The 60,948-nt window shown below is 51.9% G+C and overlaps 1 protein-coding gene across 3 annotated transcripts; it reads left to right on the top strand.

The window, feature by feature from the left end:
- The first annotated feature begins 1,719 nt into the window (after nt 1-1,719).
- LOC142092398 (tyrosine-protein phosphatase non-receptor type 11-like) lies at nt 1,720-60,072 on the top strand. Of its 3 annotated transcripts, none has more exons than XM_075172395.1 (16): nt 1,720-1,814; nt 37,585-37,707; nt 47,362-47,556; nt 50,348-50,540; nt 50,649-50,768; nt 51,067-51,180; nt 51,609-51,705; nt 52,277-52,356; nt 53,066-53,221; nt 54,209-54,340; nt 54,559-54,713; nt 55,109-55,176; nt 55,953-56,104; nt 56,321-56,421; nt 58,058-58,153; nt 58,617-60,072. In XM_075172395.1, the coding sequence occupies exons 1-15, from the start codon at nt 1,801-1,803 to the stop codon at nt 58,140-58,142; spliced, it is 1,785 nt and encodes a 594-aa protein (XP_075028496.1). In that variant the 5' UTR covers nt 1,720-1,800; the 3' UTR covers nt 58,143-58,153; nt 58,617-60,072. The 3 variants fall into 3 exon arrangements, with proteins under 3 accessions (XP_075028496.1, XP_075028495.1, XP_075028497.1); XM_075172394.1 differs by having other exon boundaries at nt 58,058-58,177; XM_075172396.1 differs by lacking the exon at nt 1,720-1,814 and adding an exon at nt 19,135-19,351 and having other exon boundaries at nt 58,058-58,177.
- Nucleotides 60,073-60,948: the final 876 nt, after the last annotated feature.

Here is a 60,948-nt window from a genome sequence, read left to right as displayed (position 1 = left end):
GCACGTCCGCTATTGCCACGGTGCCTTTCTATCGCAGCAGGTCCCCTGAGGGACAGGCACCATCCCAACGCTGACAAAATGGGATGTTCTGGCTGCAGAGAGCTCCCGGGCCAGAGTCTGGCTTTCTCTGCTGGGTATTTCCATGGGATCAAAGCATTCCAATGGACAGGAGACAGGAGGGCTAAGATCTTGCAGGAGGGGACCATTTTCACCAGTTATCTGCATCCCAGTTGCGGAGTCTAGAAACCAGGATCTTACGAGAAGGGGGCAGATCTGTTCCAGGGGTTTCCTTTTGATCTGTTTTTAACCAAGCGGCTGAACAGCAGTCCCTCCCCGAGCATGTGCATTGCCCTGAGAAGGGGTCTTGTTCCCCCTCGCCATATAAGACAGGCACACACAGAAGTCACAGTTTGGTCTCTCACAATGAAGTCTCAGTGCTATGAAAGAAGGTCCCAGTAACTAGGAGCCTCGGTAGCAGGGGAAATGAGGAAGGAGAGGACAGGGGTCATTGTTATCAGGGTTGCTATTTGGCCTCTGTGGTCCTTGTTGCCCCGTGAGCAATCCAGTGGCATGCAGGAAAGCTATGCAACCCGCCAGTCCTCCTCGCTGGGAAATGAGCTGGCTCCGGCTGCCAGCTCTCTGGGTATTCCCCGAATAGACATGGAATTCGCTGAGTCTTATTATAGTTATAAAACTGCTATTTTTGCCACTACGGGTAGACTGGGGGGGGGCTTGCTGGCTGTATCCTGGCTTTTTCTCTCTCTTGGACAGCTGACTTTGTTTTCTCACCCAGCATTCATGAAAGGTGCCAGATTCAGGGCATTTCTTTGGGTTAATTTCTGTCTTTTATGTGAAGCAACATGTATTTGACATGAATTTGTTAAAGGCCTCTGAATTTGCACTTCAGATGGCAAAATGTGCTCTATTTGTATAAAGCGTATAGCATGCCTCTAGCGCACCTGACCCCAGCTTACCCCCGTGGAAGATTTGGGTGTCACCATCCCTGTCTCACCATAGACGTTGGGATGAGAGCAGGGAACACACTCTGGGGACACTGTGACTCCACAGTGGGTGCTGAGCTGGGGATGTTTAGGGATAACAGCAAACGTGGCTGAGCCTCGCCAGACTTGGATGCTGAGTGTCTGGTGGCTTGCTTCCTTCTCTCGGTAGCACGACTCTCAAGTCTTTGTGAACTCAACACCAAAATCTAGACCTTCAGTAGCGTTTGGGTACCGAGCGCCGGGCGAAATTGCTGCTGGTGTGAAATCTCACGTGCTGTCAAGACTCGGGTACTGTGGAGCTGCCGAGCGAGGAGCGTGGATGCGCCACGCAGGGAGCGCACTCTTGCCAGCCCGGAGCGAAGGGGAACGGCTCCCGGGAGGAGGGGAGGCTGCTTGCTCGGGGCCCGGCGCTGTGCCCGTCAGCCCAGTGCCGAGCGTCTGGCCTTGCACCCGGCAGACCAGGGCTCTGTGCGACCTGCTGCCGACAGCAGCACGCCTCGGGCTGCCGGCCCCGCTGGCCGGCCCACCGGGGGCCGCGGGCCTCCCCCGGCGCAGGGGCGCGGCGCCCCGGGCCGGCGGGCGCTGCCTGGGCGGGCGGGACCGGGCCGGAGCGCGGCCGGAGCCGGGCCGAGGGCGGCGGGGCGCCGCCTCCGCGGGCGGGCGGGGCGGAGGGCGGGGATTCCCCCGCGTCACAGGGAGGGGTTTCCCCGCCGGCCCGTGGCCCAGGCGCCCCGCCGGGGCGCGGCGGTGCGGGCAGTCGGCGCGGGGCCGGGGCCGCTGCGCGGAGCTCCGCGGAGCCATGACCTCCCGCAGGTAAGGGCCGAGCGCCGACCCCGCCCCACCCGCGGCGAGCGGTTCCCCGCGGTCGGCGGCCACGAGCACCCGCGGCTACCGGACGCCGCCTCCTCCGGCACCGGCTCCGGCTCGGACCTGCCCCCTTTCCCCGCGGCAGGAGCGGCGGGGCCGGAGCGCCTGCGCCCGGGGGTCGGTGTGCCGGCGGGCGGGCGGGGCGCGGGGCTCGGTGCCTGTGCTGAAGTTGCAGCCGGAGCCCCTGCTGCGAGCCCTTGCCCAGCGCGTGGCCCCCTTGCCCAGCGCGTGGCCCCCTTGCCCAGCGCGTGGCCCCCTTGCCCAGCCCGTGGCCCGTCCCGCAGGCTGCTTCGGGTCGCCCCATGCCCCCTTTGTGGAAGAGCTCTCCGTGCCTGCGGGAGAAGGCTGCTACCTTGAAGCATCTTGTCTTAGCAGGCTCTGTAACCTATGCTAGAGATGCTGAAGAGGGACCAAGCTTTAAAACTTGCTTGAAATATCTTTGTGGGCTGTGAGCTGAAAAAAAGATACTTTGGTGCATCTGGTGTGTTGGTGGTGCCTCCCCCAGCTTCTTCCAAAGAAGCTGTTTCAAAGCTTCAGTCTCTTTGTCTCGGTGGCGGCAGGAGCCTGTGCGACTTGGGGACATCGTCCCTTCTCGGTTCCTCCTTCTCTCGTAGGGCTTCAAACGGGGTAAATAGCCGTCCAGTGGATGGTCTCTTTCCGTGCCTGTTTGGCAGCCGGCTCCAAGCACCGGGTCGCATGCACAGCTTCCGCGTGCTGCAGCGCAGAGGGGTTTCTTAATAGCTGCTTTGGGGTTCTTCGTTCTTGTCTGTCCTTTCAGAGAGACAGCCTTAAGGTTGTTGCTATTAGAAGTCAAGTGTGTTTTGAAAAAACCCTGAGGAGGGTGGTGGCTGGGGAGCAGCCGTACAGCTGACGGTCACTTCAAGCTGAGAAATGGGATCGGTTACAGGACAGGGAGTGCTTGTTTGGTGTTGGTACAGGACCGACCACGGGCAGGTCATGAGTGGGGTTTCTGCAACCATCTCTTGAATATGTAATAACTCCAGATTCTCCTCATGCACATTCCTGCAACTCCAGGATTCAGGGGCTTGGTTGGTTTATGGTTTGTTGGGTCTCTTTTTGCCATCCAGCACTGGCTGTCTCTCCTGTACAAGTGCTAAGCCGTGTTTTGTGAGTGTCTGATTCAAAGCGTGCAGAAGAAGTTTAGGAAGAGGCCGTGTTCATCTGGGCGGTGCCACGTTAAGTTACGAAACATGCTTGCTGATGGGTGATGGAGTGTAAAGGGCTGGGACTTGGGGCCCCTGGATTTCAATCTCGGCTCTGGTAGTGCTCTCTGTGCCCACAGGCAAGTCAATATTTGTCTACGCTGCCTATACCTTGCTAGCTCCACCCTGTTGGGCAGTTACCTAGGGCAGCAGACTGCTAGAGACAGCAAAATGGTTGTCATGCTGCTGCCAGCTCAGCCCTTGCAGGAGTCCTGAGAAACCTGGCTAGCTAGTAGTACTGCTGCTGAGGAGGGAGCAGCGCTGTGCGGGTTGGCTTTTGCACTGGGGGTTGATTGCTCCCAGCAATCTGTTGCCCCCATCCTTTCCACCTCTGCGCTGGAGTGCTGGATTTGCTGCTCCTGGTTCTGTAACACTGCTCAGGTCCTTTTTCCCCATGTTGTGGCAAGACTGGCTTGGCCCCAGCCTTTCTTCTCTTGCCTGGCAACAGGTAGGGTACCTACCAGATTTGTATGGCATCTTTCTCTTCTGCCTGAACCCTGGCTGACGCTGTTCTCCCTCTGGCTCCAAGCCTGGCCTGGTTCTGCCCAGGTGGATCTACTGAGATCGTGACCTGTGCTGGTGGAGTGTTGAGAGGTTCAAGCAGTCCCTCGGGAGGGAAGGTCACTGCAAGGCCCAACTGAAGTACTAAATAGTGGATCCTCTGCGTACTGTCAGAGTGTACCTGCATCCTTTCTTGCAGGTCGTTCAGGCTTGCATGGGAACCCTTGGAATTAGGGGCACTTTGGCATTAATAAGCTTACGGGCTGACTTACAGAGGCTGCTGAAAGCCAGTGTACAGTTGGCCTGTTGTGCGGAAAGCGGGTGCTGCGAAGCAGGGGGATCTGTGGGGCAGAGATTTCTCAGTAGCTCCATCCCAACCGAGGTGCTGGTCCCTCTCTTCAGGGACGATCTCTGTGGCTGCACATTCGCTTTGCGTCCGTGGGCTGCAGTGAGGCTCTCGCCAGTTGAACGTGCTGGGAGCTGGTGTGGATACAAGTGGGATTGTGGCCTGTCACTCAGGTCTGGAGTGTGCGTGACCCGCCGTGGCTGTCCCCCTGCCACAGCACTGTCCCGTGGCTGCAAGGTAGGATGCTCTGGTGGATGCAGTCGAGCTGGGACTGAAGGATGCTGCATTCCTTTCTGCCCTGGCGTAGGGGCAAGGTAATAAGGATGTCTGAATCGGGGGAATGGCTTCAGGAGCAGGCGTGGTGGCCCACAAGCCTGTAGTGAGAGAGTGACATATCTAATCACCCAGGGGTTATTTTTCGCCCTCACTCCTCTTCCCGGGCTGTGTGACTCTGCCAGCGTGAGAGCTGTTTGGATAAGCACGTGTCTCTTAACAACTGGTGCTCTCTAAGAGAGGCTCACGGGACGCACAGGCTTATACGAGCGCTGGGACCAGTAACACTGATGCCGAGTGCTGGGCACTGCTTAACGCCTTTCCTCCTCCCTGCATGGGAGCGTATCTGTGGAGGGACTGGGAGCAGATGGGGTGACTCCCTCGCGGAGAGGAACAGCTTCACCCTAGGACACCTCGGATACTCATGCGTGTTAATTCTTTTCAAGGAAGGCACACGGAAGGGGAAATAAACCTCTTTCTGGGTGTTTGACTTCTTTGGTAAGCTCTCCCAGTGGCCATGCCGTGTTGCGGGGAGAGGTATCAAGGACTGGCAGATGCTGGTCACCATGCTTACAGTCTTCTGAAAGGCCACGCTGGTGAGCATGGCGGCCCAGCCTGGCAAGCAGTGGCCATGTGTCAGTGTGGGGGTGTGCGCACGTGTGTGACATGAGGGAGAATCAAACCCTGTTGTAGAAATAAAACAAATTTGTTGCTGTCAGCCTAAACCCCAAAGCTGTTGCAAATACTGAGCTCCAAGCTGCTGCCAGGGCCTTATTGCGTTATTTCTTAAAACCAGCTTGTCGAAAGAATGACCGTTTCTTTCCCTCTCCCAGCTTTACTGGCATGTGTCCTCTCAACTGCAGGAAAGGTTTGGAGGTCAGGGACGTACCACCCCCCGCAAGGACTGAGAAATCGCGGTTCTTCTGGAGCGGCGAGAGCCCGGGAATCTAAGAGTAACTGCTGCCCCTCTGCCTCGGTGCTTACGTCCGCTCGGGTGCGATTAGAGGCCTTTTGCTGTGACGTAGAGGTCTTGGGGGATAAACCTCCCATCCCATTGCTGACGAGCGGCTTGCAGATCCCAAAGGCCCTGTTTCTTTTCCTAGAAAGGAGCTGCATAGTCTGGAGCACTCGGTGGGTGGCAGCTGGCTTGTGCATTGCCCTTGTCTGCAGGGCAGGCTTTTTCTGCACAGCCGGGTTTCCTGGGATGCTACGGCTGGGAGGAAGGGAAAGTCTGGAGGAAATGAGTAAACGCCAGCTTCTGGAGCCTGACTGCCTCCAAAGCGGGGGTTGCCCCAGTTCTGCAGGGTTCAGTGCTGAGTGGTACTGGCACAGGACTGGTGCCTGTGTGGGATAGATTATGGTGCCCTTTTCCTCGTCGCTCTCCGTACTGTGGTTCTGGTGCTTTGCGTATTGCTCCCACTGGTGAAGCCGGTCCCAGTGTGGAGTAGATGGTCACTCTTCTTTCCTGCCTGTGTGAGAGAAGCCTTCCTTCTTGGCTCCAAGGCTGTGGTAGCCATGAAACAGTGCTGCCAGCTCCAGGGCCACAACAGCCCTGTGTGTGTTAGCCAGCGGCGGTGCAAAACCCCCTTTGGCTACCGATCTCCCCGCAGTCAGAGCGGGCTGGCGAGGTGCTGCCCTGCAGCTCCCGGGAGCCCAGCTGGATCGCACCTCCTGTCCTGGAGAGCTGGACACCTAGCCTGGCAGGCAGCTCACAGCACCGTGAGCGTGAAACTGCTGCTGGAAGGGAACACAGAGCGAAGGGACCAAGTTTGCAGTTTTCGGGGCAATGAATGAGCAGGCTAACGGTGTTGGGGGGATTGGTGCTCTGGTGAAATGCTTCCATTTCTGTAGCAGACTTGGCAAAGAGCTGCTGAGCTCTGATCCCACATCCAGAGCTGAGTACATTTGTTTGACAACTTTTTCCTCGCATTCAGATGAACCTTTTTAAAATCTAGTTTACTGCTTAGCTGAATGACTTTATCCGCAATGATTTTATGGCACATTGTGGGTGGTTCCCTTTGAAGTCTCGGATCGCTTGTAATTACTAGCGTAAGCAGGGCTGCTGCAGCGACCGGGGTGGGAAGCAGCGGCTGCTCCAGCGTGCTGGTAAGTCGGGGTTCGCCAAAGTCCTGCATTGCTTTCTGCAAGACGGCTTACCATGCTTCTGCAGGCCACGTTGCCGCGCATCTGAGGCATCAAATGCATCCAGCTGGATCCTGAAACCTTGCTTGCTGTCCAACCTTGAGCATCTGCTGCAGTGACAGGAAATATAATGCCAGTCCCCTGAGCAGCCTGTGGTCCCGGCTTTCCCACTCCCTTTACCACTGAGAAAACACATGCTTCCTGCGCTGAATCCAAATGTAAATATTAACCTTAAGTATTTGCAATAGCTGCTTACTTTGGCAACTTGGGTGGTGGTGGGGATGTGGTAATTTCTGGTCCAGGAAGCAAAACCAGGTCAGTGTTTTGGCATCTTGGATATTCATCAACAACACATCATGGGCAGAGCTTAAGGCAATGGTGGCTGGAACCAGGATGATTGCGGATCTGGCTGGCGGGCGCGTGCTCCAGCCCCCGGCTGCTGTGTCTCTGAAGTGCCGGCCCCGAGTGGTAAGCTCGGAAACATCCTCTGGCAATTTTCTGCGAGCTGTTCGTTTCCGTCTCTTCAGGCAGGACTTGGGCGCGTGGCTCTGGAGCTGACTTGTGCTCGGCTCCAGCTCTAAAAGGGTCAGTCAGCCGGGGCAGCCTGGGACAGGTCATGAATTCACACCCCGGCTTCCTGCGCAGTGCCTTGCTCACACAGGCAGAGACCTTCCCAGCGAGGCAGCCGGTGCCTTCTCCTTCCCTCCTTTGCCGCTGCGGCACCTGAATCTCGGCTCCCACTTTTCCTGGTTTTCTCCCTCTGGCCAGGCTGCATGAAGATGGCTTTGGACACAGGCTCTGTTAGCAGCAGTACGGGAGAATCACAGCTCGGGTGAAAATCAGGCACCCTCGGTCTTAAGTTTTCTGCAAAATGTGAGCAGGAAACACTATATAGTTTATGCTGCGGTCTCTAAATCTCTCTGTATAGACTGCTATAATTAGACTGCCTTTCAAACTAATAGTTTGAATAGAAACGATGTTTTGGGATCAAGAGGGGCTGCCTTTTTGAGAGGTGTTCTGTAGTCAATTTGTGCAAATGTGTGCTAAGCCTGCCCGTACACCCGCTGCCCGGACAGGTAGGGAGGTGGGAGATGGGAAATGCTGTGTTAGTGAAAGGAGCAGACGTGCTTTTCCACCAGGCTTTACTGTGGTAAATGAGGACGAGAACATTGGCAGCAACTTAAATTACACATCAATTACAAGCCCCCAGCCTACTGTTTATTTCCAGATAGGGCTAGTTCCTTACCGCAGGTGATGAAATGCGTAAATACACTGTTCTCTCCCCTCTTCCAGTGAGGTAATAAGAATGGTTAATGGCCTCGCTCAGAGAGAAAAGCAGCCTTGCCTAGGAGAGGTTTTTGGATCAGGCCCTCGGTGATTTTCCAGTATCCTATGGTTTCCCCCAAGGCGGAGTGAGCTGCTCTCGTTATGGTCCCAAGACAAATGAAGCGCTCTCGGCCCTGGAACACATTTCTCGGATGCAGCTGTATCTCTTTTGCAGGCTGCCAAGGAGAATTCCTCGCCGTCTGCAGCAGCAGGGTAAGGCAAAGCGCACCGAAGAGGAAACCAGTCTTCCAGCGCCTACTGCCAAAGTTATATTGAGGGCGAGTTTCCTTTGTGGCTGGGTGGTACCAGAGCTGCTCGCTGCTGCTTCCAGTCAGCGTTTAAATTAATCGGGTTTCTAGGAGATGGTTCTTCTCAGGAACCTCGGAGGCACCTGGATGAATGAATCGGAGCTTTGTGCTCCAGCGGAGCTCTGCCAGCGGAGCAGCGGTAGCCAGCTGGACTCTCCCAGGTGTCCGGGTGCGGGTCTCGCTCGGCACGGAGCTGCGTGACTGCTGCGAGCGAGCCAGCGGGCGTGGGGAAGGCTGCTCCCAGTGCTCCCAGCACCTGAGCTGCACCCCCCAGTGAGAGCCTTCTCCCCCAAGGACGGCTCAGCTGGCCAAGGCAAGTGGCGGGGGCCCCGCAGAAGCCTGCCGGTGGCTCTGCGGCTGGGAGCCGCTGCTCCTCGGAAAGCGGAGCAGAGCTCAGTGCCTTTAGCACCGCCACAGAAAACCTGGCTCGTGTGTCAGCCCCAAAGCCCAGCTGGAAATGCTTCTTGGTGTGCAGAAAGGTGGGCATTGTCCCTTCCCTCTGCTCAGCAAACCCTGCTCTCGCGGAGCTTTTCCCAGAGGCTGGCTTTTCATGCTGGCTGCTACATGCTGGATCTCTCGCTGACTCCATTTAAGGCAGTTGGAGGGAAAGTTTGTGTTCTGTAAATGGAGGCTTTGACATATTCCGCAATTTGAAAAGGACTGGCCTAGCCAAAGGGCTCCGTTATCCCTGGTGCCGGTCACCCCATGAGCAAACCAGCAGCCTGGTCCCTCTTAAGGAGGGTCCTATGAGTGGGGAACCCGGAGCTGAGAGCTTTTCTGTTCCCAGCTGGGTCACTCAAGTGTGTCTTATCTCCATAGTGTCTTTGTGGTGTTCCCCCTCCCACCTTTGCAGTGTAGGTGCCCTTTGATTCCCAAATGGCTCACTAAAAACTTATTTCCCAAATGCTGACGGTGGGGTTTCCATCCCTGCCCTGAGGGACGAACAGAGCTAATACCTATTTCCAAGCTAAAAACAGGCCCATGCCAGCTGGGGGATGTGGGGGAGAAGTAATTCTAAGGCTGCAGTTCTTTAAGCATTGATTAATCCTTTTTCTGCAGTAGGAACGGGTTTATTCTGTCGCTTTTTCGCTGCCTTGACCAAAAGCAGTGGCTTGGGCAGGGCTGCACTTGCTACCTTATGAGATGAGAGGTGGGGAGGGAAGGAAAGTGGCTCCTGCAGTCCAATTGCATGTGCCAGGAAATGTGCGTAGGATGGGGCTTAATCAGATTACGAGGCTGGTCTGTTTGCAGGCTTCCTGCATGAGTCTGAAGGGAAGAAGGAAATTCTTTGCATTAAACCAAGCTGGAAATCAGGAACCGTGTGCTTCCTGAATATGCAGTTTTTTCTGCAAATAGCTCATGCTGCTGCTTGTATCGATGGTGCTCTCCAAAGACCTCTGCCTGCTTGCCGTGGCTGAGGGACATACTTGGAAGAGAGGTACACTTCAGCATCTCATCTTGGGCTTTCTGAGCTGCTGCTCTCCTGTAGCAGATGCTGTGGCTGTCACAGGTGTCCAGGCAGGTCCCACGTGGAAAGGATGTTGCTGTGATCCAGATGCAGTAAAAGCATCTGTCGGGCGGTCTGGGAGTGCGTGACTGTATCAGGCTTTCGGGCCTCGGCAGGATCGGGGGGCTCTACCTTGCAGCCTCCCTTGGCTCTGTGTTGGAGGAGGTTTTCTGCGTCAAGCCCTGGACATTTCCATGTGGACAAGAGAAAGAGATGAGCCTCATCCTCTACTGCATCTTCTTTGAAATGCCCTCGTGGTTGTTAACAACGGGATGGTCTCAGTGTCTCCATCTCTGCTCTGTCTGGCCCCTCGATCTGTCCTGCAGAAGGGGCTGCGGGGCCTCCAGGGGCCCCCACCTGGGAGACGGACGAGCTCTGCTCTGCCCCCATCACCAGGGGCAGCGAGCAGGCACCCTAAGAAGTGCCTTGAGGAGGAGGTCCCCGGTCCAGCCGTGGCTGCTGGCACCCGTGCCGTGGCTGCTGGCACCCGTGCCGTGGCTGCTGGCACCCATGCCGTGGCTGCTGGCAGAAGCATGCGTGCCCAGGGCGAATCACAGCAGTGTTCCCTACAGTCCCCCTCGCGAGGGCTGAGGGCTTCGGGCTAGGGAAGCCTCTCGCAGCAAGGAATGATTAAGTTTATCTTGCTTCTTGGTGTCGAAAGAAGCACTGGGGGAGGAGAGGGTGAGCTGAGTTTTCTAGTTGGGCTGGTGTTCGCTGCAACCGTCCTGATTACGTTATCAGGTGAAGAGCCTGCCTCGTAGCAAGTATCTACTGGAGGTTTCCTGTGCACAACACTGGTGGGGGTGGTTTCCAGCCTGCGCTTGCTGTGGCTGGTGTCTCTTGACCTTCCCAAGGAAAACGCAAGCGCAGAAGTGTGCTGACCTGGGAGAAAAGGCACCAACAGCAGGGAACGTGCGGAATGCAGGCAGGCTCGGCGTGCACCTCCGCACGGTCCCTCTCGTGCACAGAGAGGGGGTTGCTGTGCAGGTTTCCAGCATCTTTGGCAGGACCCCCCGCTGCCATGCTGAGGCAGGCCGAGTTCTCCGTTTCCTCCTGCAGTCCAGGCAATCTTCATGCCTTGGCGTCACCTTTTGTATTATCTAGGGGAGGAAATATCTGTGCTGTCGATGTATGAGGGCCTTTCGTGCAACCCCATCCTTTCTTTCTGAGCAAGAACCTGCCTGTGACCTTAGGATAATAAGGTCTGGAAATTCCTCCCATTCCCAACGTACAGTCATTAGATTTATCTGGACAGCGCCATGACTCTGTTTAGCTGTCTGCTAATCTCCTGTGGGTGCTACAAAAGAGATTTTTTTCACTTAAATAAATTTCAGGCTTGCAATAGCCCCCACCAGAACACCTAAATTGGGAGAAGCTTCTCCTTGTGAGCAGATGCTAAACAAGAAATCTGCCGCTCTGTACTGGGGTGCAGGAGAGCTGTGTGCGAGTGGAGAACCAACTGTCGGCAGGAGGAGAGGGGCTGTCTGGCTGCTGGGGGGAGGCAGCTGGGCCAGGGAGCCCGTCTCTGGACCTGGCCACGCTGCCCCGTCCCGCTGGGCTGCAGCTTGCTTCTACACCGGGCTGCTCCCCAGCTCTGTCCCTGCGGGGTCAAAACTGAGAATAAGGCTGCAAACCACAGTTCACGTCTGCGGTGCCTAAGTGAATGCGGCTTCCCCCCCGCCCCCCTCTCCAAAATGATAAGTTTTGGAGGTTCCCTTTTTGGTCAGACTGAACGTACCAGTTAGCTCTCAAGGGAAGTGTCTCTCCCCGGCCCCAGCTATTTTAACCCCGCCAAGGGAGAGAGGAGCTGATGGGGGGAGCCTGCGCGGCACCACCGAGGAGATGGTTCCCTTCCCCTCCCATTGCCCCGCGCTCCCTCCGGGGAGGCCCAGCCGTGCCAGCCAGGGGCTTCGGGCCCCCTTCCCACCCCACTTTGAAAATCCCATTTCTTCTTCCTCTCCTTCTGGGGTGCAGCTCGCCTCTGTCGGAGCGTGAGCCACGGGCGGCAGGGTTGAGCAGCTCGGGCTCTCTGGCTGGCTTGACACCGAGATGGGTTTGAGGAGGTGGGTGCTGCGGGTGCCAAGAGGGTGTAAAAAGGCAGTGGTGGGCTTGACAAAACAATGGTAAAAGACCTGCCTTAAAAATAGGACACGGGCAAGAGATTGGAACATGCAACTTCCCCCCCCCCGCTCCGACGAGCTTTTGAAGTATTTTTAAAAACGGAGTGATTCCAGTCGGAGAAACTGAGGGAAGACCTGCTGGCAGGGACAGGAGAGTAAGCAGTTAGCAGTATCGCCAGCCCTTGTGCTGGGGCTCTCTGCTGGGTGCTACCTCCAGGGTAAGCGTGAGGTTACTCACAGGCTGGGACTTCGTTAGCTCCTCCAGCCAGGGTTTGCTGCGGTTTGCCATGCCCCGCCGCAGCCCGTCGCGCTAGGCGCGTGGGACAGAGGGAACCGGACAGCTTGGAGGGTCTCGGGAGCTGGGTAACTATCAGTACTGGACGTAGGCAGAGGAGAGCCCACCCCTCGGGACATGCTGTTTGGCCTTGGGGATTTCAAGAGGGTGGGAAAGTGACACAGATTTCATTTCAAAACAACGAAAAAAATCCCCCTTCACAGCCTTGAGCAGCATCCCTACTATGTAAGGTAGTTACCAGGACTATATTTGTCCTTGGTTTGTTTTTGGGGTAGTTTGTTTGTTTGTTTGTTCCCCCCTTCCTCCCACCCTCCCGAAGTATTTCCATCGGTCTCCTCTCTAAGAAGTGTAACAAGCCCTGCCACTGATTAAATTCTAAATATAGCCATGGTATTTTTTTTTCTCTCCAATTCTTCGTGATGTATCTAGGTAAAAAATAGCCTTGGCGACTCTTCAAAGGGGACATGGGCCTGCTATGGGCTATATTTTTGTCCTGTCACCCTGCCCAGGTCCGAAATAAACCTCCTCATTTTTAATTAGCTCGTCGGGTTATATAATCCTGAAAGCTGAGGATTTCTGGGCTCAGCAAGGACGCACGTGATGCTGTGGGCTCGGATCACGGCAGGCAGAGGTGGTGTGTCAGGGTAGGGGCAAGACAGCAGGAATCTCCTCTCCTCCTGGTGCCAAGTGGGAGGGAGCCTGGGGAAGCCACGATGCTGTAGCATAAGGCCACCCGTCTGGTCCCTCGCATCCTGGGCTCTGCTCTTGCCTGGCTTCCTTATTGCCTTTTTTATTTATTTATTTCGTTGCGGTACTTAGAGAGGAACCTGCTGAATGAGGAAGGTTAACTGTGAAGGCTCCTTGGCTGTCTGTCTTGCCTTGGGGGCTGGTTTTGGTTTCCCTCTGCTCCTGGGAGAATGGGTCAGGGTTTTTCTGCCCTTGGCATCATCCTAACAATAAGTTGTTTTACTCCTGGCTGAGTGGAGCACATTTGTTTTCCCATAGCCCAGGTCTGAATGCTCAAGCATTATCCTACTGCCATCATCCAACATGAAGGGTGGGAGCCAAATGATTCCCTCTGACGCTGTCAGGTGCTGGACCGTGCAGTGCCTCTGGCCCCACCGCTGCTGCTTTACTTGCTCTCAAAACCTTTCTCTGGAGTGCCTGCCTGAGGACTGCTGCTGCAGAAAGTGGCCATGCTTGTGGTTTGCACACGGGAGCCCAACTGACTCTTGAGGTTCTCATCTCACGACGACCCTGGTCGTCCCATGTGGGGGTGATCCCCTCACACGAGCATTCAGCAGCCTTCTGCTCTTTGAAAGGGCTTCCCTGCGCTTACCAAAGGGGCTCACCCCAAGCTCCTCTTCAACCTCTCCGGACAGATAGCCCAGAAGATGAGCAGGCCATGCAAGGGAGCAGCGCCTGTTTGCTCTACGCAGCTTTAAAAACTTTCTAACCACCAGATGGAGCAAAGGAACTTAAAACAGCCATGGCTGCGGCTTTGGCCAGGGGCTGCCATTGGGCACTGGGGTGTAACCACTGCCCTGTGGGCAGCTGCTGGACCTGTGCCTTGCCAGGCTTTCCATTGACGTCCTTCTCTCAGGCCTTTCCCTAGAAAGCAGGGCTCGGGGTTGTCCCGGGGCTGTCCTGGCAAGATGGCAGGTAAGTGCAGCTGCGCGTGCGTTGCAAGCCTGTTCCTTGCCCTTTGGTCATAACCTGCTGTACAGATTGCAGTTCCCACTCCTTGGCACGTCTTTAGTCGGGGCTTATTCCAACCCGTGCAAGGGACGGATGTGCTGCAATAGCAATGCCCGTCTGCTCTCCGAGTTGAACCTGCTCTCATCGGTGTCTCAGACCAGAGTTTCAGTCCTGCCCCGGGGAGGGCTGGGGAGCGGGGGTGTCGGTATTTGTTGCTGCTGTAGCTTTAAAGCAGTGGAAACTTTCGGTGTTGTCATCTCGATGGTCAAAGCTAAGAGGAACTGGTGTACTTCGAGAAGAGCAATTTAGCGAGGAAGACGTAGTTTTGAAGTGTTTGACTGGGTTGAAATCAGCAGGTTTTAGTGTCTCTCCGGACCTCTGGAAGAAGAGAGATGCAATGCATCTCTGGGATTTGAACAGGCTTCTCCAAACCTTAACCCTCTGGTTTAATGTTTAGCAGAGCTGGGCAGAAGCCACAGAATTAAGGGTCTTCGGACTAGCTCAAGCGAAAATGGGCTGGAATTTCCCATGGCTGGTTGTTAGACGAGTGCCTCCAAGCAGCCAGCTGGTGATCTCGGGACAAACAGTAGTGCAGGCTGTTTGCATGTGGTCCCTCGTGCGTGATGAGCCATCCCACAAACGATCAGCTCCCGCAGCAGGCGCTGTGACATCAGCCAGGGCAGTCTTCCCACCTCTTGTCGCTCGCACTGGTCTTTGGGCAGTGACTCTGTCTAATGTAAAGGCAGGCAGCCATTTCTTCTCTCCTCTTTGGCTTATACACATATTTATCCCAGAAGAAGGCTCTTGCCTCAGTTGCTGCAGGTTTACTTGCCTCATGGCAGAGGGTTCTGGCAAGCGTGTTGGGGGAGAAGGGAACACTGAACAGGTTTCTGCGTGAAGGGATGGCTAAAAAAGCAGTGGAAGGCATGATACCATCAGGTAGTGACTACGTGAGAAAGCTGAGATGTAGTTTGAACTCTATGAAGAATCCTTAGTGCAGCAATGAAGCACATTAATGAAGTGTAGAGGAAAGAGCTTGAGGAAAACAGCGCAGGATCTCATGCAAACAGCTGGCCCTGGCTCTACCAATCTGGTTTCAAACAATAAATGTCCTGGGGGTTACATTTAAGCACAGCATCTTGAAGGCCCAACCGGAGATTTTTCTCCAGTGCTGAGTAGAGAGGCGACTTTTGACATCAGTGAGTCTGGGTGATGCTGAAGAAAGCAGAGATGTCTCCTTGTTCAGCGTTCTCCCCCCAGCCCTGCAAGCCCTGCGATGGATCTCCTGCACGGTCACTTCCCACGTGCTTGCGGCAGGTTGGCTCGTTCAGCCCGGGAGCGATAGTGCAACGTGGAAGCTGCAGGGAGCAGGGGCTGCGTAGCAGTTTGCAGCAATAGCTCCCGGTAGGCATGGAAGATGCATGTCTTCAACATATAGGCTTTGCTATCGTGTATACTGCTCACAGAGGGAGGGAATAAAAGTCTGGTCTCTGTATACGGGACTGAGACGGTTTGGACATTGCTAAATTTCACGAGAGAAAAGTTTTAGTCCCATGTTAGTTTGCTGCTAGTGCTGAGCTCCAAGGCCATAATGACAGAAGAGCCCCATGGGCGGTATATCTACATACGTTAGGACGTACGTATTGTGGAAAGGGAAGACGCAGCTCCACGGAGGGCTGGCACAGCGTAACCTACTTTTTTTCCCCTTTTTGCTGTATCACCGCAGCTGTTATCTCTGGCATCTCTGGTGTCTGACCATTGGCGGGTAGCACTGTCTGCCTGCATGAGCAGAGGAAAAGTGTCTGAGGGTTCAGTAGGAAACTGGTGTATCTTTGAAAGCACAGGTTTGCGCGGAAGTGCTGGCGGTAAACAAAGGAAAGTCCTGTTCTAGTTGTGAAATTGCTGATGCCCTTGATTGTTAGACGCCAGTTCAGCTCTTCCTTGGCAGAACGTGGCTTGTTTTTCAGTGTTGCTTTCAACCTTGGAATGATGACAGAGAGAGAGATAGGATGCGTTTTTATTCCTTGGATATTTTGTTGAGTGTCTTTGGAAGAGTTTGCCTGTTGGCTGTCAGGGTAATCTCAGTAGAAAATCTGTCTTCTGTTTGTATTCTAGGGATTAGAAGAGAGCTCAAGTGCCAGTTCCAAGCAACAGCCTTCCCAGAGACAGCAAAGTTTTTTGAGGCTTCATTGCTGTGTAGAGTCGTCCTTTTCCTGCCGGCGCAGGAAAGCGTTTAGCGTTTCTATGAGAAGAGACGCAGAAATATCCCTGAAAAAGAGGCTGCCGAGCCCTCCTGGATCTATAAGTACTGTGCAGGGTTGGCCATGAGCCATGGTTTAGGATTGCTTTTCCAGGACTTGCATATTACTAAAAGCAACATTGCTGGGTTTAGGGAATGACCCGGAGAAATGGTGAAAGGATGAAAAAGCAGTGCCAGGAGCTGGGAGCCAGCACAGCCCTGTGCAGAATGGCCACGCTAAGCCTCTCTGGTACTTTAAGGCCCTCTAGAGTCCATGGGAGCTTCAAAGCCGTCGCTGGCGTACGAACCAAGGGCAAGCAGTTTGCACGGGAGCAGCTGTTCCCCCGTCGGAGCACTGGCCGCCGGGAGCAGCGATGGGCGGCGAGATGGGGTGTGGATTTCGAGAGCGGTCCGTAGCGCACGCAGGGCGGTGGCTCCGGCTGGGCAGAGGTCCCTCCTGCGATTTAGCTGATCCTGCTTTGACTAAGCAGAACCGCACAGGTACATGCTCGGTGCAGACCCAGCGTCCGTCCAGGGAAAAGGGAGGAATTGCCCTTGTGCAAAATCAGCCCTGTGGGCTGTCCCTCATGTTGAAAACTGTTTGGGTTTGTGTGCGGGCAAGGGAGGAAGGTGGGAAGTTGTCAGCCTGCCTGTTGCAGGTAGTTCTGATGCGTGGGTGCCTGATAACTGAGGGAGCATCTCCAGCGCTCTTCTGTAGCACTTTCCCTGTGTAGAGCAGCACTTCCATAGCACTTCTCCTTACAGCTGTGTAAAGCTGGGATATCAGTGTACCTGCTGGAGATGGCTTTTGATATTTCTTACATGTCTGCAGTGTGTGATGCCTGTGTTCACTCCAAGATGGAGCCAAAGTCGGTTGTTTCCGAATGCTGGAATCTCACCAAACCCACTGAAAACTATGGCAGGAACATTGCTCATTTGGGGTGCCGTTTGGTGACTGCTGTACAGGATGGCATATGTTCACGATGGTGGCATTGTCATGGATGCTACCATCCTGGCATGAGAAAGTAAGGATGCCAGGTTCTGGCTGAACAGATGTCTTATGGCAGTTAACCTAGAAAACACTGAAGCTCTGCCTCTAGTCTGGACACCTCCATTTTCCTCATCAAATCGGGCGCAGCAGGAACAGCAGATTGTGCAGAGGTGGAACTGAACTGAGCTGGGTGAAGGGAAGATGGAGTGCCACTGCTGCCCTGCCGCTGATCCCTTGCACGTCCTGGGGTAAAACACTTTCTCCTTAGCACCTCCCTGCCCCAGCTGCAGCGTTCTGAGGCCACCCCAGAAGCGTTATTCTGAGGGCTGTTCCCACCAGCTGCATCAGGCACCCGGGGAGCAAATGGGGAGGCTTGGCACTACTGGAAGGTTGCCTGGATCTTCTCCATTAGCGGGAATTACACCCCTGAGTTACTCCGATTCTCCTTCTGGGGTTGTCAGCTTTTCCTACTGACTTGGAGGCGAGCATCCTTCTTAAGCACAAAAGCTACTCTTCCTCCTTTAGCAGGATGACAAGCCCCGCTCTTGCTCTACAAGCCACTTGGGTGGGGACAAACCCCAAAAGCAGACCAAGCTCTGTGCTGTTCACCTCCCGCTCGCCTCTTCAAGACCAGCCGGGCCCTGCGGGGTCGGTGCCCCGTCCTGCCCAGCATTTCCGAGCTCGCTGTGACAAGACAGGGCTTCCAGAGCGCTCGGCTTTGCTCTGCGGTTGAGACTGTTGCTGATCTCTAATCTCCTCTGTGCCTCAGCTGCTCTGCTGGCACATTAAAGGCTAGCCGCAAAGCAACCATAATTGTGCTAAGTGTCTGTGGGATAATGGACTAAATACTCAGGATTGCAGAGGCAGCCGCATTCCCAGCTATTTAATACCTTGATTGATGTATATTTAGTTGTTTGCCAGCCCACAGGAGGACAGCCTTCGGAGCTCTTGTTCCTCCTGCTGTATGAAGCTGGTGACGCAAGGATGTTAAAGAACCAGGCAGGAGTGAGCTATCTGGCCGGTCATGCCGTTGCAGGGCTGTGATGATCCCAAGTTTGCTAGGACTGGGTGTTGCGGTCTTCCCCCCTAGCTTGCTGAGCCAGGAGAGGGAGATCGGTGGTGGGTTTAGGCTCTGTTTGGAAGAGTGGAGTTGTCCTCTGTCGCCGCAGCCTTTGCCTTCTTGCAGGACTGAGAACACAAGTTCTTTCTGCCCAGGGGTGGCCTGAGGAAAGGTCTGTGTGCCTGAAAGCTTGTCTGCATTTTCCAATTGCATCATCTGATCTAATAAAAGATGTTATCTCTCCCTGTAAACCTTGCTCTCTCTCCACATTAAACCCCGGACCTGGACGTGTTGAGATGCTTGGGCTGTCTAACTTCCAGTGTTGAGAGGCTGAGATGAGTGTCCCTCAGGACCAGAACTGGGTCCTGTTCTGCATCACCCTCAGGAAGTGACTATTTCTCTCCGCGCCTGAATAAGGGGACTGGACTCTAACTGGGGTGCCTTACAGCTATGTGGTCTACGTGCTCCTGTCAACTGCCCAGAAAAAGCTAGCTCAGAAGGGCTGCGTAGAAACGCTTCTGCCTGAGGTACAGGTGTCTTTGGGGCCCAGCGTACCTGGTGTTCAACGTGGAGAGCAGGGCAGTACGTTTCCCCAAGGAGCTCACAGGGCGGGGGGATAAGGTGCACAAGTGAAGGGTTATGAACCCCGCTTTGGAGGGCAGAGGAACCGAGTCAGAGCCAAATGAAGGGACGGCTTTTTCAACTGAAATTAGGAAACCCCAAAAGCAAGCAGGGGTGCAAAGATGTTTCTGAGTATCTTGAAGGTTCCTCCCAAAGGAGCGTGGCAGTCCTGTCCCTGACAGGAGCAGAGCCCGGTCCGTGGGCCGGTGCCCTCCCCTCCCAGCCACGCTGAAGGCGATGACTGCTGTTTCAGCGGAGTCGCTCAGCACGGAAGACCTGGAGCAGAAAGCTCTCTTGCTGCTTTGCGTGGAGGAGGAAGATTTCATAGGAAGTGCTGTTCAGCTACAGCAGCTCCATGGAACCTGACTTTGCCCATTAGCCACTCTTTTTTCTTTCTCTTTCTTTAGCTTTGGCTGCCCATGTCGTCACGTACCGTGTGCGCGTGGTGGTTACCCTCCCCAGTCCCCTTCGAAACACTCAATTCACAGCTGCCGGCTTTGTACCGATAAGAGAACGAGATGACTTCCTTTTCTTCTCTCCACCCCCACTCCCTTCCAGAATAAGCTGGGCTGTTTTTTGGTAAATAACTAGCTGTCACTTCTTCGCTTGAAACTTTCCAGGCTCCACCACCTTGGCCAACCCTCCTGAAGGATGCTGGAGGCTGGAATGTTCCTATCGGGCAGCAAACTGCCTGCCGCATCCTAGAGCAAGCTCTCCCCACCTCCCATATCCTACGAATCTTACTGCCTTTTGAGCTGTCCTGTGGTTTCTGTGGACTAACGAATCTCTCTGCATCCTCTGCCGGGTCAGGAGCCTTGACCAGTTATGGTGAGGTAGGATATCTGTTCTGTGTATGTCTAGCTTCTATTTTTAACAAAGCTGATATTTCTGAGTGGGAACAAAGCGAAGGGGAGAAGGCATGGAGATTATCTGGGTAGTTTAGATTGCACAGAAAGGTTCCACTTGTGCTATAGGAGGATGTGAGCTAATAACAGTCAGAGAGCACCTACGAAAGTGTGGGCACTATTAGGGTGGGAATAGTGATTAACAGTGCTTGTTAGCCACAGACTAGCAAATTTTCTGCAGAAGTGCAAGATTCTCCAGTGGAAACTACCCTTCAGATGCCTCTGCAGTACATGGGTGATGGTAACTTTCTCCTTGTGCTGGCTTCAGCACTGGGAAACGGTGTGTTAGCAGTTTCGTTTATATGATTACTATGATTACTGTTAATATGATTACTGAAGAGGCTTTTGGTGCTGACTGCAGCCTGGGAGAGGTTATCCCTGCTGTGAGCAGTATGTTATTTTGTGATGTTATTAGATTTTTATCTTGTATTACCTCGTTAGCAATGCTACGTTAATAGTTACTCGCTTATCTCTTCACTTGCCTTGCCGTGTCTCTGGCTGAGCACGCTTTCGTGCGCCGGTAACCAGCTTGCCTGTGTCGGAGCGTTGTAATTTCAAGGTGCTGGACGCCTCTAGCTGAGTTTTGTAGGTACTTACAAACTGCACGAAATATTTAGTCAGAAGGGCAGTTTAAGTAGTGAAGGTTATACGGGGCATGAACTATAAAAGCAGCTGTAGGAGCAGGGACGGGAGTGTGAAGCGATCCCTTTGCCAGGCAGGGAGGCACAGCAGGCAAGTGCAGGTGTGAAGAAAGCAATCCTGTCTGCTGGAAAGGCAGGGAACGGATCCAGGGCAGGAACTGGGCTGTGTCTGAAGCCCTGTTTGAGGTTGTTAAAGGCAATGGAATCGTTGTGCAAGTGGCTGTGGCTCTTTGCCACGGAGTGTAATGTGGAGCATGCCTTGGGTTTTCCTTCCTTCCTTCCTTCCTTCCTTCCATGGGTGTGGGCTGGTTTGCAGCACTCTGCAGGGATTCAGATGATGGAAGTTGCTACAGCCCGTCGGTAGTTTACCTTCTATCTCAAGAGCATCCCAAGGCTTTTGCACTAACCTCATTTCAATGCCGTTCTCTCACGTCTTGCAGAAGCGGCTGGTTTCTCAGTTTCTGGTCTCTTCTTTGGGTGTGTTCTGCTTCATTGGATCACAGCAAAGCAGCTAAACGAACGCTTTTTTGCTCCAGGAGGAAGCCTGTCAGTCAGACGACAGCTGGGCTAGTTTCGGTGCTGGCTGGTGATATGTATTTTTAATGCCCCAACTGTCTGGCAGGTGGGCCTGCAATTTAATTTTAACTTGCTTTATGAGAACAAAAACATCTGTAATATACAGGCCAGTAAACTTCCATGAATGGAGGGAGTTCAAAAGAGATTTCTCCTACTTTTAGACCTTTGGAGATTAGTAGGTAAGGCCTTCCTGGCTAAGGTTAAAGTGTAGCATAGTGTTTATGGTGGTCCTAACAGTGGAATACCCTTTGAGTAGAAAAAGCTGATTCAAATAAAAGTTCGATTCAGAGAATTAATTCAGAAAATTTGAAAACTGCAGCTAAAAATAATAACCTCGCACACTTTTGGGGCTGATGCATTCAAAACAGCTTGAGGGACTTAGCTACACCTTTTTTTAATTAAGAGAACATGGGTGTAAATCCTCTGGGCAACTTGGAAGAGCCCCAGCTACCAGTTTCCTGCTGGCTGGGTGTTTTGAAATGCGTGTTGGCCTGATACAACTAGGTCTGCCTCTCCCATTCTGTGGAAACTGAGAATAGTCAGGCAAAATTTGGGTCTTTTTCCCAGCAGTTTCGGTCTTGTGCCGTGCTTCCTGAGCTCTGCCTCAGTGTATCATGTGCTAAACCCAGGCACTAAACGAGGAGCTGACTACTTCTCCGCCAGCGTGCTAACCCAGGTCTCGCTGTGCAGGCTGGAGGGGGGTCCCGGAGCCCGGGGCTGCAGTCCGCCGGCTGGGCTGCCTGCCCTGCAGGCTGCTGGGCTGCTTTACAGACCTCAGGGCAGGGTAAGGACCTAAGGACCACCGGCGGGGGCATGCCGGGAAGCGGAGCACGCTGTTGAGGAACCAGCATGCTGAGTGTTAATGGTGGTTTTGGAGTGAGCAAATAGTCGGAATCTGAATAGGGAAATTAGCAGGGTGCATATGCTGTAAGGGATTTTTATGAAAACAAACCCAAATTGTGTCAGCAAGAGCCCCTGCCCTTGGGTATTAGGCCCTAAACTCACAGCAAGATCGGTGGGGATTGTACTTGCAGCAGCTGGGTACTGGGCAGGAATAGGTTTTGCCCCTGAAAGCGCCCATTGGACTGGCAGTTGCTCCTAGATCTGCGCAGGCAGCGTGGAGGCTGGGATAGCTGTGGGTGAATCACTCGGGCAGGGTTACCAAGCCTAACAGTTCCTCGCCTGCTGCACCCTGCCGTCCTCCTGCAGCAGCCTTCTGCTGACCTACCCGGGGGCCTTAGTTCCTGGCTGGAAACGTCTGTAGAGGCACCCGGTGTCTGAAGTCCTCTGCTGCCCATGGGAATATGCTCCATTGGTGCCTGTTCCAGCCTCTTGTGGTCTTTTCTTCAAGTCCCATCGGTTCCTTTCTGCAGATGACAAAGAGAGGTGCCAATCTGTGGTCTTCCTTCCTCAGCTACTTCACACCTGGATTTTACCAGCTATAAATTTTAGTGATAGGCTGAGAGCCAAATCCTTCAAAGGGAGAGGTGGCAGGTTTAGGATTTGCCCTTCATCAAAGACTGTCCTCTGAGGAAAGGCGGACAGATGGCTTACCCTGCAGCCTCTGCCCCAAGCCTTTACTACACTAGTCATAGGATTTGAGTTAAGTTTGCCTAACACCCCTCTGCCCAAATCGTGTGGGTGTCCCATAATGGACACACATTCTTGGCAGTAAAGAGGGGCTGCATTTGCGTGCATAGTTCATTTCCTGAGCAGCCAAACCAACTTTTGAGGTGACCACGTGTTTAAATCAAATGTACAAGTGGAAATACTGTGTCTGATTTCAGTGGTCAAGAATGGGAAACTTCATGGACAGATTTACATGTAGAGGTAAGTGTGAACATGCCAGGTCTGCTATATCCCAAAATGCTGAAATACTTTGCTCTAGCTTGGCTATGAATTTTGCACAGCCCTTTTGGGGAAGCACGGGCGATATGGTTTAATGCCATACTGCAATGTGCTGGTAGGGCAGTTCATTCTGACCTAACACCCTGAGGTAGAATAGGGACTTGTTTTCTCCTACTCTCTCTTTTGAGTCAAACCCCCGTGGGATGCTCCCCATGCTGCTTTCCGATACCTGGCTTCAGCTGCAACTGGAGAGACCCTGCTACTCAGGCCAAGAGGAAAAGTTGACAAGATGCTAAATCCTCCACCTCCAAAGACAAACTATTGAGATGCAGAAATGGGGGCTGAAAACCCACATCTCGCAGAGCACACTCAGACTTCACTTCCTGCAAAAAAAGGTACCTTGAGTGTTGGTGGCCCGCGCTAGGAGGGCTCCGCTATGCCCAGAGAAACCGAGCATAGGGGAAACGTTTTCACAAGGTGTGCTCTGCTCTTGGCTATTGCCTAGAACGAGCTGAGTCTACAGTAGTATCTGTGAGATGTGACAGGGGTTGGTCTGTAAATGGCTGAATTTCATTGTCTTATGGCTCACATGCCAACGTTTCTGCAGTTTTCTTTCTGATGTGACTCCGTCCTCAGCGTGCTCTGACATGGCTCTGTTGATAACACGTGTAGATTGTGGGGATAGGCCCTTGCGGGCTAGAGAACCATGTGATGCTCTAAAGAAGGAACTCTCACATCCAAGCAAGAGTGTGTAATATCTTATTTTGGAAATGAAAATGTAAGTTTGCACTTGTGGTGGGAGGCCAAGCTCTCTAACAACTCCTCCTTCCTTCCTGCCTTCAGTTCTTAGTTTGAAGCATCTCTTCCTGTGGCTAGAGAAGACCAGCTGGAGCCCGATGTTTGGCAGTGTCCTTCCGTGGCTATAGTTAGGCATGCTGCATATGGTAGCCACAAGGCAATGTGGGCGCAAGAATACCCAAGCATAAAGGCAAACAGGCACACTCCGTTTTGCATTGAGCCGCTATCTGTCTCTGCAACAGAGCGGAATGATCAGTTAGACTTTTCTCTGATGTGCAGTAAAGGTCCCCTCTACCAGCACTGTGTCCTGACGCTCGCTCTACACCCTTTGCACAGACTCTCCTGACTGCACGAGTTGGCCAGAGAGAAACCCAGAGCTGCTGCTTCTGCAGCCAGCCTGAATGGAAGCGCAGCAGGCTGGGTGTTAGGATGCTGTTGCAGAAGTCTTTTTAGCAAGGGGAGAGCTTGAGCAAGGGGAGAGCTTGAGCAAGGTATGCACTTGAGTTTTTACAAGCTGTTCCTCTAAGGACTAGAGCTGCTAGACCAAGTGTTTGCAAAACGTTGGACCGTGAGTGATGGTAGACCTTCAAAATGACACGGGCATAATCCCTCTCCTCCTTGTACGTGTGCGCAAGGGTGCACAGCCCCTCGTCCGCTGCAGCCTGCCGGGGGGACTGCAGGCGCTGGCCTCGGTGGGGCTGACGTGACGGCAGCTGCTCACTGACACGAGGTGAGGAGGGGACAGCGGCGCGCAGGCAGGTGCCAGTCTCTTTCACATCCCTTGTGTGCACCCGTGCGAGCGCGTAACGCAACTCGGCTTCGCGTTGCAGCTGAAGGCCAGGTCACACACTCATGCTCCGGTGCCCTACTGTTTGCTCTAGTCCTGCGGAGCACGCTCTCCTTTTTTGCCTGATGTATTTTTGTGTCCCGGATCTTAATTTTGTCCGTGGCTTCCTTTCCTTGTCACTGCAGGGCCTTTATCTGGGGAGTGCAAGACATGATGGTGGAAGAGGTTTCCCGTATCGGCAGTGTGGGATGGGCTGTGAGGAAGTCCCTACGACAGGCAGAACCTTCAGATCCTCTGGTTTAATATGTGGGGGGATCAGGCTCTCTGCAGCCCCGACAGCTTGGATATGGCCTAGACTAACGTCGGCTTCTGGAAGTAGCTGTGAAATCAGCATCTCCTGCGAGCTGTCCTCCCTTTCAGACCTGCTGATCCTCCTCCGCCTCTCCCCAAGCCAGGGTGAGCTGTGTCTCTAAAACTAGAGCTGAAAGACCCAGAGAAATGCCAGTGAAACGGGTGTGTGACTAAACGAGTGTCAGAAACGGGGCAGCTTGTCTGCCAAAGGCCCTTGCTGAACTGACAGCAGGAAGCCATCCTAGCTTTCCCGCAAGCAGCTGAACGTAGATGCAGGAAAGACGCGCTGACGGGCTGCTCTGCCTGCAGCGGCCGAGCTGCCGGTGTCCGTGTCCGTGGCTGTTGTGTGCTGGCTGGGACAAAGAGCCTCCGCGGAGCCGCGAGGGTCCGTAGGAGGGTACTCAGCCGAGGTGCTTTGTGTCACAGCCTCCTGCCTGGCGAGTGCTTGTTTGGGTCAAAAGGAAGAATATGAACGTGGCCATCTTCTATCTCCCCCCGCCCGACCCCCGTAGCAAGGCTGTCGTACTGGGTATCGAGTGAGGAGGGAAAGAACATGATCTTTTGTCTGTAAAGTTCACCCAGGCTTCCCTCACACAGAGAGCGAGAATCACGTGCGGTGCACTGTGAATAGAAGTATTCTCCTCAAAGGGAAGATCTGCATTTGCAGTTTCTTTATACTCTTTCTGGCTTTTCTTCTGGAAATTGCTATTTTTGAGCTGATGACCTGGGTTTCTGCAGAGATAACAGGTGACTCTGTGATTGCATTTTGACTCTTCGCAGCTTAGATCACAGCTTTTTTGGAGAAGTGAACTTGTACTCTCAGACTTTTCCTTTCCCCCAGTGCAGAGCCGCTTTCCCAGAGCGGGCAGTCAGCGACGGAGACCGGGCCGAGGGAGCCATGGCGGAGCACAAAGGCAGTCACTAGGTCAGCCTGCAAGCCTTCAATCCTTTTCAGGTTCTTTGAACCGTATACGGTCAGGCTTAATGGAAGTTAGGCCCAGCTTGGAGGCTGCATTTAATAGGAGTGTGAAGCACCAGTCCTAGTCCTGGTCTCGCGGGTAAGCTTCAGCAAGCCACGCTACTTCTGGCGTCTCCCACGCTCTTCTTCCCGGGCTTCACATCGTGAGCTCCTGTTGCAGGGACCACCCTTTGAGAGCTTTCTGCCCTACCTGTCACGGTGGGGCTTTGCACCTGATCGTGACTGGGCGATAAAGGGAGTTAAGATGTAGAAAAGAATTACCTTAATGTGCTTGAATGAAGGGCTTCCGTGCCTGCGCTTGTCACTGCAGGCTTTGAACCCGAAGGCAGCTCAGGGAAGGACTTGGCTACACTTTTATCAGTCCAGACTGTGTCTTGGCTACACGGGATGTGAAGGGGAATGTTGTTCCTGCACACAGCCGGAGCTGGCTTGGATAGTGTAGCTGCTACACCTCCGCGGTTAAGTGGCCAGTCACTGGCCCCAGAGATGAAGGAGGGCATACTGTAGCTGCGTGCTTTGGTTTGTATTAGTGAGATACGAGAAAAGAGTCTATTAAATGAGTTTATATGAGAAAAGGGGTCTATTTCTGAAGTGGAAAGAGCATGAGTCAAAATGCTAATTTTAACAGTTTCACATTAAAGCGGAGAAGCAGAGTGAACCCTTGCAGACTTTGCAAAGCAGAGTCTGGGAGCACAGAAGGTGCCAGGTCCTCTGGATGATGTGTTTGCCTGCGCATCCATCCCAGGCAGAGGAACTGATGCGTAGCCTTAACTGGCTGCTATTTATGTGACAGGAGTTTTTCGTGGTATTTGTCCTTGGAGTGATTTCTCCCTGTTCTGATGTCAGCCAGATTTAACAAGCTATCTAGTTTCGTAGGCAAAATCATTGCTTTAGACACCTAACCGACTTGAAACCCTTTGCTAAGAGACTGTGACAGATCATGAACGTGTTGCTGCTTTTAGGAGCTGGGCGAGATGGGGTGGATGGCTCAGAAGGTGAACGAGCGGGACAGCGCGTGAAAAGAGGGTGATGTGCCAATGGCAAGCATGGACTAGAATAATTTAGATAAAGGGACTGAATCATAGGGAGTAGATGAGTGCAGAATCTTGCATGTGTCAGGGAGATAGGACAGATGTGAATTTATATTAATTAACAATTAATGCCAGCTGAGGCTCCAGAGCCAGTAAATGGAAACTGTCTGCACCAGCTCCCTGCCAGGAGGGTGTTCCCTGCTCCTATTTTTGTAAGGCCTGCAGGAAAGAGCTCCTGGCGTGCTTTTACTGCTGTCTCTGGGTTTTGTATGTGTCCTCTCCTCTTCCTGTTTCAGCAAAAGCCACCCCCTCCCGCAGGACGGCAGCCCTGGGTCTGTGCAGCCACCCTCCTCCAGGTCCCCAGGGGCAGGACTGAAATTGGACTTAAATGACAAAGTCATAAAACTGGTCTTACCCATGTAGTCAGAGGCCGATCCCCAGCTAAAACCAGTTTCTTTGACTGAAGCCGCTCTGCCCAGTGCACTCTCTTGCAAGTGACATCGATGGAAAAGCTCTTCTGAAGAGCTGTGTATGAAACCATTGATGACTGTGGTATTTGAGTTTCAAACCAAACCGTGGGTGGTGAATTAAAACCCGTCTCTGAAGGTGACATAGCGGAGCGTTAGGTACGCTGCTGCTCTGCAGCTCAAAGCAGCTCTGCTTTGCCTTTCGTGAAGGTCATCTAATGGGCAGAGATGTAGGCTGAGGTTTCCATTGCTGCAGCCAAAGCTGTTTCACACCCACTCTGCGCAAGCATCGCTGGCATATCCTGCAGCAGGGCAGTGGGCTGGCGATGGCCTCATGAAGGACTGGTGCGGAGACTGCGGAATGAAATGGAAAAGTTGCCTTTGCCTCGATATGCTCTGACATGTTAGCTGGCTTGAAAAGCTGCCGGGAAGGCAGCGGGTGCTAGGAAGGGAATGTGGCTTTCCAGAGGCATGGAGGGGGGGCTTCCCCCGGGTTTGATACCTGAACCGCCGAGGGGGTGTGAGCAGTTCCTACAGCACAGTTTCAGCGGTGCAGCAAGGCATGAAGACTGAGCAGTCTGTCATGGCAGTGTCGGTAGCTGTTGAAAACAGCACCAGAGGCTGCATTGGGGCTTGCCGGTGGGCTAGCAGCCTGGGCTCTGGTGTGCAGGACCCGGGCTCTGGGGTTTGTGTCTCTGGCTGCTTTGCTGGGCCTGGGTGAGACCCTCTCTGACCTGAGCCTGGCAGAAGAGTTCTGCAGCACCCCGTCATGCGTAATGGGCTAATCAGCACCCCAAAGCTGTCTGTGCCTGCTGCTGTCAGGTCACTGAGCCTCTGCTGGACTCCTTTGCCTCGTCTCTTCTCTCCGACATAGTGCTCTGCGTTGTTCTGGTTGTGTTTTCTCTGGGGAAGTCGTCTGTGCACACACATTCACTAACCATATGCCTTGAAGTTGAACGAGGAGGCGGGGGGGAAACCACTGAGCAAAACCCTGGCTCTTTTCACAGGGTGCCAGTGGAAACCTGGCCTTTCTCAAGGAGATGGGGCTGGTGGTGGAAACGTGCGTGCATCCTCAGCCGAGGCTGGCTGTTGGGCAAAAGGGGGGTTGCTAGCATCAGCTCTTTCTTGTGGTATTTAAATCCTGTGGGGCACATCAGCAGGTTAAAAGAGAAGTTTACAAAACCCTGAGAATAGCTACAGAGTTTGCCTGCAAAAACTACCAGTCTGCCCCTCCTGAAAGGAGAGCTTGACTTCTGCTTTGCAGCAGAAAAGGGTCTCTGGCCTCTTCCAACCCAGCCTTTTCATCCTTGCTGTTTAATATTGCTCTCTTTTCAACCGTTCAACCATCATCCAGCTATGGGGTAGGGGTGGGGGAAGCTGGTTACTCATGTCAAAAGCATGGCAGGGTTTTATCCTCCTTCCCTGCTCGTGTACGGTTACTCTGAGATCCTGTGTTATTTTTATTGAAGGATTCGTCAGGAACCAGGGGACCTCAATGATACCACGTGAAGTATGGGTTGCGCTGCGTGACCCAGGCTTCTGTGCCTCTCTGTCCCAGATTTATCGCTGGAGTCTTGCTTTGGGTGTCAAAACCTGTTGGCAAAGGGGCACGGAGCAGCTTGAAGGCACTCTGCCCTGCCCGTGTGAGTGATCGGGGGGGCTGCGGCAAGGCTGGAGGCACCATCCTTCTCTCTGAGACAACTTGAGAAGTGGGGGAAAGCTGTGAATCTGCTTATTGGGAGCAAGCCCACCAACCTCTGTTCAGGGTCAGGGTCTCAGCAACCAGTCCATCCGCTCCTTGCTGTTGCTTGTGCTGTTCCTTGTCCTTAAGTGTTGGAGTAAACAGCACTGCTTGTGGAAACGGGCCAGACTCTCTGCATAAACACCTGGTTGGCTTGGAGTTGGCTGTTTGTGCTAGCGGTCAGAACTTGGTTTGTGCAAAAGTTGGACTCTCTAAATGAGCCAAAGGATGTTAGACATCTAAATTCTACTGGAATTTGGTGAAAAGGTGTGTACCTTCTCAGAGAAAGTAGTTAACCGTTCTCACCGGAGTGTGAGATCCATTAGGAAAATGCTCTGTAAAATATATAGGGAAGGAAACAAGCTGGTTTCTATAGAAGTGACTGTTGCACCCCAGAGAATGCAACGCAGACTTCTGTACCTGCTCTGGAAATGGGTATGCTGCTTTAGAAATGTAGTAAGAATTTTTTTTGTTTGTTTTAAAGTTGTTTACAGAAGTCTTGGGGGATATTAGATGATGTGCACTGGCACGGTTAGCTGTCATGATGCTAATTGCTTTAGGAAAATGAAAATATTTACCTGTACGTAGAATTGAATAGATTTGCAGGGTATATTTATTTACAATCCCTTGAGGCTACGCTTGGTATAATGAGTCTTCTGATGGGATTTGAATTGAACCAGACCAGAACTAACACAGGAGGCTGTTGCAGCTCTGTAAGATTTGAGAAATGCTTTATGTGCAGCCGTGCCTGTGTAGAGCAGCTCTCAATGAAGATGTGAATGCTAATAATTCAGTATGGAAACATCTTGAAACCAACAGCAGCCTGCTGTATAGTAAATGCACAGTTTGCTAAATTAAGCCTTAATGCTGCAGGACAAGTATGACCTCTCCTCAACTAATGTGGAATTGCTTATTTCCATCTTTTTAGGAAAGTCTGTCCTTTTTTTTTTTCTTTTTATTTATTTTTTTTCCCCAGAAGGTCTGGGAAATGCCATGCCATGCCATGCCATGCTATGGCACCTTGCTGTGGATTTTTGCTGATGACCAACGTTTTAGCATCTTGCTCAGTGCCATCCCGCAGGCGGGTCCGTGTCAGAATCACCGAGTGGTGCGCTGGTGTGGACCTGCTGCAAAATGCAGCACCTTTCTTGGAGCCTCTACGCCTATCAAGCAAGTATCTGAACATCTCTGTTTTGGGCAGAGGAAACTTTCAGCCCTGGTGGATCCAGAAAAAGGCTTGGACAAGGTGACCCTGAGTGTCTTCGAACGAGGAGAATGCAGCCTTGCTTTTACTGTCTGTTTTATACGTCAACTCTGCACTCCAAATCTAACGCCTTTTTTCAATGCTTGAAGTTAGCCCTACTGACACTCGGGATGCTTTCTGTTTTGCATGGGGTCCTGACCGGTTTCTAGAAGGTCTGCTCTTCCTTTTGCAGCCTGGGGGGTTTATAAACTGAAGAGCTGCTGGCAGCACGTGGTCCGCCGACGATTTCTCACAGTACAGGCTTCCTTGTTCAGCTTGACCCCAGGTGGGGGGGAACAGCCCCCTCACAGGAGCGAGTTTCTGCTGCTCTTCGGAGAGCTGCAATGCTGTAGCTGCTTCCTACCCTGAATCCTATCTGCAAAAAGCCCTAAACATGCAAGTGAGGAATGCCTTTTCCATCCCTCTTGGAAACCAGTGAGTGTGCCAGATACTGGAATGCTCTTCAGCAGGGAGCGTTCCTCCAACAAATGGGTCTAAATACTACTGTTAGCTCTGGGTCTCCTACCGTAACCTGGAGCCTTGGCCAAGTTGCCAGGCAGCTGAGAGGCCAAAGCAGCCTTGCTGAGTGTGTGGGCATGATGTTCCTCAACCACAGGCAAGCTGTAGCAAGCAAACCATGCTGTGTGGAGCCAGAGGCAGCAAGGTCTGAGTCCCGGTCTAAGTAAATCTCCCTCAAAAAAAGAGCTGCTTCTCTGTTCTCCGAGCCAGGATCCTGATTCCTGGGTGTTCCTCCTCTCCATACGAGAGGTCTCTCGCAGGAAGAGGACAGCAGCCTTCACTCAGCCCAGAAGTTTGCACCTACTAGTCCCATTCTAAGGATTAATAACCTTACAGAGAGTGAATTGCTTCTGTGGCTGTCCCAGCTTCACTTCTGCTTCAACTATGTTGTGCGAGCTCAAGAGGTATGTACCCTTCGCTGTTCAGCACCGAAAGGAGTGTCTCTGTTGTGTGCAAACACAAGCTGATGGGTCTTTACATTCCCTTTAAATGGATAATAAGTGTCTGGATCCCTTAAGCAGCTCCGAAGATTTCTTCCTATTTGCTGAATAGGAGACTTAGTCTTGCAAAGCGCTGCATTGCCCCAAGTTACGCCTGCTCGCGCAAGTCAGCCTCCTCCTTTCGCTGCTGGAAGAAGCTTCAGTTGTTTACTGCTCCAAGGGCAGGGTCCGCATCCTGCCCTTCCTTCGCTGCGCGGGGAGGTGGGGTGTCTCTGGCTGTGGAACCGGGGGGTCCGCCTGCCCTGTATCGACAGCATCTGCTGTGAACACTGACCCTTGCTCCTGGCTAGTGTCGAGAGGCTGTACATAGCAGAAGGGAAGTCTGGTGGCGGTTGGTCCCCTCCTCCCCCTTTTCCAGCTTCTTGAACCACCTCAGCTTGCTGGGTCGGAGTTTGTGTTGAACCAAACACTGCTAACCACACACGAAGTGCGTAGGCGTCGTCTCTTGAGCCACATTTGCTTTGATCCTCTCCAAGCCTAACAAAAAGAAGTTTTACCATTACAAATGCTCCAAATTCTCTTGCTGGGCTAAATTGGCCTTCAAACCCAACCACGAGGCGGGCTGCAATAGATGTGTACCTGGTGCTGGCTTCTCTGGGGATGCCCCAAAATAAGAGCAGGGGGCCCATGCTGTTCCCAAGCCCTGTGGCAAATGCTTTCAAGCCTTCAGTGGTGACTCTGGCTTTCATGTGTGCAGTATTCTGGGGTAGACAGCCTGTGTCTGCTCGGAGGGGTGCGGGTCTGTGAGGCTCAGCAGCCAGTGTGTTCACTTGGCAGCCTTCTCGTCTGTGCAAGATGCACAGTTGTAGCTTCTTTGAGCTGTGTGAGAGATGGGAAAAAGAAAAGGTGGTGATCTGGAATAACTTGCTTCCAGCTCCTTTGGGACTTCACTTAGGAACTTCATTGTTTACCTGTAGGTTAAAGGATCCCAGCAGCTCAGTGGTAGCTGGGAGCTGTATCCCTCGGTGATACCTCAGATGTCATTTTCAAGAGTGGATCGGGATGCTGGCACCCTGCTTCCCCGATGCCACATTCAGTGGTCTCTGAATCATTTCAGAATTACCATTTCAGGTATGGTGCTTTTTACCCATGGGGTGTTTGCTGGAGCTGTTTAGAATACTGGGATTCCTGGCTTTTAAAAAATGCCTTGTTTTATGGATTTCTGAGGGTGTAACAGTGTTGCTCAACTATTTGTTCTGTTTTATCCCAAGACAGCGGCGCAAGGATGCATTCCAGCAGAAAAAAGCATTCCTGCTCACGTTAGGGAGGAAATGAGTAACACTGTATGGAAAAGACGACTGTTAAGTAATTAAAGAGAAATTATTTGATAATTTTTAACAACAGAACAAGGTTTCCTTTTCCAGAACTTCTGCTGGAACCTTGCTCCCACGCAAGGGCCTGTTTTGAAGCCAGAGGTCCCAGTATCTGCTTTACCTGGGCCTGGGGAGCTGGGCCACCACCATTGCTTATCTTGGTGCCCACAGGGTCGGGAAGGGTCTGTAGCCGTGGCATCAGTCAGCGTTTATCGTAGTGCGCGGCTGGGGGACGGCTGGCATCTACCTAAGGTTTGCCCTTTTGTGTAAGCGGGGAAATCCCAGCTGGAGAAACCGCTCTGCCTTTGAGCTGTGCCCAGATTTGCTCGGGCTGGCCACTGAGCACTCCGGGGCCGTGCGTGCACCGGGCTTTCGGGGGGTGGGAGCCGTTGGAGGGGGGCCGGCTGTAGGACTGCAAGAGCTGGCGAGGAGCTGGCGAGGAGTCAGTTGTTAAGAGCCGGAGCTGGTGTTTTGAGGGGCTCCCCGCAAGGAAAGTGGTGTTGGGGGCACGCCACGTCCGTGACTGCCACACCCACGGCACCCTCGGTCACGCCGGGTTTCTCACGCCGGGATTTCTGGTGTTCTTGTGGCTATCGGACCGTTCTGCTCCCGAACGTGCCGTGCACTGGTCAGCCTGGCCTGAACCCTACACAGAGCCCTCTCCCACCATGCGGGGTCGGTTCCTTCTGACCAAATCCCCCCCTTCCCTCCCGCAGCCCAAGCAGTGCCTGTTCGTCTGTGTTGGGGACTGAGCGCTGCATGCAAGTCTCTCCATTTTCTCTCTGTTTATTTTAATGAATTTCTTCGTGTAGCTTTGGTTGTTGCCTTTGGTTCCTGAAAGGCACTTGCGGGTGGCTCTTTAATTTAAGTTTGATTTTTAGATAGATTGAACGATGGAAGGGAAATGCATTTCTCTGCAGGAAAGCAGTGTTGCCTGAAGTAGACAGTGTATATTTACTTGAGATGAAAAGTTGTTAGATCCCCACTCTTATTTAAAGCAGTCCTTTAGAGGTGACTCAGTTCTGCAAGAAGCACCAACAATTGAGCGGTTGCCTGAATGACCGACTGCACAATAATGCTTGTCGTTTGCTGACATCAAAACAACGGTGTGATATTAATAATGGTTTTTCCCCTATGCTGGGGATCTAGTTTAGATCCGCTTTATTTGTTTTCCTTCTCAGCATATTGCAGCTCTGCCTATAAGCAATCTGTGAGTCCAGAAGGTCTGACTCGAAGCCCAGGGTTCACCTGCAGTGAGTGGTGCTTGCTCGCCCAACGCACGCCTAGAGCTTGCAGTCTGTGGGACTGTCTAAGGCTGTTTGCAGGTTTTAGTGTTGCCATTTAGTGAGAGATGTGTGGGTTGGTGCTTTCTTCTTGTCTGCTCTGTTGTGGGTTGGTTTTACTTACCAACAAATGTACTCCAGTAAAAACCATAATGAAAAACAGCTCTAAAGCTGCTTTCTGCAAGTACAGCTTACTCCAGGTCAGGAGAAAAACAAGCTGTATTGATAAAAGCACCTCGGGCTACGTAGTGGCCGTGGCAGTTGTGCCCTCAGCCACAGGATGAAGCGGCAGAGAGCTTTAGAGCAGGCAGGCTCTTGGCGTACGCTGAGTAGGATGGGGCAACCTTCATGAGCCAAAGAGCCTTAAGTTTAGTTTGGGCTGGTTTTGCTGTTGTTTTTTATTCTGCTGTTTACAGGAATAAAAAATACCTGGAAATAGGGGTGCCAGAATGTGCTGTGAGTGGGAGAGGTGGGGTTTGAGTCATTTGTAGCTCTCTGAGCCGCGTGAGGGGTTGAGGATGTGCGCTGCAACAAACCTCATGGGTTTTGCGAATTCCCACGTGGTCCAGACAGAAAAGCCTCCGGGGAGCAAATGCTCAATTTCAGGACGGGAATTCCCAAATGGAGATGACCTTGAATTTGAAAATACCCCTTCCATGCCACAGGCCTGCAGTGTCTACCCTGGCTCAAGACGGCAGCCTGTGCGAGTCAGTGCCGAGCAATACGTTCCCACCCATACTCAGCCCTGCGAAGACGAGCTGTGCAAGGAGGTTTTCTTCGTTCTGGAAATCCGTGGGAGAGGTGCCTATGCTTGCAGAGGGCTTTCCCCCTTTTTTTTTTTTCTTTCTTCTTTTTTTTGCTGCTGAATTTGGAAATTGCCTTCATCCCCCTCCTGTTTGTGAGGGCTGCAAAGGTTTTCTCCTCAGCTCATTATGCTTCTCGCAAGCTAAATAACAAGCGGTCTGCGTATGCGTGTATGAATTGATTCCTGTCCAAGCAGTGGGAATCATTAAGGGGAAGGATGTTTAGCATTTAGGTTTCTGTTTAGTGACAAAAAGACAACATCAAAGTTGACAGAGCCCCAGATTTGCCCCCAATATACTCCTTCCCGGTCTCTTGTTATACAGTGCTGTCCCACCCATGAGTGTTTGCAGAGAGTTTGTAAGTGGCCCCTGCTATTCCCTCTCAGTATTTCACTGAGAAGATGATGCTGAAAAGGGACTGATGCGAGTCGATTTTGTAGCTGTGGTCAACAGCTGCTGTGGTGGAAAAGGAAAAGGGTTGTGGTCCTCCCTTCCCAAGCACCCATCCTTCCACTTGGAGGGGATGTTGGACACAAGGTCCTTTTGTTCCTGTTGCCTTCTTCCTCGTGGGAGCCCAATGCCTCGGATGCTGGAAGATTTACAGCCCCAGCACCTCCACCCTCTTCCTACACAAAGTTGTCCGTTCTGAGCATCACACAGGTCTGGCTCCGGCTGAGGTGCTGCATCCCAGGACAACCGGTATTTACCTTGAGTGACGGGGGACGAGGGGATGCGTGGGGGTGTGTGGTTCCTGTTCTCCTGGCAGCCGTTGAGGAGGACACTGCTGTCACACTGACCGGGACATTCTCAGAACCGGTGTGTGCTCACGGCTATGGGTACGTGCCTACGAGAGCCCTCATCCCACCGTTTTACCAGAGACGTTTCCTTAGGTTTTTCCTACTGTGTTCTGGCTAGCAATATTGTGCTGGATTTATTGCCATTAGGCATTCAGTGGAAACGTTATGTGTGGCCTTTGGCAGCTTTGCGTTGGCCCTGAGCGCCGTTAAGCTCCGTTAGAGGCGTTCATTCCTATGCCAGTAGCAGTTTTGCAGCACAGTTAAGTGCTGGCCCTGCAGACGAGGGATTTATGAAAGGGTGACTCTTGTGGTGTCGGGAATACGAGGCTTGGAAACGCTGGGATTCCTGTTTACCATCTGTTTCCACGGCCCTTCCCTAATAGACCTCTCCTCCTCCAGAATTCAAGGATCTTTAATCAAAACTGTTTGGCTTGTGGTGGGAGGGAGGAAATCCCAAGTTGTGGAGGAGATGGTGACATTTCTTGACCTTTTCTGTGTGTATCTCGGAGACAAACACGCTCCAATGAGTGTGCGTGTGCTTATGTTTGTAGGTTTAGTCTTTGGGCGTATTTCCTAACGCAGGCACTGAGCGAGATGCTAGGTTAAGCATTTCTCTGTAAAATCGAGATAAACTTGCAAACCCTCTGGGGGGACGGTGTGTGAGCTGGGCTGATCCACAGACAGCTGTATACAAGAATCTAGCTTACTGAATGTTTCCGGATACGCTCCTCTTGAGAACCCGCCTCTCACTTTGCTTGGAAAACTAAGTGTTCCAGTTTTGAGTCGTTCGGTTCAGAGTGGTGCCGCAGACCTGTCCGCCTATGCAGGAACTCTTACAGCATCGTCCTTTCCTCTGATGGGAGTTTTGAGTGTGCAGCCTGTGCTCTTGCAGTTGGTGCTGCCCAGCAGCACTCAATAAGCTAGCTTCGTTATCACACAGTGTTAGTTGTGCCTCATCTTCTCCTCTTTGCTCATGAAGAATATTACAGCTTGTCCCATGCAGAAACGTCTGCTGCAGCGTGATCTAAAACTGAGCAATACTTTCAGAATTGAGTGACTCGCAGTTTGGGGTGTTCTTTGTGTGACTTGTGAGATTACTCAAAAGAGCCTGGCATTTAGAAAGTGGATTTTCAGTGGCTTCTGAAAAACTGAGCTATAAAACTGGTGCCACATGAGAAATCATTGGTCTAGTATGCGTATTTAGTACACATTAAAGCCTGGGGAAACACCAGTTCTTGCAATTCCATCAAGAAAACTTGATCAAGACTGATAGCATCGGAAATGAAGTCAGTAGATGGTTTGATGACACTTAAAATACCAAGATTGCATTAAAGTAGCACACAATATGATGAAACATTTTCCCCCTTAGGGTGAGCTGTCTCTCTTTTCCTTTTCTAGTATGTCCTGTTAGGTACCTACACCAACTGCACTGTTGCTTTCCAGCAGCGTGCAAAGCAGCGTTTCCTTTGCCGCTGCTTCCCTGGCTATGCGCTGGTCCTGTGCGGAGAACTTTGCTTTTGGCACCGCAATTGGTGTGGGTCATTCTCCTCTGTGCTCGTGGGAGAGGCGGCTGCGGCACCACAGCTTGAGCTACGACTAGTTGGAGTTAAAAAGCAGCTGCTTCACCTTAAGTTGAAAAGCCAACGCTGCCCTAGCTAGGGCTGGAGCAGACTTGGGATCTTCTGTGGACTGGGCAAAGAGGGAGATCCTGGAACGTGCGCTTGCCCTTGTGTTAGCACCAAGACTTAAGAAATCCTCTCGTACCATAAGGGCTCATCGCTGCCGCAGCGTACTGCAGACCAGAGCGTGCCTTTCCTTCCCGGATGGAGTCTCGAAGGAGAGCCTTTCTTCTCTCCAGCTCTGAGCATCCCCTCTTTGTAACAGACTTTAAATGGGAGAGACAAAGGCCTGAGGCTTGTGTTCTTGCTGGGGAGTTTAGTGCTCTTGGTATTGGGGCTTTTTCTGTTTTTCTGCCGCGAAGCATGCCGGGAAGCCCTTAAAGAAATGCCTGCAGGGCCCTCAGGGACGCAGGTCTTTTCTTGGGCCCAGTTCATTTGCCAGCAACATGAGAGCTCAGGGGGAGCTTGGTCAGTGCTGGGTGGGAAGCAGCCAGCCGGGATCAGACCTGGAGCCAGAAAAGCCAAAGCTATTTTCTCAGGCAGTGGATTCCTCCGGAGGAGGAATCTCCTCTCCATGCCGCAGAAAGCGCACAGGGCTCTCGCTTTTGCCTGAGCCGAGGAAGAGGAGGACAAAGTCCTTTGGGAAAGAGGCCTCTCCTGATGGATGTCTGAGAAGACCTTCTCCACGGTAACATCTGAACGGAAGGCTTTTCTGAGTGAAAGCTGTTACTGCGATGTGCCGGGGTGGAAGGCGGGTGTGCTTGGGTAGGACTGGGGCTCTGTGCCTGCCCCGCAGGAGGGAAGGTGGCAGTCGGGGCAGGCTCGGGCTGATCACCGCTTCACGTCTCACATTTGCACTTTGCAGGTGGTTTCATCCCAACATCAGCGGAATTGAGGCAGAGAAGCTGCTCCTGACCAGGGGTGTCCATGGCAGCTTTCTGGCTCGACCCAGTAAGAGCAACCCAGGAGATTTCACGCTCTCTGTCAGGTAAGCGGACGGCAGCAGACGAGGACTGGCGGAAGGGGCTGTCTCGAACTCTCCAGCACACCCTGCTGCCGTGGACGTACGTGCGAGGGGGAGGCACTGCACCGAGATGACCTCTCTGTGGTACCGCTTGAAGCTGAAGGGTCACTGAACTCTCCCCATCGCTGCAGAGCCTGTGCTAAAAGCCACACGCTCCTTTCCCTGGGTTTGTTCATCCCTGTGGGTTGTACGTGCCCCTGTCCTGCCAGGGTTGGCTCTGTGCTTGTGGCACGTGTTTCTGGAGCCGCTGTTGCCAGAGGAGGGAAGATAACGAGCCCTCTTCTGTTTCTGGGGAGAGCGTGTTCAATCCCAGCAGGGATGAATCATCTCACTCCAATTTCAGAGGAACTTAAGGTAGCTGCCTTTTGGGAGAAACTTGTTTTCTGTGTCTGTAAGGGCTCCCAGGAGCACCTCCATCAGAGAGTGAGCTTGCTGACTGTGTTCCCAGAGAGTATCATGTGCATCACCTTTGAAGTGCTCTTGTGTTCTTTGGGACCAAGGCAATTGCAGAAAGGAAAGCGGCGGTTTTGCCGATGGACTTTGTGGATGTAGCCCCTTACGAACGGTGGAGCAGATGCACTGGATAGAACTCTCTGAAGGTGAACTAAAGGGAAGAAGCAAAAAGTAACATCGACCCAATGAGTCCCTGAGATAAAAGGAGCAGGTTGTGGTTCAAGGCATGAACCTTCCATGAGCACCATCCAGCTGGTGCCTTGCAGGGAAATAGCTCAGCAAAGGTTTCTCCAGGCACTTGTAACACAGACCTCTTTTTTTGTGGTGCCTTCTGTTTAATTTAACCCTCATTTTGTGTAGGAAACGCCAGTGAGTTTATAAATCCTTTGACCGACGCTGTGTTTAGAGAAACTTTGTGCAAACCACAGCACGGACAGAGCGTTTCCACCTGGCAAGGCACTGACATGGAGCAGGATGTGAGCAACGCCAGCGCGGCGTGAGCCTCGGTCCCTCCCCACGCACCTCTCCCCCACCAGCCAGGTGCTGCCGGAGCTGCTGGCGGGTCAGAGCAGCATGGCAATGCCCGCTGGCTCCGGCGAGGCTTTACCCTCTCCTTCTTGCCTGAACTGCTCAGATGAAACCCTTCTTGACCTTATTTCTTCCCCCTTTGCAGTTGTCACTGGACTTGAACCTGCCCTCCTCTCTCCCAAGTGCAGTCATTTCTTAGCTTGGCAAGAAGGAGGGTTTGCAGCTGCTTTATTTTTTAAATGCTTCCTTTTGTGTTGGGGAATACAACCCAGCAGTCCAACCCTTTGCCTCTCAGATGGCTCTGACTGACCGCAGCTCCTCACGCTATGGAGCAACCCAGCGGAAGGGAAAAAGTCCAGTTTTTCCTGCGCATTGGCTGGGTGGGGAGTGTTTGGATCTGACTTCACTAGCTCCCCAGTAATCTTGCAATCAGAAGTGGCTGCGAGTTAATGAGAGAGGCAGGAAGTGCTTCTAATTAGAATGGAAAATAAACTCAGTCACAGAAAGCTGCCTTGAGCAAGCTATGACAGCAAGGGAATACGTGTAAAATGGGGGGTTATCTTCATGTGAGCTTAGTGTCTCTTTTCATGTAATTTTGTGAGTCAGGGTGTTGTCTGATCGTAAAGTGAACTACTGACAGCACCTGCTTAGCCAGGCAGCGTGCAAGCAGATGCAGGTTATGGCTGTGCAACAGTGTCCTGATGTGGAAAGATACCCAGCTAGCAGCATAATTACCCTGAAAGAGCAGGGGTATTGCTTTGCCGGGAGAGCCAGTTCCCATAACTGCATTACTGCAGTCGTGCCTTGTCCTGCGGAGTCAGTCCACAAGTTTGCATAGTTTTCTTCCCTTAGCTCTGTCCCTGTGCGGTTTTCTTGCCTTCCACCTCTGCTGGTCCACTGCCTCCCCTCTTCCAGCTGTGGCACGTGTTGAGACTGAGTGGATAAAAGCTTGGCCTCCCGTGGAGGCTACAGCTGGCTATGGAGTCCCAGAGCAGTTTTATTATTGCTATTATTTCTTTACTCCTTTCTGCTTTCTCTGTGGCAGAAAGCAGAGAGGGGGGAGGAGGGAGTGTCAGATTATCGGAGGGGGTTTGGACCACTTCCTACTGCAGGGAGACCTTTATATTGCAGTAAATGTTTAATAACAGTATTGTTTTGGCCATAAGATCAAGCCAATTAATGCCCTTAATGCATGAATGGTGCCCTGCAGTAATGAGATGCAGGTTAAGAGCAGAGCAATACAGCATGCCTTAATATCAGAGTATTGAACCACCACAACCCACTGACAGATTGTAACTCAGTGGAAAGTCTGACCAGCTCTCACAGTTCTGAGTAAACCAAAGCTGTGACACATACCATGTTTCCAGGAAAGCACATTAAACATGACACACAAGCTTAAAGGCAAGGTGTTGAGCTTTGAGGCATCACAAATTGAAGACAAGGAAAGAAAGAATTCTTTCATTGACTACTTTTACCTGCAAGTCCTTGCTCCTTCCTGGCTCATCCCATCTCTATTCCACGACTTGAGGCAAGGGTTGTCCTATAGTCTCGGGTATGGAAAATTTGCTTGGACATGGTCACTGGTTAGGTAGACCACTTTTGCTTATACTTCATCTGAGCCATATGCTCTTTTCCCGCTGATGATGGCCCCAAAACGTGCATAAATGTTCTTGGGAATTAGAGCTGCAAGACCAAATAGAGTATAGAATGAGTAGTTTTATGTGCTGTGAAAGCTGAAAACTTGGGCGGCTGTCTGCCCGCTATGTTTTTCCCCTTTCCCTGCTACGTTACACACACACAGAGATGGAACAATGTGTTGTTATTCTTACCTAGAATTGTATCCTGACAGAGCTTGCTTTTTTTTAAAAAAATCTCTGAACTGGACAGGTCTATATCTTTTTTTCCTCTCTGAGAAATAAAAGGTTTCAAAGGAAACAATACAGATACCTTTGAAAAAATATCTAAAATAGAGGTGGGAAGAAAGTACCTTTAGGAGAACAATCAAAACCTCTTCCTCCTTCTTTCAACCCCCCTTCAGCTTCTTCAAGGGTTTTTGAAAGCCAGTGAGGGGAAAGGCAGCTCCTTTTAATTACAGAGAGGATGTGGGCTGAAAAGAAAGCAGGCGATGGAGTTTTGGCTGACCAGACCACACACCAAGTGACCGTGTGCTGGTGTGTATCCAGATACGTGTCCCTGAAGAGAGACTAGGAAATAATATTGCAGAAGTTATGAGAAGGTTGCCATGAAACTCTGTGGCTGCTTTTCCTTTCTTTCTTTACCTTTATGCACTCTTTCAGCCTTTACCATTACAGCAACAAGTCTTCACGGGGCTTTGTTTTTTTAGCTCTTAAGAGAAAGAGGCAAGCCACAGGGAGAGGACATGATACGGTTAATGGATGGATGATGTTTGTCCTGGTCTTAAAGTAACAGGAAAAAACTTCTCAAAAAATTCTCAGCTCTGAGTCCAAACTGCTGGCAGCTCGTAATGGGCCAAACCTGGCTCCTTTCATCAGCCCTTCCTCTTCTGAAACATACTCCTTCTTGGGATGTCTCTGTGGATAAGTTCAAGAGCTTGTTCCACCCAGAGGATCAGACATACCTGCCGTAGTCCAGTGCCAAGAGGGCTGTGTCTCTGAGAAGTCTTTGTTTGGTGTGCGGGTGGTACATCAGTACTGGGTACTGAATTTGGATTTATTAGCTTCTCTTATTCTTTGGGCACTTCAGCAAATATGTGGAGCACATCGACAGGGAGGAAAGTGGTCTGGCAACTTCAGCTGAAGTGTAATGATGACGGAGAGTCATTTTGAGTAAGGCTGTAGTAATATCCGCTGCGTCTATACGTGAGCTGTCTTGTTTTGTGCCATGCAGTTGCTGCAGCACTGCTTTCTGCAGGCATTTCGGTGTTGCCTCAACAATAAGACAGCTCTGTATCAGTGGGTCACTTAATGTGGGTGATATTCCTCATCGCAGGGATTGGCTCCTGCAGGTTGTGGGTGCTGGTGTTTGCCGAAGGTAATGACAGCACTCCAACACTTCGTGCTTGCTTTAGAGTGGCTCGCAAAGCCTGCGCTGGATGGGACTGTTTGGAGGAGTGCCTCAGCTTCTGAGCCTGGAAGGGGCTGTAAACTGGAGCTGGGCTTCCGGGAGAGCTGTGGAAGCTCTTCTGGATGGTGGGAGCAGAGCCTGCTTGGGGGATTTTTGGAGGATGCAAGAGGATTTTATTTGCCTGTTGCAGTTCTGATGTTACAAAAGCTTCCTTGCCTTTCTTGTATGCTATGTCACATCTCATTTCCTAGAAGGACCTGGTACTGGGTTTGCTTTTGATGTTGAGTCTTCCAAATTTTAATCGTGATTCTTAAGAAAATAGACCTCCTTTTGAAAGTGAGGGCTGTTGGGGGAGAAATGTTTCCAGCCTTCAGTGCTTGCCTGGATCTGCCAGAGCATGTTTTCAGAAGATCAAGTATTTAGAACCGCTTCTGAAGAAAGTGAACAGCTTCTTACAGATTTGGCCAGGTCTGGGTAAATAGTTTGAACAAAAGGAAAAGGCATGTTGAAAGTTTGCCTAAGTGGTGCTTGGCCTGTGGCCAGGACAGTAATGCAAATGCCAAGACAGTCAAGAACCACCCGTTAGAGACCCTGTTAACTTGGTAACTGCGTCACGTTTTATGGGAAGGGATCTTGTCCACATTCATGGGATACAGCACAAAGTGCTTCTGGGAACAAAATCTTGTTAGAGCTACAATCTCCCGGAGTGGTTTCCCTATTTACACTTCCATTGAGCATTCCTATATTTAACTGGACTTTTTTTTTTTCCCCCAAAGTCATGTACAAATACATTCTGGGTACAGGTTAAGACATGCGATCAAGGAGGATTGTATGTATTCTGTAGGACATAATCTGTGAAAAGGAGTAAATCAATACTGCAGGTGTGTTACATTGGTTGAGTTGTTGCCTACAGACAGTACAGATGGAGCACGGGAAGAAAGTTGGGTCTGGAGAAGAATGGATGGAGGCTTGAAGGAAGCTCTTTTCTAAAACAGTTGTCCTTGTGTCTCATCATAATAGCACCACCTACTACGGCCCTACAATCCAGGCCTACACAAATATTCAGTGAGAGGTGTGCCTGATTCTGCTGCTTCTAAGGGAAGCACGGTCTTCATGTTACAACTGGGAAACGAATGATGGGCCCAGAGTCCCCTTGATGCTGAGAGGGTGCTGAACATCAGATCATCAAACCTTGGCTAAGTGCTTTTATCACAAGACCCTTCTTCCTTTAAGAAAGCATGTTCTCCCCTGGCAACAGTGTCTTACTTTTGTCCTGGCTTGAACTTATTTGGAAGCAAATTGTTCAGTTAGAGATGTAATACTGACAGATGGATACCTTTGGCTTACTTGTGCTCATGTTTGCTGCTGTTTACAAGTTCGGCAAGGCAGAGGAGTGTGCTGAAAGCCTCCTTTTGACGGCAGCCGGTTGGCAAACGGTCCGTGCTTCACATCCCTTCCCAGGGCAAAAGGCTGGGTCTCTTTGGAGCGGGAAGCACCTTCAGGAATGCAAAAAGCATAAATGCGCTATAGGGACACAGTGCCAATGGGCGAGTTCACTGAGTACATGGATGTCCTTGGTCTCCTCTACGCACCTTCTGGAGCTCCTAACACCTTAAGTGAGCAGTAGGGCTCAGTTGGCTGAATTACTTCTTCCTAGGAATCAGGCATGAGAATTTGAAACCCATACCTAATCCCTAGAATTCACTTGGTTGTGTATTTGAAATTGCATGCAAATGCCAGTTGGTTCTGTTGTGTCGTATTGGTGGATAGCGAGTTTTCTCTGAGAGCCAAAACTATCATTTAATTGAAAGCAAACTTTCAGCGAAGTTTCTAAACCCTGTGGGAGGTTCTTCTTGGTTTTCCGTAGAAAGACTTTGGGGTTTTTTGGGTTGCTTTTTGCAGCTTGTCAGAGGGGTCATGTATGCATCCTGTGAAGCTATAGGCATTCTCTGTCTGACGCAGGCAGGAAAAGCACATGACCAAAAAAGACTTTTGGGGATGCAACAGGCGAATGTATTTCTGACATTTAAAGTGGCTCTTCTGCCTTCAGTGACAAAAAAGGGTCTGTTTGGGTTTTTTGCAAGTCCTCTTCTTTATTAACTGTGCTCTATTGCGAAGAAGAGCAGACTGCATCTGCATCTACACTGACGGTCGCTGCAACATGGACACAGATTCACAAGCTGGAATATTTTGGATCGAGAAACCCTCCTGGGCATCTAGCTATGGAGTTGTGCTGACAGTGTAAAGAAGCTTAGCTTGGAATGGAGGCAACTCTCACTTGTCTGACTGCTGACTGCCAAAAAAGCTGGCATCTGCTATCAAACAGTCCTGCATCCCTGTATGAGAGCTGTGTGGCTGTTAGTCAGTAGCCATGCCCTCCGGCACAGGGCGGCTGAGTACTTTGGGCATCTCCTTTGTGCTTTATTTCTCCAGCCAGCACGTCGAGGGACGGTTTAATGGATGCTGCTACTGTGCAGTCCAGTTCTGCTGCCCAGTTTGGAGCTGCAGAGGTGACGCAAGCCTTAAGAGAAGAAAATAGGGAGGAAATGGCGATCGATCAATGCCCTTTGTGTTTAGCATGACCTTGAGGGCTCATGGGATAAAGGACCCTGATTATCTCTCTGCTTTTCATCCCTGAAGTGCTCAAAGGCCTTGGGGGTGGGGGGGTGGGTCTGTGAACTGAGCCTTTGTAGGTCCGTAATGGGGTTGGGATGTGGGGAAGGAGCTGGGGAAAGAAGGGAGCTTTTGAGCCTCAGGCCAAGTGGCAAAAACACAGTTTCGTCTGCTTCCTTCTGGGCTGCACAAAGGCTCTTCGTGTCCAGCTGCTGGCGTGAATGGCCGAAGCGCTTCGTGTGCCAGCTCCTCTCGGAGAAGAGGCATTGTCCTTGGGGCGCTGGCTGGGAGCTGGATTTCACAGCCCGTTTTCATTGCCATCCAGTGAGTTCTGCTCATACCCTAGATTGCCAAACTTTGAAGTCTCTGCCTGTAGGACAGCTGGAGTTGGCTGGGGTCAGAACTACGCGTACCAGATGTACCAGGAAGAGTTAACTGTGTCTCTCTAAATACCAGGAGTGCCACTCATCGGTTTCCCATGTTACAGACGGTTGGGTTCTGTCTCCAAGACCTTGTTGTCAAGGTGTAGTGCGACTGTTCAGGATCCAGATGCAGATTTTCGCACCTCAGGCCTGTTTGTCAGCCTCTTGCTGGTTTTGTTCTGCTATTAATGTGGGATGATGGTAACACTGTGGATGCTGTCGCTGTCTGTTCACACTCAGTCGTTGCCACTGAACTGGCAGTAACTGGAAATCACCTCGATGCCAGACACAGCATCCAAGAAGGGCTGTATGAGCACAAACTGGCATTGCTGATTCTATATTGACAAATTCCTCTTTAGCAACTGGGATGGAGTCAATGTGAATATGGCCATCTGTCAGGGCGGTGTTTTAGGGAGAACCACATGACATGTGGTGACTGTGGCTTAAATGTGGCTAAGAGTATTGCCGTCTAATCATAAGTCATGCCTCTAATAAAGGCCCCTGGAGGAGGGGCACACAGTGGCTGTGCTAGCACACTGCTGTTAATGTTTCTGTGGGCTCTTCAAGGCTTAGCACAGAGATCTCATTGCCAAGTTCCAGCTTGGCCTTGTCTTGTTCCCGAGCTGCTGCTGCTGTGTACTCTAGCAGTTGGACCGTCAGCATTTAATCTGCTCATGCACATGACAAGCCTCTCATATGCCAGGAGTCATGGCTGTTCAAATCCCCAAGATATGTGGAAATAGCAAAATCCATGGCAGTAGTGACATGAAGGCAGCCATGAGTGCATCTCAGGGATGGCGAGTGCATCCCAGGGATGGTAGTGACCATCCCGTCGCTGTGAGAGGCTGCTGTACTTCTCACAGTGCTCTATGTGCCCTTCGCCGGTCATCCCACAGTCTTCAGATACACAGCCCCGGGCTCACGGAACTTGACGTCCTCTGCTGTCACTCTTTTGGAAGAGTGAGTTATTGCAAAGTCAGCAGAGTCCTCCCAGGTGGACTTTCATTAGACCTTGCACTGCATAGTTCAACGTAGTATTCAAGAGGAGGTACCAGGGAGGAGGTCGTTTCTCGCCTTACCTGGGGAGCCAGGTGTCCGTCTTGCATGTGCGAGGCAGGATGGAAAAGCAGCTGGATCCCCCCTGCCAGAGGAGAACTCGACCCCTTGGTGCTGCTCCGAGCGCTCGTCTGGCCTAGAGGAATTTGCACAAAGGTATTCAAATAAAATGACACCACTGTAAACCCTGTGCAGATTTAGCATGATACGGGGAACCCCAGCGAGTGACAAGTGCAGTGAGATGAGGCCAGCACACACCCTGGCGTGCACACCCAGCTGACACAGCCTGGCTGGGTTCCTGCAGCTGCGCCAGGATCCCCTAAGGCAGACGGAGCCTTTTGCCACCGCTTGCATTTGAGGACCAGATCATAACCTCTCTCTGAAATCAAGAGGTAGGGTCCACACTCTGAGGTAGACAGTACCTACAGCCCAAGAAAACTAAACAGGAGATGATTTTGTGGAGCTGGGGCTAGATATCCGATACCATCCAGATATTTGGTCTCACTGCATTGCTACAGGGGCTGTACCCGGCTGCAGAAAGGTAGCAGAAATGGGAGCAGTACTACTGAGACCCCCCGAGCCCCTGCCATGGATCCAGCTCTTCCTTCCATTTAACCTCGTGCACAGACCACGATAGCTTTTCTAATTCCCCACTCCATGAAACGGCTTTTCTGTCCGACTTGGTACGCTGCCTATACCACCTTGAGTCTCCTGCATCTCACTGTCACGGTTGCTTTGGCAACAAATTGAGAGAGGCTGGGAGCAGCTCAGCATGGTAAAGAACAAGAAATTTGCCCAGATTTACGAATGTCTCTCTGACGTAGCTCGTCCATCAAGCAGTGGGCTTCCAGCCATGCCTCTCTGGCTCGGGGACTGCTGCTAAGTGCATTTAAAATGCAATTAACCTGCCTCTGGGAGGTTAGTGTGGCCTTCTGAGGGAGGAGGCTGGGCTTTGCTGGGGTGAGGGAGCTCTTGAAACAGGCTGATAAAGGCACCCAGCCGTATTCCCTTGAGCCTGGAGGGCACCACTGGAGAGGGGAAAGCATTAACCCTTTCGGTACAGTTTATAGGGTTTGTGAATACCAGGCAATATATTGGTTTGGGTGATTTTTTTTAAACTAACTAGATGATAGCGTGTACCCCTGTGCATAGAAAACTAAACCAGAGTTGAGGTCAGAGCCTCGTCCAGCTGAGAGGGTAAGTAGTGTAGGAAGTGGAAGGAACTATTCACCTCCTTTGTGCGAGGTGGTCTGGGAAGCAGAGCGGGCTGGGAGCTTGGGAGGTACAGAGTCAGCTCTTGGCTGACTAACCTTGGCCGAGGAGCATCCATCCCTTTCCCTACTGTAGACGCGTGGCCAGCATAAGCGGCATCTGAGCGAGCGGAGAGCGCGTGGTGCAGCTTAAAGAGGTGGGTGGTGTTCAGGAGGCATCTGGACTCTGAAGGGCGGTGTTGGGTTTCCATTCTCTCATGCTTACGGTCTTGTTTGCCTTCCTTCCCCAGAAGAAACGATGAGGTGACACACATTAAGATCCAGAACACAGGGGATTACTATGACCTCTACGGAGGTGAGAAGTTTGCCACCCTTGCGGAGCTGGTGCAGTACTACACGGAGCAGCAGGGGCTGCTGCGGGAGAAGAACAGCAATGTCATCGAGCTGAAGTACCCTCTCAACTGCCAGGACCCCACCTCGGAGAGGTAAGCCACATTCTCCAACAGCTTCTCCCGGTGGTGGTGATGCTGTCTTCCCAACTGGCTCAGACCCTACAGCTGCACCTGGCCTGGGTTTGGAAAGGAGCCCGAAACAGCGTGTGTTTGGGTGTGATTTAGCTTTTGTGACCCAAAAGCCACACGTCTCTCGGGTATGGTTCCCTAGCTGCTCTGCGTGCAGAAGCTGGCTAGATAACATCAGCCAGGCCCAGAAGCTGATACTTGCTCAGTGTCAGTGTGTGCTGATAAGCTTTCTCTAGCTTTTAGGTGACTGGGAACACGAGCGGTGTGAGTCCATCTGCAAAGGGTCCTGCAGGTGTATCCTAGGAGGCACGCAGCTTTGATTTCAAAAGAAACAAAACACATGCAAGCGACTTGTGTCCGTCTGCAGAACGCTGGGTAGAAATGCCCTGAAAAAAGTCTTCCCCATCCCATCTCGGGCTGTAACCGCTGTTCACCCCAGTAGCAACACACTGTTGTCTTGCAGGGAGGGGGATGGCTGACTCGCTGTGAGAAGCCGCTTGCCTCAGGCTACTCCAGGATGTTTCCACCAGCCGATTAGTGACCTTCTTTCCTCCCCTTCGTCTGTGACACTCCAGTGACCCCTTTTTTCCTTTTCCTCCCCCTCAGTTTCCCCAGTGTCATATGCAGCGGCTGACATGGTGGGTTGGAAAGGGGAACGCCTGGTCGGGCAGCTGGCGGTGCCAAAGCAGGTCCCGGCTTACTCTAACTTTAGCAGCCGGGGTAAGGCGAAGCTGTGATGAGTCTCGGTTCCTGAAATGGAGCAGAAGCGCTCCCCTCCTCGCCGTCACGTGAGCCGGCTGGGCCCAGGCGCTGGGAAGTCCCTCCAGCTCATGTGCTCATGTGCTGCCTTGTTGCCAGGGAGGTTTCTTTGCTCCTTCCAGATCGCGGTGTGAAAAGCGGCCGGGCAGCCGCTCAGGTTAACAGAAGCTCTGGAAAATTGGAAACCCCCTTCAGCTGGGTTTCCCCTCTTTTCCCACCAAGGAAAGTCTGGCTTGGCAAAGAAGCTCCATAAAGATTTCTGCTCCAGACCACACATCTGGTGGCATCAGGGAGAAGAGAGGGGGAAAGGGCCCAAGTCCTCTAAATACACGAAATGGCGATGGTGTCAGAATAGAGCGGAATGCGTCAGGGTAGCGGTGCTTCCAAGACCGGGGCCTGGGTAGCAGCGGTGCTGTAAGCAGGCGCTGAGGTTCTGCGCCAGGGGTGGGCCGTTCTGCCCTCTCCAGCAGTACGGCTCGTGCAGCCCCCTGATCCTGATGCCTTCTCAAGCCTGCAGGAAGGGGTCTTGCTCTTTACAGGTCTTCCCAGTCAGGCTTGAAATGGCTGCCTTTGCAGCACGCCGAGTCGCGACTCAAAAGGCCCAGCATCACTGACTGCTGTTCTGTGAACTTCGTCCTCCGGGACGAAGTTGCTGAGACGTGACGTGATGCCGTTGCATCGCCCCTGGAAGGTTATTTTGAGCCTCACTGAATTCCTGGCAGCTTGGCTGGCCATCCACGAGCCAGCGTCTTCAAAGTGAGACCTGTGGCATCTGCCTAGAGCCATGGCTGACTGTTGATGGAGTGTGGGGATGGAAAGCTCCGAGGCAAAAAGAAACTCATCTTCACTCCAAACTGTTATTTGTGTAGGGAAGGCTGTAGCCGAGTGCTAGCCCATGAAGCATTGCCCCGGAGAGCCGTGTGCGGGTGGGTGAGACGTGCTGCCTTGCTGAGCTGCAGCAAAGGCCAGGCGAGGTGCCTAGCCAGAGCACTGCAGTAGTGCTGCAGGTTGAGCTGCAGAGGGCATGCCCGGGAACGGGCAGATTATTGTGGGCTTAACCCCAAGGCATTGTGGCAAGAGAGCTACAAACTTCTGACCAAGCCGCTTGAAAGATAGCCCGCGTTTCACTGGGACTGCAGTGTAAGGATGTCAGCAGACCAAGAGAAGGGATTATGAGAGATTAGATGGAGAAACAGGGGCACGTGCATGCAAGATGTACACAGACGGAGAGGTGGAGCGACTCATGCCTGCGGAGTGAGGCTTGGGAAGAGCTGGGCACAAACCTCTGCGTGTTGTCATTGCCACTGGCCGGAGACGCGGCTGCGGGCAGGGTTGGAGGGGGAGAAGCCTCCTGGGCACAGTGGGGAACCCGGTTTTGCCACTCGAGCACGCAGGGCCCTTCTGTTCTCCCCCAGCCGGACCTGAGCTGAGGTTAGTGACCTGGGAGGGGAGCAGCAGTAACTACAGCGAGGAAGACCCTTCTGAAAATCCTTCCCAGACTGCGTCAAAGCATCTTGTGCCTGCTCAGTGTTGTCCATGCTCTGTGTCTGATACTGTCTGACTACAGCCTGCTGACTCCAAGTGTTCTGCTTTTTCTTCCATATTAAAAAAACAAAGGAAAACGTAGCCACCTTCAAGTAAGAACTGCCAGAATCATGCTTCTTATACCTTCGTCGGAAGCTATCCCTAGATGACAGTGCTTGTCATACATCACGTGGCAGCTTAATATATGATGCCATTTCACATTTGGCTGGAGGATTGAGCAAAGTCCTGATGCTTCCAGCCTCAGGCTAAGGTATTGATGTGACATTGCAAAGTGTTGGAGGAAAGTCACTGGGGACTGTTTCTAAAATAACTCAAGCTGGTGTCGTGCCAGTGGGAGCCTAGAAATGGGTTTCCCATGAACACCGTCCCCAGCGGTGCCTGTAGCTCTTGTCTAAAGGCAATGCTCTGTGCATTTCTGAGCTGACCTTCCTCCCCATTGCTGCTCCCCAAGGTGGTACCACGGGCACCTCACTGGCAAGGAGGCAGAGAAACTTCTGACGGAGAAAGGGAAACCAGGTAGCTTTCTGGTGCGGGAGAGCCAGAGCAAACCAGGAGACTTTGTACTGTCGGTGCTGACGAATGAGGATAAAATGGAGACTGGAGATCGGAAACCACACGTGACCCACGTGATGATCCACTACCAGGTGGGAAGCGTGCTGTCCCTGCTCGCCCTGCGATAGGCGCGGGGTGGGCGACCCAGCCGGGAGCTCTGCGTTCGCGTCTCACTGTGGTTTTGTCGTTCTCTCCTGCAGCCAGACGGGAAGTATGACGTGGGGGGAGGAGAGAGGTTTGACACGCTCACAGACCTGGTAGAGCACTATAAGAAAAACCCCATGGTGGAGAAATCTGGAGCTGTGGTTCATCTGAAGCAGGTAATAGCTGCTCTAGCACATATTTGTTGGTTTTGGGCTTGCCCAAACTCCTGGGGGAGTGCACAGATCTGCCCCCGCTCTTTGGGAACTCCCTGCCCCCAGAACATCCCGCTGGCTACTTGTCGTGCTTGCCCAGGCTCACGCTTGCCAGAGAGGTCCTGGCCTCAGGGATGGACCCAACTCCTGCCAATACCCCCAGGCATTCAGGAACTGTTTTTTTTCTTTTTTTTCAAGGGGAAAATGATCTGTCTTTCTGTTATTGAAAGAGATTTCTATTCTGTCTTCCTCTGCCTTTCAGCCATTCAATGCCACGCGCATCAACGCAGCTAACATTGAAAACAGAGTGAAGGAGCTGAACAAAATGGCGGATCACAGTGAGAAGGCCAAGCAAGGGTTCTGGGAAGAGTTTGAGGTACAGGATTCTCCTGTGCTCTGTCCCACTTGTGCCTGTGGGTGAAGAATATCGTATTTGCATGGGAGTGTCGTGGTTTTCCAGCACTGAGGACCTCTTCTCCACACTGTTTCTCCTTTCCCTGTTTTCTGTGTTCAGCTGAGTTACTTCCTGGTCCTCTTTTTCATTGCTTTTTCTCATGTCCGAGGCAGTTTCTCCTTCCTCATCCTAGAACCGCGTGCCTCGTGTTCCCTGCAGGAATTTGTGCCTTCTCCCTCCATTAACTCTCTCATCAAGCTGCTTCTTGGCTCCCTTTCCCTTCCTGCCAGCACTCCCTCCGCTCTTCCCAGCGTTAGGAAGCCAAGCAGCTGGTCGAAAGAGCCCTTCCTTTGCCTCTGACTCCTCTTGTCTGCCCAAAACAGTTGGTTCTTTTGTACTCTGCTCCACAGATGCTGCAGCAGCAAGAGTGCAAGCTCCTCTACCCCAGGAAGGAGGGACAGCGGCCAGAGAACAAGGCTAAGAATCGCTACAAGAACATCCTTCCCTGTAAGGAGACACTGAATACTGCTTTGGTGTTTTTTCACCACAATTTCTGCAGCCTTCTCTGGGGCTAGTTAACCCTGCAGAGCTTTCTGATCATAGCTGAGTTGGAAAGAGGCGTACACTGTCCTAGTGGGGTGGTCCAGTTAGTTCATGGCGTTCTCCATCCCCTTTCTAACCTGGTCCTTCCCTTTTGCGTGGGAAACTGATAAATCGCTCTCCTCTCTTTGTGCTGTGAGTCCAAATATGCTTCAGAGCTGAAGTGTAGTTCAAAAGTCATGTGGAGCCGGAGCCTCCAAAGAAAATACTGGAAAACTTGAGCTCGGGTTAGGCTGCAACACTGCGTATCACTGATGTCCATCCAAGTTACTAGATTGGCAACATAGCTGTGAGCCAGGTAGTGTGGGCTACGGCTAAGTGTCATTAGGAGAGCATTTTCCACCCTCTTCTGCGGTAGTTATCCATGTGACTTCGTAGTAAGAGCCTTGTGGGAGCCTTTGCGGGGAGCCGCCGTGACTGCCCTGCAGCAAAGCCCATCCGTGCTCCTGTGTTCATCCTGGACTCTCTTCTCCTTCAGTTGACACCACACGGGTGGCACTCCGAGACGTAGACGAGAGCGTGCCTGGGTCAGACTACATCAATGCCAACTATATCAAGGTACTTGGGAAAGGGAAGACACCACGTGGGGGCTGTCTTCAGCCCAGTGCTATGTTTCTGGTGGGTAAGTGCAGTAATGGTGTAAGTCTTGAGGGAATGGCCTGTCAGGACCAGTGTCTTTCACTGGGTCCAGGCCAAACACTGGATTCTTCTACTGTATCCCAAGGGATCTTACCATTCTACCATGTCCTATTTGCCCCTATCGGGGAGTTTATCTCAATCCCCTCCTTTCCTTACCTGTTCAGGAGGTCCTAGGGGACTGACCCAGACTCTGTCATTGAACATTATCTCTGAGGTCAAATTATAATTGTCACCTGGAAGCTAAGAGCTGCTTGAAGCCGTATTTCCAGCAACGCCGCTCTGGCACTTAAGCACCAGCCTTTGGGAAACCTTCAAGGTGGCTTCATTCCAGCCACGTCCACCTGCAACTTCTGCAGCTGCCTGCTGGCCAGAGTCTGTGGTGCAGTAATGTTACAGCAGCATGAAGGTCCCTGGAGGCAGGCAGACCATTTTGCTGGTGACTCTGTTGGAGCTGGTGATGGGAGCGGTTCGTGTCTGCAGGTCTGATGAACAGAGGAAAATCAGCTAGCTCAAAAATCCTGCGTGCCAAGGTGTGCTGACTTTGCTGCTAAAGGTGCACTAAAGCAATTCTCGGTTCTTCACTCCAGCATGATTGGCTTTTTTTTTCCCCCTCTCTTTTGTTCCTCAGAGCATCCCTGAAGACGGAAGGAACTCGGAGCACTGCAAGATCTATATAGCCACCCAGGGCTGCCTGCAGACGACAGTGAATGACTTCTGGGCCATGGTGTATCAAGAGAACAGTCACGTCATTGTCATGACAACCAAGGAGGTGGAGCGGGGCAGGGTGAGCGCTTGTAGGGTGCTGTCCCCAAGCCTGAAAGTTACCTGCTGCTAGTACGAACAGTGTTCAGTTGTCTCTGGCTAGCTTTCATTTCATTTCATTTCTCCTCTGTCTTGTAATGTTGCTTTAGCTCTTCTTCACGAAAGAAGCACACCACTTTGTTCTGCACAGCCAATCTCCCCAGCCCCATAAATATTAATGGAGTGTCCCTCCTATGACTTGCTTCAAGGCTCTGGGGAATTGCAGATGGCAGAGAGAGAGAGAGAGAAAGCATCGTGCTTGTTGCAGCAAGCTGGAAAGCGGGGCGGGGGGGGTTGTTGCAAGCTGTGTGAGGGACAAAAGTAATTATACAACCTGTCTGTGTGCCACCTGTGTGCATTTCAGTAAATGGTGGGGCCCAAGGAATACAGTGAAATTCCATGCAGAGCCGTTTACCGGAACAGCCTTCCCCAGTAAAGAGAGGAGCTAATTATGATCAGCACTAGCAGTTTTGCTTAGGAACGAGGGGGAGGCTGTGCTTGCAGCAGCCTAGTGCAGAGACGAGATAAAGAGAGCTCTACTTGCAAGCCTTCTTTTGTATTGGCAAAGTCACTATAGCAAAGAGGGGATGGGCTGGAGGACAGGAGGGGTATAGACAGACTACGTAGCCCCTTGGGATGGAGATTTGGCTCAGGAGTTGGGCGATGACCAGACCAGCAGCTCAGGTGCTGTGTGTCAAGACTATGCCTTTGGCAAAGCAATGCCTACCTGAGGCTGGGGCTAGCTGAGGAGGGAGATTCCCCTAGGGATCACATCCTTCATATAGGGAAGGGCCTTTCCCGTACATCCCCAGTTCAAAGGAGATGCTCTGTGTGTATGGCTCTCCTTTAAACCTCTGCACTGGGGCTATACACCCTTTGAATGCAGCAGCATCCCCGAGCAAGGTGATCAGGGGTTCATCCTCCAGCTCTGCAGTCTCGACTAACGAGCAGCTATCTGATGTTGCTGCAGAACAAATGCTTCCGTTACTGGCCAGACAAGAGCTGCACCAAGGAATACGGGTGCATCTGTGTGCGAAACGTGAGCGAGCGTGAGGCCCAGGGCTACTACCTTCGGGAGCTGGAGATCTTGCGGATCGACAGGGTGAGTCCTCTGCCGCTGTCTGCCCACCCTGCTGGGAACAGGGTGGTGCTGGAGCCCCCGGGGAGGGAGCTGTGGCTTTTCTGTTTCTTTGTTTACTTAATGGTCCCACTGCTTAAGTTCTGGGCCACTTTGCCCCAGCTTTGATAAAAAGAAAGGAAGGAGAAGCCTCCTAGGAGGAGGGGTTTTCTGACCAGGTGGTGGGTCTCTGCTCCCTGCAGGATGAGCGCCCGAGACTGGTGAAGCACTATCAGTATTTTAGCTGGCCAGACCACGGGGTGCCCAATGAACCAGGAGGGGTTCTGAGCTTTCTGGACCAAGTGAATCGGGCACAGCGAAGCATTCCAGACACGGGGCCGATCATAGTGCACTGCAGGTACGAACCAGTGGGCTGTCAGCGGGGCACTGCAGTGGGGATGGGTAATAAAAATACATCTTTTCTTTTTTGTTACACCTGCAGCTGGGTCATCACATGAGCTGATGGTGGGCAATTGGGATATAAGTATACACACATAGGAAAATACAGCCCTCCTCCAGAGCCTCGCTGGTGGTAGCGCAGGGAAGAGCAGGTCTGATCTGGAGTTGGTAGCTCTGATGCAGCCTGCTAGACTCTGATCTCCTAAGGGTCAGCATTTGGCTGGGCTTATTTTATAGCAACCATGCCAAATCTGCCCAGAATGGACCAGGCATGCAGATGAGCATGGCAGCTAAACTGACTAACTCTGGAGAACGTTTCTTCCTGCGATGATTTTTTTTCTTTTCTCTTTCCAGTGCTGGAATAGGACGCACAGGCACCATCATAGTTATAGATATTCTGGTGGATATTATTCACAGGCAAGGTATGTCTCCCTGTCTGTCTCGTGGCTTTCACCGTTTGCCTTGCTCTGACCAGTTATGGGATAACCCTGCTCTTGTGCAAGCAGTGGGTACGTGATCTCCAAGCAGTGGGTTTGACTGGTCCGGGAAGCAGTGGGCATAGGCTTAGCCTGAATGCAGGGTGAGAAGGGCGTGTGTGCTGGGCCCAGTTCCCCGTTTCTCTGTGGGCCAGGAGCTCTGTCGTAATGAGAGGTGAACCCTCTCCCAGTGGGTGTGCACATGGACAGCCCTCTAGTAAGGGAGATGCTTTCAGCCACACAGCACAGGAGGGTCTTCTTGTTGGCATCAGTGGGGCCAGGATTTCAAAGTCTCCTGGAAAACCCTTTTATGGAGGGTGGGGTGGGAGGAAATGGGTTCGGTAAGGGTGTAACTTCAGTAGCCCTTTTAGAAATAAGTCCCCCAAACTCTCCTGTGTAGAAGGGCTGTCACCCTTACCTGAAATTCTAGAGCTGTTACAAACTCTCCGTGATATCTCTGGGTCTGATCTGGGAGCCTTGAGGCAGGTGGACCTATTTCATAAACCATGCAAGGTGGTAAGTCTGGATCTGTAGGAAGTTGCCGCAGAACAGACCTAATTCCCCTTCCCCGTGCTCCACGCAAGTCAGCCCTGCCTCGGCCATTCTCAGTCCAAGGTGCTCTGGCAGGTTTCAGATACTGAAAGCTTTCAAAGTTGTCTCAAGAAAATACTTTTTCAACCTAATTCCCGCTCCCTAAACCTCTCCTTCTTGCTCTTGGTCAGGCTTGGACTGCGATATTGACATCCCCAAAACTATCCAGATGGTCCGCAGGCAGCGTTCGGGCATGGTGCAGACAGAGGCACAGTACAAGTTTGTTTACATGGCTGTTCAGCAGTACATTGAGGTTGAGCAGAAGAGGTTGGAAGAAGAACAGGTGAGTTCCGTTCGGTTTGGTTGGAAAAGCAAGGGCAGAACTTGGCCCAGACAGAACACCGCTTCCACTCCCACCTTCTCCCTGGAACTCAAATACTGCCCTGAACACACGGACATAAACTCCCACCCAGCTCCCCTGCTGGCATGTGGGATCTTGTGAGGCTTTCTTCTGCAGCTGCTTTGAGTGGGGGTTTATTGTCTTGGCTTTCTCTTTCAGAGGAATAAAAGGAAAGAGCGAGACTACTTGAATATCGGCTACTCTCCTATGGAAAAAGGCAGAGCCAAAGGGCAGCCCCCTTCACCGCGGGCCCCATCTGGGTAAGCTGAATGTCTCTCTGCCGGGGCTAAGAACTTCTGTAGCAGTAGAGAGAACAGCTTGAGCGAAGGCCCCAAAATTTATCCTTTGCCAGCCTGCCTCTCCCATACCTGAAACCTGACCAGTTGCTGGCTATCGTATGGGAATGGCTAAAAATAAGCAGGTGATCCCACCACACTGTCAGCAGTGGTGGTAGCAGCCCACCTTGCTTATGTGCTACGCTTTTGCAGCTGCTTTGGAACGGGGAGGAGGGAACAGAACCTAGCCTTCGGTGACTAGTGCCTCGGGAGAGCGTCTCTGGAGAATCCGCTAGAGAGCGAAACTGTGCCGCTGCCGCTGAGGGGGTTTTACAGCAAAATCTGAAGGAAGATGAGAAGAGAGCGGAGGGAGGTGGATTCGCACCTATGTGGGGAGGGAGCATGTGCTAAGGGGCATGAGTTCCTTACATAAGCAGAGATAAAATACCCCAAAATGTGTTTTTCCCTTTTGCCCCAAATAAGGGGATACCGGTGAGGGATGGAGAGGGGGTTATGAGTTGAAGGTGAGTGGGTAGGAACATATGTCAGTTATAGAATATCAGAGCTTTCTGGGCACCTTGAATTGCAGGATCGGTTTTGAAAGAAGAGATGGCTAGGCAGGAGCAGAGGAGTGGCTGTTAAAGTGGAGGCAGAAATGCTGTTGCTGGGCTCGTGCAGAACGAAAAATCCAACTGAAGGGAAGAGGGCAAAAGGAGATGTCACACGTTCTTCTCTGGGCGTCTGGCAACCGCCGGAGTGCTGGTGGCTGCTGCCCGCTGTGCCCGGTAGCGCACGGCAGAGCCAGAGCCGGGCCCGGCAGCCGGGATGCTCCAGGCTGGGGCTCGGGCAGCTGCCGCCCTGGGAGCCGGGAAAGGGCAGGAGGAGGCAGGGAAGGGTGCTGCTTGGCTCCCGTGGCACCCCAGAGCCCCTCCGGTCCCACATTAGTAACTGCGAAGACCTTGCTTTCATGCAGCGCTAAATGGAAATCTGGATCCTTCGCTGGCATTATGAACCTTCCAACTCCTGCTGGATCTGGCCAGTTGGGATCTTCCCTGCTGGACACTAGAAACGTTTGTGTCCTATTTAAAATGCCCAACTTTGGAAGTGCAGCTCTGAATAAATGAGGGCAGGGACTGTGTGGGGCTGAGCCGAGCAAGGCGAGCTCTACATGGCTGGTACTGTTGGCTCCAGAGAGCTCCTGTGAGTTCAGCTTTGGGTGTCAAACCTGCTTGAGAGGTACTTGGATCTGACCTTTGGAGCAGCCCTCTCCTTCCATTAGATTTTGTAAAATCCAGAGAAACTGGGTATGTAGAGTAAATACAGTACCAGGAACTGTATCCGCTGATCCTGCAGAAACTTTGCATCCGTGAAAGGCTGACATGTGGAGGAAGGTTCAAGGCTCCATCCCCAAGCTCTGTTGGAACCTAGGAGGGGTGGCCCAGCCAGAGGGAGAGAAAAGAGGGACTGAGAACAGCGGGTAGCCCGATGTTGTCATCTACAGGGCTGGGGAGGCAAAAAGGGAGCTTGGCTGGGCCATTCCCCACTTCCTGCTGGCCACCTGCCTCTGGGAAAAGATCCAGAGCAGTGAGGCTGTTAATAACAAGGCTTTGTTTCTTGACAGGGTTGATGATGAGTCAGCTTCCGTCTACGAGAACCTTAACATCAAAAGCCCAAAGGTTCCAGGGATGAGTAATACGGGGCGATAAAGGAGCCGGAGGTGAGCTGTATGGAGGCTGTACAGGTAGGAATGCTTCCCTTGATCAACTGAGAGTGTCACCACCGTCTGTTTACTTTGCCTTTGACCCAGCTCCTCTTCAGCTCCGCTTATGCAGATCTCTGTGGCTCTGCCTGCATCGGGGAAGCTGATGCCTTGATGAAATTTGACAGAGCCTAAAGGTGTGGCTGTGGCCAGCTGCTGATGGGAGAACAGGGGGGGAATGGGGTAGTGAGGTCTCAACAGGGAAACACGTTTACAACGTTACCAGTGAGGGGGGAGATCTGCTTTTTGGACTGTTATGTCAGGAAGCTGTCAGACTCGGAGAACAAGAGTGTGCTGTGTATGCAAACAAGCAGGCGAGACTTCACACGCTGGGAGTGTCTCAGCTCTGTAACCTTATCGATGCACCTTTCTCCCAGTTATAAACCACGCCACCTTTCTTCCTTCTTGTTTTGGAATGCAGGATTTACAGTGTTTACGTCCACCCTTTCCAAGTTCTGCAATTGCGGACAATTTTTTTTGCCCGTCTTGCCTTCCCCAAGCACCTTGGATTCAGCGAGGAAATAAGCAGCTGACTGTAAGAAGCAAGCAGAGTCTGCGCCTAAGAACATGCCTTGACCTAACTTATTCATGAGAAGGATCTTCTCCCATTCTCCCCTGTATCAGTAGGTTGATATTTATGTGGAAGTGCCTCTGGACATTCATTAGGGCATCAAGGCTCAGTTTTTTGGTTTGTTTGTTTTTTTTTTTAATTTAAGATTCTTATTTTTTACACACAAATTGTTAAAAGGAACAGAAATTACTATTTGCTTAGGAGCTTTCCCAGGGTTGCCCACTTAGGGCGTTAGTAAAATGTTAGTACACTTTAATGTTTTCATTAGGTCAATCATTTCTAAGCTAGAAGTGTTTTTAGACTAAATCCTGGAGTAACTTTGCCTGTGAGGGTGAGAAATAGAGAGCACTGCCTGGACCCAGGTGTTTGCACCTCTGTTGATTCTTCTTCTGACACTTCCTTTTGGCTGTACCAGTTCTAGATTTCTATGCAACCCTGCCGAAGCACACCGAGCAATGCCTGCTGCTGTAGGTCAGCAGATGCGCCTGCGTGTGCCCGAGGGTCTGCTAGCTGCTCTGCACCTGGGTTCCACAGCAGAGTTGAGAGACAGAGGTGAGCATCTCCATCTTGGACTGCGTGGGCCTGAATGTTGAGCTAAGTGAAATCCCACCTAGCTGATGGGTGCTGAAGAGTAGGAACGCAGCTTTGACTGTGCGCGGTGCTTTTAGCCACCCCTAGCGCGCAACAGCCTAGGATACTAAACTGAGCTGAACTTTTTGAGCTGGGCCCCTCTAAGCTTGATGCAGCTCTGCCGTTACCTTGCTGCGTGACTTCTTTTTTTCCCCCTGCAACTATATGACAAGGCAAGCGTTGTGTCTGCTGAGTAGGGGTGTTGTAGGAGTGTTTGTGACTTGACCAGTGCCGTGAAGACGAGTGTGTCACCGAGTGGAGTATTCCAGCTCTCCTGATAAGTCTTGACTTGTGACTGCCAGTGCTTCCTGCTGTTCCAGCCCTAAGAGCCTGCAAACAGTCCTGCCAAAGAACCCCTTCCTGCAGGATTCATCAGGGTCTGAAAGTGTGTTCTGTGGGGAGCCTTGGGTCTGCGTGCCACTGCCTGAACCTCCAGAGCATGCGTGGGGCTGATGTTGGAAGTCCTCCTGGGTCTCTGGAACTGGACGGACTTGCTGCGTGGTTGGGGTGTTGGTGCCTGGAGTGCCGGCTCCAAGCACTGCGCAGAAGGGGTTGAACAGAAGCACAATGACATACCTTGGCTGTATTTCCTGGCTGGTCTTTCTGGTCCCTTGTCACAGGGACAGGAGAACTGTTTATTTTTATTGCACTTTTAATAAATGTTGAATATTCTCAAGGCTTTTTTTTTTTTTCTTCCCTTTCTTTTTAAGTAGTTTGCTTTTTGGGAAAGTGACTGACAGTTGGTGTGGATAACGGGGCATCCTGAATGTCTCCCATCACCAAATGCTACTGTTCAGGGCCCTGTTTTCACTTGTTTTGAATCTTCCTTTTGACTATGCAAGAGTGAGAGGTTTAGCTGCCTGTTAGCTAAGCCTTCAACTTTATTTCCAAGTACATAGTGAGAAGGGGAAGTGCAAAGCGACAGCCCCCACAAGGATGCTGTGACAGACTACTAGGAACAGTTGGAACTGTGAGAACATCTCTGTGGCCCGTTTGCCACCGTAACAATAGATTTAATGAGGCTGAAGATGTTATTTCCCTCTCCCCTGCCCTTAGGTCTCGTCAGTGGGAGCTGAATGCTCACAAAGATGGAATGACAAAGCGCTTCATCTCTGCTAGTGTCTATTTGCTGGGCTTAGTCCCAAAACGCACCTTGGGTAAAATGGAAGTGCCTTCTCTGCCTTAAGTCTCAGTGAGTCACTTTTTGCAAGAACACGCTTAAACTGGTGCTGTGAAGATACCTTTTCAGTGGCAAGCACGGGGGAATGGCCAGGATGATACCAGTGGGAATCCCTGTCAAGCCCAGTGGCTTTGGCAGAAGGTGTTACAGTGCCTGGAGTAGTTTCTGCAGACATGTGGCTGGCACAGATAATACCAGCCCGCAGCTGAACAACAAAGGTGTTGCAGATACAGCACATGCAGCAGCTTTCCATGGAAGTTTTGCATAGCAACAGACTTGAGTTACTTCTGCCGTTGCTTCAGCCTTTTCTATTTCAAATTAGATTTTCTGGAAAGGGAGGCTGGAAGAATCTTTCATCCAGCTGGGAAGAAG

The sequence above is a fragment of the Calonectris borealis genome, chromosome 23 (genome assembly GCF_964195595.1).
Source record: "Calonectris borealis chromosome 23, bCalBor7.hap1.2, whole genome shotgun sequence".
Classification (NCBI taxonomy): domain Eukaryota; kingdom Metazoa; phylum Chordata; class Aves; order Procellariiformes; family Procellariidae; genus Calonectris; species Calonectris borealis.
Note: the sequence above shows the minus strand (reverse complement) of the source record. Positions and strands in the feature narration are given on the sequence as shown.

Coding starts and splice junctions, on each gene's coding strand:
- LOC142092398 (XM_075172395.1), top strand. Junction 55,177..55,952: donor GGATATTATTCACAGGCAAG/GTATGTCTCCCT, acceptor GCTCTTGGTCAG/GCTTGGACTGCGATATTGAC. Junction 56,105..56,320: donor AGAGGTTGGAAGAAGAACAG/GTGAGTTCCGTT, acceptor TTTCTCTTTCAG/AGGAATAAAAGGAAAGAGCG.